Source organism: Lactuca serriola, chromosome 7, assembly GCF_051521515.1.
Source record: "Lactuca serriola cultivar US96UC23 chromosome 7, Lser_US96UC23_V15, whole genome shotgun sequence".
Lineage (NCBI taxonomy): Eukaryota > Viridiplantae > Streptophyta > Magnoliopsida > Asterales > Asteraceae > Lactuca > Lactuca serriola.
This window is the reverse complement of record NC_136414.1, coordinates 45,233,677-45,305,765: the sequence shown is the minus strand read 5'-3', so window position 1 is coordinate 45,305,765 and position 72,089 is coordinate 45,233,677.

Sequence of the window (72,089 nt, the reverse complement as noted above, 5' to 3'; positions counted from 1 at the left end):
TTGTGAATTATTTTGTTGGGTCCTAGCCTTAATATCTCATTTGGGTGTTATATTAAGGATTAAAATCAACTAACTTGAATTTTCTCCCTTTATAGATGTCGAGTTTAGACAACTATGGTTTTATTAACATTCATCTTTTATTATTTATGATTTACCTCCTATGGTGAAAAAACTTAGATAAGATTTGAAAACAAAGGTGGAAGGCATTCGTCTATTGTGTTTTGCGCGAATGGTATTCATATGTTTTCATCTGGTAAGTGTGATAAGTGGGCTGATCTTTTGTTAGCTTTTCTATAACAGGTCAGAATAGGAGGCTATTGATTTTATATTTCTTTTCCAAATTGGACTAGATATGGTGGTTCAAGAGAAGGCGTTTTGGAAAACAAGAATCAAAGTACGTTGCCTTTTTCTCCTTTGGTAACCATTTTTATGGATGAATATGTGTAACTTATTAAAATATGTTTTGATTCTAACTTTAGTGTTGTGTCAAGATGGTGGTGACATTGAAAAAAGATTGTTTATTTTCTTACAACATTGGCCGAAGCGTTGAATTATACCAAAATGGAACGATAAAGACCATTATATTTTAAATTTGATTGCACATTTGCTATTCAATGCAAGAATTCGCAATGCACTTTATAATTTATTTGTTAATTACAACATCATACTTTGATTTATTACTATTACAACATTCCACTTTCAACTATTTTAAAAAATAATTGCATAATCTACTCAATTGTGGTGATGTATTTTCAATTTTTTTCTTTTTTTAGACAATGTACTTCGAAAAATATACCAATTGATAGATTTTTCAAAGTTCACTGATTTTATAAGAAGAGATGAAACTATGATGCCATAATAACAAATATATGAAGTACATTGCTATTCCTTAAATGTAACCCGTTTAGGGCTAAATTCAAGAAATAGCAAAGTACTTTGGTGGATTTGTTTGTTATTTCTCTGAGAATTTTAGTCATCATTTCTGGTTTTTGTGACGTTTTTAGTATGCACAGTTGTATCCAACAAAAATGTCAATACAATAATAATAGAGAATATGTTTTTTTTTCCTTCAGGTGGCTTTATTTGATTTATGGGGAATGGGATTTCGACATGAAATATTTTTACTATCAGCCAAAAGCGTTAAATGCAAAAGTAGCAACGTACACTCATTTATTTGTTTACTATAGCATTCTACTTTCAATTCTTTTTACTATAATATTGTACTTTCACTTTTTGTTCTTATCAAGGCATTCTACTTTCATTTTTTATATTAGGATATTGTACTTTATTCAATATATTCAGTTGCTTTGTATTTGGATGACATTATAGCGTCCTACTATTGCGACCCGCCAAACATCAACACACACACACACACACACATATATATATATATATATATATATATATATATATATATATATATATGACATGTGAAACGCATGGATAGGATGTCAATGGGGGCAAACAGGATGGGGGTGTGCATCCCCCACCCCTGCCCTCGAAATGTCCAACTTTCCTACCCCCACCCCTGTCCTCCCTGAATCCCCCTTATTATCCCTACCCTTCCTACCCCCGCTAAAAGAAACTATTTTTAGGTTAAAAATAATTATTTATAGCAGAATTTTACATGTTAAAAATAAAAAAGTTATGGCATCTTAAAATCATTATATTAACAGCTTAAAAACATGTTTTTTTGTTAATTTTGGAAGCTCAAAATTATTTTATTGTTTATTATATTTATATAATTAATATATGTATAATTTATTAATGGGGTCCCCATTGGGGGTTCGGGACGGGATGGCCCACCCCTGCCCTTGCCCCCGAAATTAAAATGGGGGTTAACTTTGCCCCCGCCCTTGACCCTAATTTTTTTAATAAATACCCCCAAACGGAATGAGGTACTATAGGACTTTTTGACATCCTTAATGGGTCTCATTATAGTTTAGATTAAACATAGAGTGGAGTTCCAAACACCAAGAAATCAGATTTTTGGCATTCTTTCTTCTTTCTTCTTTATGATTGTTTACTAAATATTAGATTATGTTTCCACAAATGCATAATATTAGTGCATCATCTGAGGAGAGGAGGGTTTTTTTTTCAATTAAGGGGCTGCTTTTATGAATTCAAGGTATTCGATCAAGGGTGGTGCACAAATGGTCCAAAGTTGGATCTTTTTATTGGTTTTGGTCCTTATACACTTAAAAAGTTGATTATTCCCTTATAATTTATATTTTTCATTTTCTTTAATTGCCGAAATACATAAATTATTTTAATTTATATTTTTTTAACTTAAAACAAAAAAATAAACTCAAATAACCTAATCAAACTCTCTCCACTTTTGTAGGAAAATCATCGCCGACCACCGACGGCCACCGCCAGTGTACCATCCCAAAAACAGGGGTAAAATTTTTCAATTTAAAAATCATCAATCCATGCAATTGATATCACAAAATCCATCACAAAACATAAGAGGGATGTTGTGCAATCACCATGGGCCTTCTTTTTCGTACCGAAAGTATCTGAAACCATAAACATAAAATCGTAAGCACAAAACTTAGTGACTTGCCCAAAATACCACATAGCACACACATAATTGCCATGGGTTACCCCCATGGTCTTAAAACCAAGTGACATGGGCTACCCCCATGGTCTTTCCTTGAAATGCCTTGGGCTACGACCATGGTATAACGTCCAAGTGCCATGGGCTACCCCCATGGTCCTTCATGCAATTGCCATGGGCTACCTCAATGGTCTTTCATACAAATGCCAAATGATACCCCCAGGGTCTTTCATGCATATCACAAGGACAACTAGCATCTTACATAACACAATCCATTGGGTCGGCATTGGTGCCTTCGACCCACTAGTATAGTGAGAAGACTAACCTATCAGATCTTAATCAACTGCTACTGCTCTAACTACCGAGAATACAAATGCTATACACCATCTATATAGTCACACAAGGTAACCCTTATATATCTTTTCAAAACTAGGAGCTTGACCAAAAGTCAACTCAAGCCAAAAAGTCAATGGTTAAAGTTGACTTGCCACGTCGTAGCCATCTATGGCCACGTCGTGGTCCACAAACGACAAAACAGACGTGGTTTCACTTTGTCGCCACGTTGTGGAAACCTACAGCCACGCCATGGGCATTGAGTTCTAAACATCTTAATGTGTTAAGCCGTTTCTTCCGATTCTAAGAGTTCCAAAGATCAGATTCGGTCCTTTTTATGGTCTCAATGGATAAAGTTTCCAACTTTATCCCTATAGACTCTCCAAGAGATCAAGATCTCAAATCCAAGGTCCAAGAAGGAAAAAACATAACATTGGCTTAACCATTGAACAGTTAATCACCAAAGTCATTTTTCCATTAGCTCTAGAAGAATCTCTAACACTAAAACTAACTTAAAGGTCGGTGCTTTTTAGACATGCATATCTAATGCATGTTTTGAGCTCATATTAGGTAAAAAATGAGGATTATGACCAAAATCTCGTGCATGGTTCAATCAATCAACCAAACTTCAGATCCAACCCATGAATTACTCCAAATGATCCCAAGATTCATAAAGTTGCAACTTATATGAAACCCCACCATCCCAACCAACAAGATCAAGAAGAAAATGAGACAAAACTAAAGATATAACATCCTTGTAACATAAAGGTGGTGTCATGGGTCCAGAAACGTGCTAGGAAAAGAAAGACTTGCTTGCAAATCCTTGGCTCTCTCTTTCCTTTTTCTTCCTTCAAAAATCCCCCAAAATCACCAAGGCACTACAAAACATATGTCATTTAGTGGCACACAAAAAGTGCCACTAAAAGTCCAAAAAAATGCCACTAAAGGCTTCTCAAAGAATCAGCAGCACACTTAATAAATGCCACTAGAGACACTCCCACTAAAACCTTTTAGTGGCACTTTTTGTTTTTGCTGCTGCAGATTTTAGGCTTTCAGTGACACTTTTTTATTTGTCACAGTAAAACAAATTTCTTTTGTGGCACATAATTTGTGCCACTAAATCTGATTTGATTTAATAATTTATGTTACTTTTAGTTACACATTTTAAAATTTTAGTGGCACTTATTTATTTACCACAATAAAAAATAGTGGCATTTTTTATGTGTCACAGCCGAAGAAATTTTTTTGTGGCATATATTTTGTGCCATTAAAAGCTCATTTGATTTAAAAAATTCATGCTACTTTTAGTTACATATTTTAAGATTTTAGTGACAATTTTATTTGCCAAAATAAAATTTCATCTATAATATAAAATAAAATGAATAATTAAATTGTAGCACATTGAAAATAATCAAAATTTCATTGTTTTTCATCAATATTCTTTTTAACTTTTTGAATCGAATATCTAGGTAAATATCTAATATGTCTAAGTACATGCTAAACATAAAGTAATGAACAAAAGTTAAAACATGCACATAAAAATAAAATAAAATAAAAAAACAAAGACATGATAGGTTGAATAAATTGTGTTATCTCATAATCTAGAATGAATGCAAGCAATTCCCTGTCAAAAAACAAAGATATTCCAAAATCCAGTGAAATAAGGCTTAGTTTAGAAAATAAATAATATAACACTCAACACAAATAAACTATTTTTATAAGAACAAAGGAAAGACAAAAGTTCATAAAAATGATTACCATCATTATGATGACTTTCAGAAGATGCTCTCTGGTTAACTGAATTAGAGTTATGTGGAACTATAGAAGTGCTACCTGGCATTTGAAACAAATTAATGAAAGCATATAACTTTAATGTCTAACGCTAGATATCTTCTACTAGTCTTGTACAAATGAACAAGAAGTGTTTAAGAAGATGCATATGTACACCAAGAAGATTATTCAGAAGTGAAAAGGGGTCATTCTTGAGTCCAATTGGAAATATGATAATGGACTAATTTTAATAAATGTTTTTTTTGTTCATTGGGTAATTGAAAAGGAACAATGCAATTATAGATGATATATGTACCTGTATGTTCATATTGCTAAGAATTCCAGACAAGTTTGCATTTGGCATATGTTCTTGGATGATATTTGCCATAACGTTCACCATAGTTTTTAGTTGTTCGACACTCGGATCATTAGAACAAGAAACAATCTTCTCTTTTATGGTAGACATCCTTCCAACACATCTGATATACCCTCTTTTTTCAGGTATATTGGTAGAAAAGTATATGCCAAACATTAGATTATTTTGATAAAGTCAAAATCAATAGTTATTTTAAAAAGAGAAAGTGATAAATTTGAGGCTTTTATTAATTAATAGACTTTTCAATGTAGCAACAAACTTTATTTACTATCTAGTGATGGAAATTCCCCTATTAATGTTGAATTAACATGACAGACCAACACACAAATTGACTACAGGGATACTAAATCTTCAGGTATAAATTCATTTCCTAGTTGAACATTGTTGAAAGAAGACATAATAATGAAATCTTTGAAACTTATGTCACAGGAAACTATGATGCTACAACCCTAGTCATAAGTGGAAATCTGGTATGTATCCTTGGATGACAACTTAGTTTAATGCAAGTTAATATTTAATCCAAGTACTCTTGTATTTTTAGGATGATGCGTACAACAATACAATGGCAAAGGCTGATGCTGCCAAAGCTAAATTTGAAAAGATGACACAAATGAGATCTGAACTTGCCTCATAACATCACAAGGTTTGCACAAAAATCTAACCTTTTCATGTTAACAGAATTAAAAATAAATATCCTTTTGATGTGAGTTAATAGTTAATATCAAAGTGCTGGTTTGTTCATAAATTCTTTTGTTTTATAGGTGAAGGAATCATTGGAGAAACTGAAGGGTAGAGTTGAAAATTTTAAGGTTAGTTTTCATAACATATATTTTAGTTCTTTTCTATCACATTTGTTTGTCTTTGCTTACTACTTGACCCCAACTCCACATTAAATCTACACTGATTATTTTAGTTCTTTGCTTACAAGTATCAAGTCATATATTGCTATTATGGTTAAATACTTGTAAGTATAGTATGTTGCTATTTTGGTAGATTGCAGCCGGAACTAAGGGATATGCCTAGTTAGACCCTGGAAGAGGAGCTTCAAGTTTCTGACAAGTCTGGAGAAACTCAGTATCATGAATCTATGCAAAACCAAATCGACACTATTAAGGTAACATAACCTAAATATGATGTTGAATTATTAGATTCCTAACAAAGAAAGTCAAGGAAATGAGACTTTCACCGTTAAGTCATTAATTTTACTATATTAACAAACACATTGATTTAATGAACTTAATGAGTCTAATTAAGCAATATAGGTAATTACATTTCGTATAAATTTATAAGCTTATTGTAGTGTGATGATAAGCCTCCAGAACTTCTAGTTTACAACAGGAGGGGTAGAAAGGTCAATAAATAATAAAGTAGCTATGAAGTGTGGTGAATTGTCTGTTTTATCCTTTTTGCTTTATCCTTTTATTTCTGTTATTCCTTCTGGTGGTTATGACCTTAGCACTAATTTTGTTGTACTGCTGTAATCGTGGGGATTGTTCCAGTTGGGTTGTGGTCCCAGTGGTCCTTATTTTGAGGATTATTCCCTTAGGAGAGTATTTAAGATTGTCTGCGGTGTAGGGTTGTTTATGGAAAATTTTGTAATTGTTCTTATGAACTTGGAGAGACTCTCACCTCTATAATTGTGAGAGAACTATCATCAATCATATGAGTTCTTGAGTATATGTGCCTTTGTGAGTTATTCTTATTCATAGCTTATCATGTGAAGATATGGTTGAAGTCAATAATGCACGATAATTGGACCCTGAACATCTTTTGAAGAAACAAAAAGAGAATGAAGAATGTGCTTAAGAAAAGAAACAAGAAAATCAGCTCTAAAGGAAGGACAATGCTGCTAACAGGAAACAAATAGTTGATCATCAATGGAGTCAAATAATGTCTAAAGATGTTATCAGTTAGTCATATGCCTCTTTTCATAATATTTATATTTAATTGCTTATGCACATCAATTTGAATTGCTTATGTGAACCTAAAACTAAAGATGTTCATCCTTCCGATCTATGAGTGGCTGTTAGTGATAGTCATAAATTCTCTTATAACTCATATTTTTAACATATGTAGAATTGTAAAATTTATTGAATTTTTAAACTGTAACAATTGTTGGTGTATTTTTAATGGACCAAGGACGTCTCAAATAACAAGTCATAATCATTCTTAGATGATCTAATGGTGTCACCGGATTGTGACAAAGAAATGAAGATGGAATTTGTAAATACGCTTATTTGAGAAAGACAAAATGCAATCACCAGTTCTAATAATAAAAAAATATTGGACTTTTAAAGGTACTAGTGGCAGCCTCTCATAAAATTGATAAACCCTAGCAGTTTGGGCAATGATTTTGCAACAAATTGAGCAATATACAACTTCAAATTTACTAACAAATGAAATTTGTAAATACACTTATTTGAGCAGTAAAAATACCTAACAATGAGATTGAGGATGCAGCGGCAACGATCGAGGAAGTGGCGACTATCAAGGAAGTGACAGTGATCGAGGAAGTTTTGGCGATCGAGGAAGCGGCGACGATTGAGGATGTAGCGGCGACGATCGAGGAAGTGGCGACTATCTAGGAAGCAGCGGCAATCAGAAGCAACGATGATAGCGGAAGAACCCACAGGCCGACGACAGCATCCGGCGTCGACGAATAAAGGGTGGTCATAGTGCGTTCAGATCATTGTCAAGAGTGGGAGAGTAAGATTTGATTGTTGTACGTATCATTTTTTAATTTTAAGTGTGACTTTCGTTTTATGTACTAGTTTTTAATTTTATCTGGGTATTTTAATTTATCGGGAGTTATTGAACAATAGACGAGAAATCAAGAAAGAAAGTGGTGGTGTTGTTGAGATGGGATTTATAAGTGGGTCTACGCTTGAGTCATCGGTTAAGTTGGGATTCACTGATTTTTTTTCTTTTGATATTTTAATTAAATAAAAAATCTATGTAAAATTGAATAGATGGATTTGTTAAAAAAGTTATATGGGTATTGATTGGTTATAGTTGATAATTTTCCTTTTATTCTTAAATCTAATTAGTCAGCATGCAATTGTTATATTATAATCTTTTTGTAAACAAGAAAATAGAGAAATTAATGGAAACATTATAAATTAATCTCAAGTAAAAATCAGTTTTCGTTTTCAAAATTAATACAGCAAAATCAAATTTTAAAAGTATTAACATAATAAATTTTCATAAATATGTAATAACAAATTTAAATGAAAAATATAAAATAAATTGTTAATATTATAATTAATTTTTTTAGTTATTATAAAATTATTTATACGGTATTTTTAATAAAAAAAAGTTTTAGTGGTATATCAAGTCATTATGCCACTAATAAATATGAAATTTAGTGACACAAAAGATTAAGTGCCATTAAATGTATTAATTTTTTAGTGGCATATAATAAGTGCCACTAAAAACCATGATATAGTGGCACCATATGCCACTAAAAATGTGTGCCACTATATGTCATTTTATTTATAGTGTAAAATAGGATCGTTAGATATCCTAGAGATAATAAGAAAGGATCGTTAGATATCCTACAAATATAGTAAATTAGGATTAATCAATATATCCTAAAACATACTAAGGTAGGATCGTCAGATATTCTAGAAGATAATAAGATAGGATCATTAAATATCCTAAAACATAGTAAGCTAGTATTAATAAAATACTTTAGGAAAGGTTTTTCGAGAAGAAAAAGGATTTTTAAAATAATACCAAAGATCTAATATGCTCAAGAGTCATATTAGAATGATATTGCTAATTAACATATGATACTGTAAGGCCCTGTCCCGAACCGTTACCCATTTGGATGTAGGTGATGTAATTTAGATGATCCGGGTGTTCGGACTGGGTTTCGGAGCCAAGGGGTATTTTGGTAAAGTGACAGCATGGGATTTTATGGAAACATGATTTTGTTTGGGAATTTTATGGCAGGTATGAGTTGATTAAATCAAAGAGCTTCTCGTTACCTTTTAAAGGATATAAGGATCTTCAGAATCAGATTTATAATGAAGAAGTTATGGCATTCAGAGTATTTTAGGGTTTAAGGGGAAACCTTAGTACGCAGCGCGTACATATGGAGTACGTGGGGCGTACTGGTGTGAAGTTTAGTATGCATGGCGTACACTTGTGCAAGAAATCCTAATTTTAAGTGTGTGTACCCTATTTAAGCATCTTAAGTATTTAGGGCTGGCCTCTTTACCAGCCTCCAAGCCCCCAAAACCATAAAAAAAACGCCCCTTAGCCTCCATTAATGTGCATTTGAGCTGTTAAGGATCATTTGGTGTTGTTATGATCATTTTGAAGAGATTGAAGAAGGATGAAGGTTCATAGCTTGGTGAGGTAACTTAGAGATCTAGAATTATTCATCACTTTGCAAGCTCCTAGAGGTATCAAGTTCAAATCTTGACTTGTTAATGCTTAGATCTCTTATTCTCTTGATTTTCATGTTTTTGGGTCCCTTTTTGGATTGATTCATGAGTTAATATGTTGAAGGACTTATTCTTTTATATCAGAGTTGTTATGAGGTTCTTAAGCATAAAGGTGCAAGATTTATGAGGTTTATGGTCACATGCATGCATTAAGTATTTAATAAGTCTTTTTGAACTTTAAGAGCTTCATTTAGTCATGCATGAATGCAAAGTTACCAATTTTACGTGATTATCAAGCTCAAGGAAGCCAGATCTATGTTTTTTCTATGTTTTTGGATCAATGTCTTAAGGAAGATAAATGAGATTGGGCTGAATGGAGGAGTACGATGGGTGTACATGTCTGTACGCGAAGCATACAAGCCCTTAATCCAGTACGCTTAGCGAGCAAGCTGAGAATTCCCCACGTACTCAGCAGGAGTGGATTTTAGTGTTTGGTATTCGTTTTGGGCTATCCTTTTGGCTTAGATGTTTTAGGCCCTGTTCGGCCATCATGCTTTGGATTGATAATTATTTTGAAAAGGCCTACTATGGGTTTTGGGCCCAATTTGGATTATTGGGGCATGATTTGGGCCTTTAGATTGTTGGATTGGGCCTTGACCTTGTTCCAATTTATGGAGAGAGTAAAAAGGCCTTTTACCCTAGCTTAGACTCTTGGTGTGAGTTGGGATCCAAGTATTAATTTGATTATGTATTGTGATTATAGCATGCATATTTTAGCAGACCAGCGGCCAGAGTCTTATCTGCATGATTCAGAAGTGCAAGGTGAGTTTCCTCACTATGTTTAGCGGGTCGAAGGCACTAATGTCGGCTCATGGTTTTCTATGTAGGGTACTAGATGTTTGTGTGACTGTTGCATGTGTATGTCCTTGTATGCTTACTGGGCGGGGCCTGATGGTTATTCTGTATGATTACAGGGAACACACCACCTCGTTCCATGTTTTGTGATTTACTCTGATTTCGTATGCCAATTGATACACTCTTTTATTGGGATTGTATTGATGATGTTTTAGGAATATTGGTTTTATTAAATTAACAATGGAACTTTTGGGTCTTATTTTTTGAGGATGTTTCAAGTCGGTATCAGAGCCTTGCTTTGAGGGATTCGGACATACTCTCGGGTGTGTCTGAACTCAAACTAAGGATTTGGTAAAAAATTTCAAAAACGAAAGAAAAATGATTCAAAAAGGAAAAACAAGTTTTCTAAAACAAGAAAGGGTGTGGTACATGCAAAATACCAGACTCAAGTAAGTTTTTCCAATACATGTTATCTGATATGGTTTGATTTATGAATCTATGAACTGCATGCTAGTTAGGGCTAAGGATCTGCTTAGTGCCTGCATAATAGAATGCTAGGAGATATGCCTTGTATGCCTATTATATTATTTTATAGAATTGCATGCTAGTTCTGATTAGTCAACGATAAATTGGCTTGATATGTGATACCTTGTAGCTTAGGAAGCATAGGATGTTATATTAGGTATAAATTGTATGTGTAAGGCAATAGGCAGTGAGAGTGAAGGTTCCTAGCATGAGTTGTGGTGTATGAGTTTGAATGTTCTTTGGTATTTCTTTGGATTGGAGCGCTACTACATGAATGATGCTTGCTTTGTTCTTTGTGGAAATCCTAGGTGTTGGGATTTAGATACTAAGTGAATATGTTAATTCATATGTGACAAAGGTTGAATAATCTCAGAGTGATGGATTTGACCCTATTACGCAGCTCTTGTCTGAGTCCAACCATTGTAGGGATGAGTCTGTTACTCGAAGGATTATCTAAGCTTTGTTTCGTGTGATTGTATTCATGAGGTGGGTAACTGGCATTATGGGGAGTTCTTCAGTAGCTGATGGCAGGGTGAGGTCAGGAACTTAGGGAAAGCCTAGGAGGTGCTTCGGTGGATTTAGTTGCGTTGTTTAGCAATCACGTGGAGTATCAGTTTGAGAAGGTGACCTAAAGGATTTGGGATGATTCTTGAGGAAAGTATGGATATGTGTGGAAAGTAGTATTGGGTCCATACTACTGAAAGAATAGGATCCATACTCGAACTGGGGAGAGCCTTGGAGAATCTGGGAAGCCTATAAGATGAGGTGCAGGTAGTGAGTCAAGCGATGCGCGTATGTGGGAGTTCATCTCATCGGAGATTACCTGCGGTATTTTGGAGTAGGCCCTATGATCGTTGGTCAGTCAAGGAAGGGATTTTGGAGCTCTTGGATGGTAATCCCGGGGCCTTCGAGTCGAGGTTGTAGCATGGCAAGTCCGTTATGTTTTTGTTGAAATCTTGTGGGTCACAAGAAGGCCGACTATCAGATGTTGAGGGGTGGAGCAATGAGTGCATCTACTCTGGTTTCCTTGAGGATCTTTGATGGTCGTGAGGATGGGGCAAGAGCCCCAGCTGGTAGGAGCCAAGGATTGCAGTGTCATCCGTAAGAGGTCAGGATTATTTCTGGTGCTATTGCGGCTATGTGATCTTCTGCTTTCTTCTGAGTTATTATCGGAAATTTGTATTTCTTTGGAATTTTTCTTGGGTTTGCGTAAGCAATATCTCTGGTTGGTTCTCTGCTATTGATTGGGTTATAGTATCAAGGATTGTTATATGCCATTCTGCATGTCGAGAGTCTTTAATGAATCTTTAGTGGATTGTATCTTGTTGACCGGGTTTCAGTGTGTTCGATTGTTATTCTTGTTCTTGATGGAATCAATTCATGGTTATTGTTTGGAGGATCTATGGTCAGGTGTGACATCCCTAATTTTCATGGCTAGAAAAGACCGATTTTGTTTATGCTTTATAAAAATTAGAGTACTTCATTTCATAAAAAGGTTGCGGAATTTGTTCCCAGAAAAACACGATAAATACGTTATCAAAACATTTTCAAAGAAACGTATTTTATTCATTTTAAAATGTTTGGGATGTCATCGTCAATACAGAAACATAATCATAAACGGAACTTACATTTATTTACACTAGTGATCTACATCTCTTTAATCCGTCAGTGTAATGTGACTTCGTATCAACACATGTGATATAAATAAACTGAGTGGGTCAGGTTGGGAAACCTGGTGAGTACATAGGGTTTTCAACCCATAATATTATAATTATTATGTTTAAACAATCAAACAATCAACCCAATTATCCATCCCCATTATCTTCTTTACTCTTAAGGATTTAACCTAAGAGTCATCTATCCTGCATTCGTTTATTCTGAAGTCCCTTACTTCCAGGGTTATAGGACTGGCACTAAGTCCATAGCTGCCAATGTTCGTTCGTAAATTCCATAGCTGTTATAGTCTATTCATCTGGTACTAAATCCATAGCTGCCAGTGTTTATCTAATAGGTACTAAGTCCATAGCTACCAATTCCCAACAGGTACTAAATCCATAGCTACCGGTGTTTGTCCAATAGGCACTAAGTCCATAGTTGTCGATGTTTATTAGGCACTAAGTGATGGGTTTTGGTCATAAGAACATCCTATGTGCTCATACAAACCCTAATGCTTGGATCTAGGTTTCTCTATTGTACATGCAAGTTATCCAAGACTATAAACCCTAATTCTAGCATACAAGTAATCATATTAACATAATAATGGGTTTAAGTTATTACCTTGATTGTTATGTAGCAATAACAATCCCAAATCCTTCTTGTATTGACTTTAGAAAGCTTAGAGTCACAAATGTCACTCCTCTAATGGTTCACAAACACCAAGAGCAAAAGGATGAAGAGGAGAGAGGAAGGAGGCTGCCCAAAACGTGTACTAACCCTAGAAGATAAGTTCCCCACGTTTTTGAGCCTTAAGGGTTCTATATATAGTGAGGCTATTAGGGTTATCTAACAAGGAATCCCTAATTTGGATGCTTAAGCCCTAAGCAACCCATGGATTCCTTTCCTTAAGGCCTTGGACGATTTTCTCATGGGTTTTCCCATAGAATTCGTCCACTCCTTAATATAAGGCAATTCATAGCCCAAATTGCAATTATCTTATAATTACAATTCCAGTCCCTTAAGTTTAATTCATCTCTTTTAGTCACAAAACTAATTACCAATTAATTATTGACTAATATTAATTAAACAATATGATTTCTCCTTTAATATATTATTCCCATAATATATTAATAAATCATATTTAATCCTTTCTCTCCATAATTCATCCTATCAAGTTGTTTTGGTGAAGGCAACCCAAAAGGACCATGCACTATCGGGTCAAGTATATACCAAAATAGTTATGGACTTAGACACTAATCCAACACTAAGTCCATAGCTGCTAATGTTTACTCACATCATCTTTTATCTCTCATCGTTCATCTACCCATGTCATACCTAACATTTTTGTATATATAAAATACGTATACAGTTTAAATCATTTAAAAATGCATAAAAACGTTCATCCAACATAGACAACAAGTACTCAAATAATATGCACACTTAGCATATAATTTATATAAAATACTTCATATCTATGTGTAAGATGAAAGTAACTATGCACTCACTTGATTATGTGGTGACTCGGTACTTGAATAGCACTTCGTTATCTCATAAACATTTTTCCTTGACCAAAACCTAGTATTAATACCACTAGAGTTTAGTTTTAACGTTAATCGCGACTAATTAATTGTCTAGCTATTATTACTATTATATAAGCGTTAAATAACACTCAATATAACTCATAACAATAGCCCAAATAATTATTTTAAGGTCCTAATAATGTTACTATAATTAAATAAAAGCTATATTAAATATAGTATAGGCGTAACTCACTTACAGCGGGTTTTTATTAAAAACCGGGCTTCACTGGAGCAGCGTTTCCGAGCCGAAAGCTTTTCTTCTCGGAGCCGTCGGGCGCTCCGGGGCTTTCTTCTCGTGATAGGGAGGTTCCCTAGACTTGGGAGGGGTTTAGGGAGGTTATAGAGAAGTTAGAGAGAGAAAGAAAGGTTTGAAGGTGCGAGGAAATTATGAAGAGTTCATCTCTTATTTATAAGAATTGTATAGTAAAGTAGTCTCCAAGCTTCGTCCGTAACTTTTGCATACGAGCTCCGTTTTTGTCTGTCTTTTTATCGTTGAGTTCCTATTAATGAGATCTTCAACTTTCATTTACACCTCGTTGGCTAATTCTCATTCTATCTCGGATTTACAAAACTGTAACGAATTCGCCGCGCTCGAAAAGTAGAGACTTAGCTTCATACATAACTTTCGCATACGAGCTCCGTTTTTGTCTGTATTTTTACCGTTGAGTTCCTATTAATGAGATCTTCAACTCTCATTTAGACCTCGTTGGCTAATTCTCATTGTATCTCGGATTTACAAAACTGTATCGAATTCGTCGCACTCGAAAAGTAGGGACTAAGCTTCGTCCATAACTTTCGCATACGAGCTCTATTATCGACGTTATTTATATCCACACATTGGTATTTATGAGTACTACAACTTTCATTTAGATCCCGTCAGCTAATTCTCACTCTATCTCAGATTTACAAAACTGTATCGAATTCACAACGCTCGAAGAGTAAGGACTAAGCTTCGTCCATATCTTTCTCATACAAGCTCCGTTTTCGACTGTCTTTTTATCGTTTAACTCCTATTAATGATATCTTCATTTATCGTTTAGATTATTTTGGCTAAAAATCGACCGATCTAAAATTCAGATTTCGGGTTATGCACTGCTATGCTAAATCATAAAAAAATCATAACTTCCTCATACGAAGTCAGATTTGGATGTTCTTTTTATGCACACTATCGATTTAACATATACTACGCATTTCGTTTAGATCGCTAAGGCTAAATCTCGCTCTATCGTAAATTCACTATTTACGCGTCCCGGTATCGTGTCGGTTCCGTTGCGAAACTTCGACGGGTCATAATTTCTTCGTTATAACTCGGATTTCGACGCTCTTTATATGTACGGAAACCTTGTAACATATACTAAATCTTGGTTGAGATTATTTATTCTTAATAATATTTTGTCAAAAAGTCGTTTTCGACTCCTATTGCCTAACTAGCCCGGATCTACGTGCGTTACAATTATCTCCCCCTTAGGATGATTACGTCCCGGAATTATCAACGAAACAGGGTTGTATAATGACTCCATACGTTATCTCTTCATCCTAGGTAATAACTGTAACTTCCATGTTGCTTCGAACGAGTATCTAACTCTTAGACTCCTTGACTGCAGGCGGTGCTCGGTCTTGCACCTGCTTGTTAGACTTTCAATCATGACCTTCATGTCACAATCTCAATCCTCACTGGATACGAACTTAAGGTAAGTTCTTTTATTACTACAATGGACTGATGTGTCATATTCTAATGACCTATCATCGTATTTTGCAACGCTTAGACTCAGGTCTCTTAGAGTCAAATTCCAGAACAGACTACATTCCTTCATGTTCAAATGGGATATAATCACATCTTAAAAGGTAGCATTTCTAGCTACAAGCAGCTATCACGATACCTCTACTGATCGCTTTGATTATCTTTTATTTCAATCTTTCGGCTTAAGTCAGATGCTACATCGAACTTGGTTCTCTGAACCACGTAACATACTTATCGTAGTCAGACTCAATTTGATATGACCACTAGGGTTGGAATAACAATCATCTTCTTAGTCATTACCGAAACGATGGTAACGACATACTTGAATAAAACGAAATTGATTACTAGTTTCTTGGTAACCTTGTGACTTTCCCTGATCTGAGCGTGAGTCCTGTGCTTCCGGTAGTATAGGCCTCTACTACCATTCACACCTACTCATACTCGTCCCAAGTATCGTCTCGCAGTTTTCCAAGTCACCATACAAGAAAATCACATAACAATTTAACACACCAGATAACAAAACGAAGATTTTATTATTTCTTGAAACTATTACATAGGTGTTCAAGTTCACCCTGGACTATGCCTCTAATGGGCTACATCATACGATACTATGGCTACTGCATAACTTGATCTTCGGGTATAAAGTCCTCATCCTTGATTCCTCGCATGGTTTTCTGCTTCGTCGAGGATCATGTGAAATGCCCTTGGCCTTGGTGGCGTTTCTGGTCTTACTGCTTTATTTTTTTTTGGGCAGTCTGTGGACATGTGCCCCTTGCCTCCACATCCGTAGCATAATTTATCATTATGTGTGTAGTCCTTGGAATAGTGACCAGTCCTCCCATATTTGTAACAAGTCACTTCTTCGTTGCACTTCCCACAATGCTTCTTCTTGCATTTATCACACCATCTCGCTTCACCTCCATCTCCTCCTCCAAGCTTTGAGAATTTGCTTTCCTTGTTGGACCTTGAAGATCCTTCAAACTTTCGCTTCTCTCCTGACTTATCTTTTTCTAGACCCTTTTCTCTTACCTGGGCCTCTACGTTCTTAGCTGCCCTAACAGCTGTTTTGAAGGTAGTTGCCAGTTTGACCATTGGGCCAAAATCAGTGGGCAGTCCGTTAGCAAACCTATCAATCTTGGAGAGTTCAGTAGGCACCAAGTAGGGGAATAGCTTCATCCACTCGGTGAATGCAGTGGCATACTCATCAACACTCATCTTCCCTTTCTTCAGGTTCTGAAACTCGTTGTTTAGGTCTATCAGATCTATCTCCGAGCAGTACTGCATTTTCAACTGTTCCAAGAACTCTTCCCATGCCATCCTTAAGGCTTCTCCTCGTGGCATCGTATCTGCCAATAGCTTCCACTAGCTTAAGACTCCAGTTTTCAGTTGTCTTATGACGAAGACGGTCTTCTGTTTCTTGCTACAGTCACAGCTCTCAAACACCATTTCCATCTCGGAGATCCAATCCATAATCTCAATAGGCTTTGGGCTTCCTAAGAGACTTGGTGGTTTCGCACCCAAGAAATTCTTGTACATTCGCCCATCCTTGTCGTTTCTCCTCTCCGGGCTATCTTGAGTCCCCACTTGACTCACTTGGCGGCTGTAGTTCCCTTCCTCCGATTGCTCGGGTTGCTCAGTGGGCATAGTAGGTTCGTCCCTATTCGATATCCTCCTTATTTCTTCCCTTTGTTCAGCTAGCATAGCCCGAATCATGGCTTGAACTCTAGCCATGGTGACTGGCTCAGGTGCAACTTCTTCTACTACAGGTATTTGCTGAACCACTTGGGGTTGGTTCCTATTCTCATTTGCATTCACGTTTCCGCTACGGGTCCTTTCCATCTTGATCTATACACCGAATAAGGTGAATCTAGACCTTTACTTAGGATTGACGTTTAAATCATCCTTATCACTCCGAAACGTTTACATGCTAGTTCTAATATCGTAGTCGTACGTTTAGAATCCTAAACACATAAGGTTTCTAGATCCGGTCGGCAACAGACCATAGATCCGAATAAATAACAACATATAAGGCATAAAGCATTTAGCACATAAAATCATTTTAGGCATAATTCCTAAAATAAGCTAGTGCTCACACCTCACAATCATTGCTTAGCATTCTAAGTTTAAGTCTAGAAATAAATCCATATTCCTAGTTCGCTTAAACTAATGCTCTGATACCAACTGTGACATCCTCAATTTTCACGGCCAGAAAAGACCGATTTTGTTTATGCTTTATAAAAATCAGAGTACTTCATTTCATAAAAAGGTTGCAGAATTTGTTCCCAGAAAAACACGATGAATACGTTATCAAAACATTTTCAAAGAAACGTATTTTATTCATTTTAAAATGTTTCGGATGTCATCTTCAATACAGAAACATAAGCATAAACGGAACTTACATTTATTTACACTAGTGATCTACATCTCTTTAATCCCTTAGTGTAATGTGACTTCATATCAACACCTGTGATATAAATAAACTGAGTGGGTCAGGTTGGGAAACCTGGTGAGTACATAGGGTTTTTGTCTGTCTTTTTACCGTTGTGTTCCTATTAATGATATATTCAACTTTCATTTAGACCTTGTTGGCTAATTCTCATTCTATCTCAGATTTAAAAAATTGTATCGAATTCGTCGCGCTCGAAAAGTAGAGACTAAGCTTCGTCCATAACTTTCGCGTACGAGCTCCATTTTTTTTTCTGTCTTTTCATCGTTTAACTCCTATTAACGATATCTTCATTTATCGTTTAGATTATTTTGGTTAAAAATCGACCAATCTAAAATTCAGATTTCGGGTTGTGCACTGCTATGCTAAATCTTAGAAAAATCTTAACTTCCTCATACAAAGTCAGATTTGGATGTTCTTTTTATGCACACTATCGGTTTAACATATACTAAGACTTTCATTTAGATCGCTAAGGCTAAATCTCGCTCTATCGTAAATTCACTATTTGCGCCTCCCGGTATCGTGTCGGTTCCGTCGCGAAATTTTGATGGGTCTTAACTTCTTCGTTATAACTCGGATTTCGACGCTCTTTATATGTACGGAAACCTTGTAACATATACTAAAACTTGGTTGAGATTATTTATTCTTAATAATCTTTTGTCAAAAATTCGTTTTCGACCCCTATTGCCTCTAAATTGAGTAGCCTGGATCTACGGGCGTTACATCAGGGTTAGCGGGCTAGTTCTCCAGTGAAGTCAGGGTTCAGTTGTTTTATCTTTTGATCTAGTGGGATCGGCAGTCGTCTATAGAAGAACGTTGGGTTCGAACATTATTGTTTCTAGGGAGGAGCAGTAGTAAGAAGATGGTGTTGACAGTTGCATGAGTTATTTGGTCATTGGAAGTGCTAGAGGGGGAATTTTTATTTTTTTGCATGGGTGGTAGATGGTTAGAATTCAGTACTTCTTTAAGGATGGAAGTTGGGGTGAAGATTCACCAGTTCAGAGCAAGGGTGATGGTTTTAGTCCCCAGCCTAAGAATTTAAGGAATTGGTGTGTGTAATGCCCGTGTTTCTAGGCTAGGCATTAATGATGGTGTAATAGTCTAGGTTAACCTTTGTAACTCGTTTTGAAATAATATAATTATATTATTTGAGTATTGTGTCTTTTGTGCTTAATTGTATGTCTTAATTTAATTCAGGTTAAGAATAAGCATCAAAATTATTTGTTAGATAAGCTCGATATCTATGAAGGATGTGGTAGTGGTCGTGACGAGATTTCCGAATATATAAAGAATGCCGAAATCCGAGTTATAACGAAGAAGTTATGACATGTCGAAGTTTCGTGACACAACCAGCACGACGCCGAGTGACATAAAATATGAATTTAAGATAAACCAATATCTAGCCTTAGTGATCTAAACGAACGTCGTAGAGTTCGTTAAACCGAGAGCGTGCAAAAAAGAATGCCCAAATCTGACTTCGTACAAGGAAGTTATGATATTTCTAAGTTTCAGCTTAGCTGTATGCAGCCCGAAACTCGAATTTGAGATCGAGTGGTTTCTAGCTGAAACAATCTAAACGAGAATCGAAGATCTTGTCGATAGTAGTCAAACGGTAAAAAAACAGACGAAAATGGATGTCAGATAAAGAAGATATGAATTTCTAACGGAGTTTTACTGTCCCGGCCTAATAAAAATAAATTCAAAATTAGTTGACGGAGTCTAAATGGGAGTTGTAGAGCATAATCTCACCTATGCGTGCATATAAAGAAAGTCGAAAACGGAGCTCGTATGCATAAGATATGAATTTCTGAAGTTTGTAACACAAAAATTTGAGGCTGTGTCAGAACTCACGACGTGAGCACAGTGGTCACGACGTGAGCACAGACCTGACGCCTTCCGGAGCAAGTGGACGAGTGACGCATGCAGTGACCTACTGAGGCCATGACGTGAGCATTAAAAACTCACGACGTGAGTGCAAAAATTTCACCCTTTAAATAGAAATGAAGGGTCAGCCGATTTTGGTTGCTCCTCCCTTACTCTCCCACTCCCGATACCCCCCCCCCCCCCCCCCCCCCCGAAGCCCCGGTATCATCCAGAGACCCGAAACAAGTCCCGAAGCCCGAATACCCCGAGAAGAAAAGAGTTTTCGAGCTGAAGCTCTACATGCGAGAAGCCCGATGTGTGAAGATCTTCTAGTTTCACCGAAGAAATACTACTTCTACAAGCAGTAGTGTTCTCTGATCATCTTCTGATCAAGTGAGTGCATAGTTCCTTTCAAATACACGATTTTTATATAAGTATTGATTGAACGTATTAAGTATATGATTTATATGAGGGTATATTCCCTTTCTTCTATCACATAGATAAGAAGTATCTCCTATAAAATACGTGTTATGTGTGTATAAATATACGTGGATATATATATATATATATATATATATATATATATATATATATATATATATATATATATATATATATATATGTTAATTGTTTATTTGGAATGAATATCGAATGAATATCTTATCAGATTTAATTGGCATATGAATGCATATGTATATTGTTATCTACAAAATGTTGGGTAGAACTGTTGGATTAGTGTCTAAGTCCATAACTATTTTGGTATGTACTTGACCCGATGGTGCATGGTCCTTTTGGGTTGCCTTCACCAAAGCAACTTGATAGGATGAATTATGGAGAGAAAGGATTAAATATGATTTATTAATATATTATGAGAATAATATATTAAAGGAGAAATCATATTGTTTAACTAATATTAGTCAATAATTAATTGGTAATTAGTTTTGTGACTAAAAGAGATTAATTAAACTTAAGGGACTGGAATTGTAATTATAGGATAATTGCAATTTGGGCTATGGATTGCCTTATATTAAGGAGTGGACGAATTCTATGGGGAAACCCATTAGAAATCGTCCAAGGCCCTTAATAAAAGGAGTCCATGGGTTGGTTAGGGCTTAAGCATCCAAATTATGGTTTCCTTGTTAGATAACCCTAATAGCCTCACTATATATAGAACCCTTAAGGCTCAAAAACGTGGACAAGCTTCTTTCTAGGGTTTCACACGTTTTAGGGCAGCCTCCTTTACCTCTCCTCTTCATCCTCTTGCTCTTGGTGTTTGTGAACCATTAGAGGAGTGACATTTGTGACTCTAAGCTTTCTAAAGTCATTACAAGGAGAATTGTGATTGTTATTGCTACATAACAATCAAGGTAATATCTTAAACCCATTCTTATGTTAATATGATTACTTGTATGCTAGAATTAGGGTTTATAGTCTTGGATAACTTGCATCTACAATAGAGAAACCTAGATCCAAGCATTAGGGTTTGTATGAGCACATAGGATGTTCTTAGGGCCTAAAACCCATCAGTGGTATCAGAGCCTAGATTGGTTTCTATTGTATTGATGCCTTGTATGTTAAAAAAAAATCGATTTTTGTGGTTCTGCATGATGGACTCGGCGAGTCCCACTGTGGACTCGGCGAGTCCATGGGGGTATTCGGCGAGTTCGAGCGTCAGATGGAGCTATTTTCAGGATTTCTTGTTGTTTATCTTTGAGATACTTGCCTTTATCATATTAGATCAATATAAATCCGATTTTATGATATATATGACTATATTCTTGATCTAATTGAAGATATTTATCAATTAATAAAATATTTGTTTCCTTATGTGATAATTGATTAATTAGTTTGATTAAATTGGTAAATTGTTTTGCAAGAAATCATTAAATAAATCAAATATGGATAATTATGTGATTAAATGTTAATTTAGATTATTTTTTATTTGATCATTGTGTTATGAAAAGTTTCATATTTTCCCCTTTAGGTTTTATAGTTTAAATTTAAACTCAAAGGTTTTGTTTTGTTTTTTTTTTGAAATTTAAATAGTTGAAACCCTAATGTTTTGAAATGTTTCAAAACTTGCCCTCAAGTTTTGGAATTTAAATTTTGATTAAAAATTTTAATTTTGATGTATATTTAAATTCTAAACCCTAATGTTTTGAAATGTTTCGAAACTTGTCCTCAATTTTTGGAATTTAAAAGTTTATTAAAGGTTTAATTTAGGAATGTTAAATTCTAAAACCCTAGTATTGTTTTTGAAAAGTTGAAATCACACCCTTATGGTTTTATTAATTAATTAAGGTGTATAATTAAAAGAGGTTTAATAAATTCATAAAGTTTTTGGTTTAAAATTTAATTGAATTAAAAGTATAATTGTTAAATTTGACCACCTAATATTTTAAAAGTGTAAAATACACCCTATACTATATATAACATTAAAAGTCTAACATTATATATATGTATGAGTAAAAGTCAGTCTTACTGTTAGTAGGCTTCATTCACGAAGCTGGTCTATAAGGGGTATCCACTCTTACCCACCGCACTCTTGACTAGTGGAGGGTCGTTAGCCGAACGGGTAGGATAGGACAGAACCTTCCATTACAAGTATAATGAAATACAAAAGTAACTAAATGTTTTACAAATTCCCAATCTTAGTTACTTAGGCAAAAGTGAATTGATGCAATTCCATGAAATTGCACTTTGTGCCCTTGCGAAGACGTTAGTGGAGCGTGTGTGGTTTACCGGCACACTAAATGGTTCTAAGAAAAGGTAGCAAAGGGTGACTCAATGTTTGTCATAGTTCGGTGGAGCGTGTGTGGTTTACCGGCACATCGAATAGGTGACTGTAACATGTGAGGGTACCATGTAAGTTTGCATGGTTATTCACACCCGTTTTTTGATCCTCGACATCCCAGTCACAAACAAGAGGGGCATATCGAGATTTAAACATGCCATTGAAATGTTCAATGAATCTCATAGGATCTAGGAGTTTTCATAGATTTAAAACTTAAATTTTTTTTTTCGTTTTTCATGGTGGAAATTAGTGAATCGTCATTCACTTACCTTCAAATGTTCTGCAATTTGGGTTACGGCATCCCTCTCCCGAGTTGTAGAATATTGTGTTGGGTCCTAGCCTTAGTATCTCATTTGGGTGATTTACTAAGGACTCAATCAATCAACTAACTTGAATTCGTTTTCTCCCGTTTTGTAGATGTCAAAGTATGACAACTATGGTCTTCCCAAATCCCGTGGAACAAGCATTCCGCATGAAGATTATATTCCACGATTCGATCGAGGAACCAGAGATCATGCTTCTCTTCCTCCACCACCTCCTATTATTCTCCCTAACCCACAAGTTCGAAGAATTGAAAGGTTCAATGTCACTAAAGCCCTATTGGAAATGAATCATGAAGATGGTAAACCTGTGTGTGCCCACGTTCTAGGAATGAAATCACACATTGATAGGTTGATAATGTTGGGTGTGTCATTCCCGGATGAGTTGGTTGTGAATTGGGTTTTGCAGTCACTCCCTGAATCGTATAATGAGTTCAAAAGAAAGTATTATATGATGGATCATGACGATAACCTCATTGACCTAACTTACATGCTCATTGTTGCTGAATCAGAAATGATTTGGCGAAGCAATGGAGCGTATTTGTTGGGACAGTCAATCGACCATGCTTCCGAGGACGTTCTAGGAGAACCGACCTGCGTTTGCTGCCAAGAGAAAGGGCGTTGGATACAAGTCTGCCCAAAGAGCCTGAAGAGTCCAGAAGATGGGAGAGTCAAAGAGTATGGTTGTGCTTCAGGTAAAATCCACTATCTAACTCCGTCAAGTTCCTATTCATTGATTCTTGATACATGATGTGATAAGATTACATTTGAATGTTTTGCAGGATCGGTGAAAAGAAAGGAAGCTTGGTAAGAGAGTAAGAAGAATCTAATCACAAAGAAATGGATCTAGATCGCGTGGACTTGAAGATTAGATTTTGAGCTTAGATAGTTATGATAGAGTTGTTAGGAAATTTCTTTTTGAAGACATAGTTTTCAGTTGATTTTGCATTGTAAGGACAAACGTTTTCCGCTGCTTTTATAAATAAAATAAATTTTGGTTTGATTGATTTATTTATTTGTTTATTTCCTTGCAATGAAATCGTTATGAAAATTGATGTTTGCATATTTCTACAACAAGTAGATATGATTCTTGTTTATGATGTTTATGGAAAGTCGAGAATTTACCAAATAGGGAGAGTTTCTCATCGCCCAAGTTTCAATTGGATAGAAACTTGGAATCATGCAACTGGTTGCACGATGAATAAGAAATTTCATATTTGGAAATTAGACTAATTCATTGACAAAGTGTCAAGTGAAGGACTAGGAGATCGAGTACACAAAGTTGCGTGTTGATCAATTCCACCATAAGAATAACAAAAATATTCATGATTTACTAAAGGTTTAGTAAATATGATTATACTTACAAGATTAAGTGTAATTATGAATTGATTGAAAAAGTTTAAATCAATAGCAGAACGAATAAGAAGAATCAAGTAGGCAGAAAGATAAAAGGTTCTCCATTCTAAGAAGAAGGGAGAGTGCCTTTTATGCTTTATGATAGGTCTTAATGATTAAGAACCATATTTTAATTGATCCTCTAAGAGAGTCTTAGTACAATTGCATGTCTAAGAAGTGGATTCAAGAATTGAAGAAATGGTTAAATCAAGAAGTCAATCATACTTCGTTCCAAAACAAGTCTTAGAGTTAAGATTGTGACATTGAGTGATAAGTATTAAGAAGGTTTATAACATTCATGAAATGCGGAAAGTTGTGATGTCTTGGATAAGACAAACACCAACTAGGACCAATTTATGAAGTGTTTTGATAAAAAACTACACTAACTCTTGAATATTTGTTTGTAAAGAAATGTTTATTGACAAGAGAATCTTATATGTCAAGGAGTCAGTGGGAGTCTTAATGGTCTTGAAAGGTTTCAAGAACAAATCAAAATAAACCTTATCGATCATCACTAGCACACGAGTTGAGGTTTACAACCTATCGTGTTGACACTATATTGTTTCTGTGTCGTCCCAATTGAGTTAATTATGCATGTGAGCCCTATGAGTCCTCATTTGAATGCATAAAAGGCAAGGACCTTGATCAATGAAAAGTACATTGATAGGAAAAGGTGAGCTGCGTAACTACTTGGAAGACATGGTGGGCAGCTGTGCTACCATAAGGCAAGAAATCAAGATTAAGAAAGTTCGGTCCATATGAGTTTGAATTTATCGTAAACTTTGGTTTTGACAAATTCACATGGATAGGAACACATACACCATTAAAATCTAAGTGTCATAAGATTTCCTCCTTCATGAGAATGACTGTGAGGAAATACTTTCACTAAGAAAGATTTTTAGAAGATAGTAATTGTGAAATTGTATTCTCGAATTCGATTATGGTTACGGTATCCCTCTCCATAATTTGAATTGTGAGATTTGACAATTAGTCTTGATTGTTTAGACACACATATGAGCTATCTAAGGGAAAGGTGTATAAGCTTAGATAAAGGATTATCAAAGTATTAGGTATTAGAACCAAGAACTTAAGAAATTCAATGAGTACTGTTTATCTGGAAGTTAAGCTGGTTTCTGAATACATGTCAAAGCTAGTGGGAGCATAAGCGTTATGTTTATAATAATCATCATGATAGTGGGAGCATAAATGTTATGATTGTATGATTATTAAGGAAAGTATTGCAAGTTGGCAATATTAATTATAGAAAACAAGAGTTATACTTTGCAAAGTCGCAAGAGTTGTAAAGTTGTTTTGCTATAATTAAGGTAAAGAATATTATGCTTCATTTCAAATCTAAAGGCTTAGGTTGTGGAATGTTAATAATTTAGTCAAAGGTACATAGTGTGTTCTTAAAATTCGATTATGATTACGGCATTCCTCTTAACAATTCGAATTTTGAGAACATAGCAAATAAAATATTATGGCAGAAGATTGATAAAGTATCAAATCTTTATGTAAGACACTATGCATCGTATCCCATACGCTTCGGGTATAGGATCGATTGCAAATGCTATAATATTTGACCATTCTAAAATTTTCCAAATGTCTAGCGCATTTAGAGGGAAAAAGGACAAGAATCGGTTTTGACTAAGATAATTAAACAACTATCAAAGGACAATCGAAAGTTCGCCGAGGATTGGTCGCTTGTGAGTAGTTGGAAGTATAGTATTGGATGGACCATATCGACATTATTATGATTAGAAAAGATTCTATTAAGAATGAGTTGTCATATGGTAAATATGGAAACGTTTCCATATTGGGAATTGAATATTGAAAACCTATGACTAGATTAGAAACTTTTATGCAAAAGGATGTTCAAAGGAATTTTCTTTGAGTGAGAGACATCATATCTAAGGAATTGTATTGTAACAATCTCCGATAGAGGATTTTGTAATATCATTGGCAATGGTCATAGTGACTTTGGTGCAGTGACATTACAAAAGGATCATTGCATAAAATGTTTGAATCTAGCATATTCTATAAGTGGCAAGAATTTGATATTCTTTCACTTATGGAAAAGGATTTGGAGTTGTGAAATGAGTATGATTGGAAATGAGTTCAATGTGATCTATTTCACAGAGTAAGAACCATAGGTAAACATTGTGTGCATGCTAGGAGCATGGGACAAGTGTAATAATTCAAGTAAGAAGTTGATTACCCGAAATGACAAATAATGAGTAATCGATATGGTGATAAATAAAAGGTGTTTTATTTATGCTCAAAGGTTTGAGGCCATATGGGATTAGTATTATTCTTGTGTTTCACTTTGCATGTTTTGACTTCCTGAATAATTTAATTGGTTAAGAACAGTCAAATTATTCGAACGGGCCACAGTCGTTCATATGTTGGAAGTAGGTATGAATGAAGACTTTCATGAATTGGTGTGTGGAATGTCTAAAATAGTATTAGACATAAGCAAATGTTTGCTACAACGTTCATGAGTGCTTATGAATATGAATTTGAGTATTGGATTAAACCCACGCTCACTTGGATCACTCCATGGATTGTGTCACGAGTGATTGGTGAGACGATAACATTTTATATTCTTGAAACCGAGATGTGTGAGTTGTATCTTGCGAATCGGTTGCACATTGATAATATGTAAACGCACTAGTAACTTGGTGTTATAAAACATATTGTTGTGTGCAATTCGGTGAGTGAGTGCAAGCAAGCATTGTATCAAAGTTTATCCGTTCCTTTTATCCAAAGTAGGATAAAAGCGATATCTTTGGGCCCCTCGATGATTCAGTGACGACAAACGTAAATGCTCGACCGGGCTAGGGCTAATTTGATTTGTTCAATTAGTCAGTCGTCATAAATCAGAAGTCGAGAAATAGTACAGAGAGAATGATTAGAAATCATGTCTCATACGATATCTAGAATGGAGGAATATATGATCCCTTATCTAAAGGACACGCGTATCTGATAGGATCAGAGTTGACAGCGGCTTTGGAAAGCTACGATTGCAGATCAGGATCTGAAGTCATACGCATAATAGTTATTAGACTTATCCAAGTGGGAGACTGTTGGATTAGTGTCTAAGTCCATAACTATTTTGGTATGTACTTGACCCGATGGTGCATGGTCCTTTCGGGTTGCCTTCACCAAAGCAACTTGATAGGATGAATTATGGAGAGAAAGGATTAAATATGATTTATTAATATATTATGAGAATAATATATTAAAGGAGAAATCATATTGTTTAATTAATATTAGTCAATAATTAATTGGTAATTAGTTTTGTGACTAAAAGAGATTAATTAAACTTAAGGGACTGGAATTGTAATTATAGGATAATTGCAATTTGGGCTATGGATTGCCTTATATTAAGGAGTGGACGAATTCTATGGGGAAACCCATTAGAAATCGTCCAAGGCCCTTAATAAAAGGAGTCCATGGGTTGCTTAGGGCTTAAGAATCCAAATTAGGGTTTCCTTGTTAGATAACCCTAATAGCCTCACTATATATAGAACCCTTAAGGCTCAAAAACGTGGACAAGCTTCTTTCTAGGGTTTCACATGTTTTAGGACAGCCTCCTTTACCTCTCCTCTTCATCATCTTGCTCTTGGTGTTTGTGAACCATTAGAGGAGTGACATTTGTGACTCTAAGCTTTCTAAAGTCATTACAAGGAGAATTGTGATTGTTATTGCTACATAACAATCAAGGTAATATCTTAAACCCATTCTTATGTTAATATGATTACTTGTATGCTAGAATTAGGGTTTATGGTCTTGGATAACTTGCATGTACAATAGAGAAACCTAGATCCAAGCATTAGGGTTTGTATGAGCACATAGGATGTTCTTATGGCCTAAAACCCATCAAGAACTTGGGTAGATAGTTGATGTGTGATAAACTGATGAGAGGCCTTGATGTGATTGTGAATTAGTCATTCTGCAGAATATGGATGACGACCACAGACTTTTGTAGATAGTTATGTGGAACACTGGCAAACTCATAACCTGTAGGAGTAATGTACTTGGGTGTTCATTTGTTGTATTCTATCCCCCCTCATGGTTGCCTTTAGGATATTTATTGTTAAGGAAACCCCTTTGCAGTGATGTACGTCCCGATGAAAATCCTAGATTAGGTCCCTGGTAATAGTGTTTGTCATAGGGACGTAAAGTGAGGATAACGGGAATGGGTAATTGGGTTAACGTTGATTGGTGAATTGAATATAATTATTATGGTGGGTTGAAAGCCCTATATACTAACCAGGCTCCCAAGCCTGACCCACTCAGTTTCTTTGTATTATAGGTAGTGGCGTGAGAGCATAAGTTGGTGAACTTGTGAAGATGTTTTTGTTTATAGACCTATTATTGTAAATAACTGTGTATGGTCTATGTTTTATTGTGTTTGCTTTTGTGTATGTATCGGAACATGAAATCCTGAGTTTTGTTATTATGAAAATACATTTCTTTAAGAAATGCTTTGATAAACCTTATTTTATCATGTATTGATTTGGGGACAAATTCTGAAACTCTTTTAAATCAATGGATTTACTCTGAAATTATTTTAAAAGCATACATGAAACCGGTATTTTTTGGCCGTGATTTTGGGGATGTCACAATGTGGTATCATGGGAGGTGAGTGGAGCTATTAGACTTGCTATGATTTCAAGGAATATTCTTCTGGGTTTTAGGAATTGGGCGATCATCGAGATTGGCTAGTAATAGAATGCTAGTATTAGTAAACGTATGTCATAGGTGGTTCATGGTATATGAGGTTTCATGAGTCCAAAATCCATCGAATTTATGGGATGAGATAGCTTCATCGAATATAACTAGGTGGTTCTATGCTAAGTTCTCCAAGTGTGAGTTTTGGTTGCGCGAGGTGCAGTTTCTTGGGCACCTTGTCAATCAGGACGGGATTTCAGTGGATCCGGCCAAAGTGGAGGCCGTGATGAGGTGTGAGGTCCCGAGGTCTCCCTCTGAGATTTGGAGCTTTTTGGGGCTGGCAGGCTACTATCGGAGATTCATCCAGGACTTCTCCAAGATAGCCATACCTCTGACCAGGCTGACAAGGAAAGTCGTGGTCTTTCGTTGGGGGCCTGAGCAGCAGGCTGTGTTTGAGACATTGAGACAAAGATTGTGTGAGGCACCAATCTTAGCCCTGCCGGAGGGCATGGAGGATTTTGTAGTGTACTGCGATGCGTCAATCTCGGGTTTGGGCACGGTATTGATGCAGAGAGGGCATGTTATTGCTTACGCTTCGAGGCTGTTGAAGCCTCACGATGCGAACTACCTGACGCATGATTTGGAGCTGGGGGCGGTTGTTTTTGCCCTCAAGATTTGGCGTCATTACCTCTATGGGGTTCGTTGTACCATTTACACGGACCACAAGAGCCTAAGGTATCTTACGGACCAACCGAATTTGAACATGAGGCAGCGTCGGTGGTTAGATGTGGTGAAGGATTATGATTGTGAGATCCTTTACCACCCAGGAAAGGCCAATGTGGTGGCCGATGCGCTCAGCCACAAGGCAGCCGATTAGAGATATCTGCATACGGATGACCGTGGTGACTCCGTTGTTGGAGTAGATCTGAGAGGCCCAACAGGAGGCTATGAAGGAGGAACATCGGAAGAGCGAGCATATTGTGGGTCAGTTTTCCTCCTTCGACTATGATAGCCGAGGGTTGTTAACCCTACACCGTAGGGTGTGGGTCCCCTATCATGGAGGCGTGCGTCAGACATTGATGGAGGAGGCGCACAAATCCAGGTTTTCTATCCATCCCAGGGTGACGGAGATGTATAGGGATCTTCGTCTTGACTATTGGTGGCCCTGCATGAAGCGGGACGTAGCATGGTAGGTGGCGCGGTGCTTGACCTGCAGGAAGGTCAAGGTCGAACATCAGAGGGCCCACGGAAAGATGCAGCCGTTGGATATTCCCATGTGCAAATGGGAAGATATCATCATGGACTTGATCACCAAACTTCCCAGGACCGCGCAGGGAGCGGATTCCATATGGGTCATTGTGGATCGGCTAACCAAGAGCGCCCATTTTATACCGATTCAGGAGAGTATATCGGCCGAGAAGCTGGTCGACATCTACATTTGATAGGTGGTGGCGCGGCACGGGGTGTCGGTGTTAGTGATTTCAAACAGGGACGTGCGGTTTACTTGTAGATTTTGCAAGAAATTCCACGACGTGTTGGGTACTCACCTCCACTTTAGCACTGCTTTTCATCTGCAGACGGATGGTCAGAGCGAGCGGACCATCCAGACTCTAGAGGATATGTTGCGGGCGTGTGTGCTAGACATCGGTGGTAGCTGGGATACTTACCTCCCATTTGCTGAAATCTCCTACAACAACAGCTACCACGTGAGTATCGATCGTCCTCCCTTTGAGATGTTATACGGTTGGAAGTGCATGACCCCGATATGTTGGGGATAGGTTGGCCAGAGGGTCATGGGGAGCACCGAAGTGGTACTCAAGATGACAGAGAGGATCCAGCAGGTCAGGAGCAGGCTCCAGATTACACAGAGTTGGCAGAAAAGCTATGCCAACAAGCGCCGTTCAGACCTGGAATTCCTAGTCGGGGATATGGTTCTTCTGAAGGTGTCGCCTTGGAAAGGTGTCATTCGATTCAGGAAGCGAGGCAAGTTGGGCCCCAGGTACATTGGACCCTTCAAGGTTATAGACCGGGTGGGCAAGGTGGCATATCAGCTGGACTTGCCTGCCGAACTCAGCCAGATCCACAACACTTTCCACGTCTCCCAGCTGCGGAAGTGTCTGGTGGACGACTCGGCGGTGGTGCCCCTAGAGGATATTCAGGTTGATGACAACCTAAACTACATTGAGCGGTCTGTGGCGATCCTCGACCGGAAGTCGAAGGACCTGAGGAACAAGAAGGTCGAGATGGTGAAGGTGCAATGGCAGCATCGGAAGGGCTCGGAGTGGACGTGGGAGCCGGTGGTTGAGATGAGGGAGCATTATCCGGAGCTTTTCCAGGATAAAGCAGCAGACTTCGAGGACGAAGTCTAAAATAAGTGGGGGAGATTTGTAGCACCCGGTTCCTGATATGTATTTCATTCAAGTATTTTTCATAATTTGGACTAAGACTCGGTGAGTTGATGGCCCAACTCGTCGAGTAGTAGCGACTTGGACCCGGGGGTTAAGTGGCTGACTCGTCAAGTCGGCGGCATGACTCGAAGAGTAGACTCTGGCTGTTCAAAACCCTAATCCAAGGGTTTGCACCCTATTTAAACGTCTTATTCAGCCTCCCTCGTCCCTTATGCTCTCATAACTCCCTCACATCAAACCCTAATCGTTCTTGGTGAAGATCTAAGGCATTTTTGGTGATTCTTGGTGGTTTGTGGTGGCAAGAAGGAAGGCAAAGCTCTAGGAATCAAGAGGTTGGCCAGAGGAGTCAAACTTGTGCATCATCTACAGTCCTTGGAAGGTATAAAGTCGTCACCTTGCTCTTTCTTGCATTAGATCCCTTTTGGGGAGATTTAAGGCTTTTATAAGCCATTCTTGGTGACCAACCATGATTGTAAGCGTTGTGGGGGTTAAGGTTCCAGATCTAGGCTCATTAAAGGGTTAGAAGGCAGAAAGGGACTGCCTTTGCACCCATGGAAAGCCTCATGCAACTCAATAGCTTCTTTTAGGGTCTTTTTAGCTTATAATCCCATGCATGCACGTGAAGTTCGTAACTTTACGTGCTAGATCGATCTTAGGAACCTAGATCTATCATTTGGAGAAGTGTTGTACATCAGAAATCAAGAAATGAGACTTGGACAACCTCGACTCGGTGAGTTGTTATTGGGACTCGGCGAGTCTGAGGCTTGACTTCCCTTTTCTGTTAGGGTTCAAATCAACCCAGTGAGTGTTAGAATGGCCTTGGAAGGGTCCGGGGGAGTGACCCGACGTATTGGACTTAGCCATAGACCTGGAGTTCATAGGACTCGACGAGTGCATGACCAGACTCGACGAGTCCACGACAATCTCCCAACTGTTGAAGATGAACTCGACGAGTTGTTCATGCAACTCAGCGAGTCGGATGAAGGTTCATTCGAGGTTGTCTTAGAAGGAGAACTCGTCGAGTCATTGCTAAACTCAATGAGTAGAGGCGTGGAGAAGGACAGATGAAGGGTAGGGACTCGACGAGTTGGAGGCCCAACTCGGCGAGTCAGGTCAACTGGAAGTGGACTTTGACTTTGACTATTGACTTGGTCAGGGGTAAAATAGTCATTTTACCCTAATAACAGTTATCAGTGTCTGACTAAGTGTTTTATGGGAATTATAGCCGGAGGATCACCGGAGCAGCAGTCAGACATCTGTCGATCAACTTTTTAGCAGTCATCCTTACGAGGTGAGTTACGTTCCAGTAGGGGTGGGTCTAAGGCACCAATGCCGGCCCACTAGTATGTTATTATGGTTGAGATGGTCATCTTTGTGATAATTTTCTGGTTGGTATATCTGCGCTGAGAATGTGTTCATTAGTAGTAGGGCACGCTAGCCCTGGTTACCAGTTTAAAGATACCGATGACGATTACCGGTTGAAAGATACTGAAAGGGTGGATAAAACCCACAGATGTATAGTAGTAAGATTATGATATGTCATTACGTGACTCAGTATGCTTATGTATGAAACCAATATGTTTATGACCTGTAATATGTGATAGGGATAGGGGTAAAATAGTCCCCAGGTACCGGTTGAAAGATACCGAAGGGGAGGTTAGTTCCCGGATACCGGTTGAAAGATACCGAAGGGGAGAGTAGCTCCCAGCTACCAATTGAAAGATACCGAAGGGGAAGGTAGCTCCCGGCTACCGGTTGAAAGATACCGAAGGGGAGGGTAGCTCCCGGTTACCAGTTGAAAGATACCGATGATTATGTGCTATGGGTAGGATGGGGGAATAAGCTTTGTGCTTACAGTTTCAGTTTTGGTTTCAGCTACCTCTTCGTCTAAGGGGAAGGAGTCGGCGGTGTAGCAGCGCATCACACACACACATGTTTTCTGCATGGAGTTACCTGGGAATGTACTCTGATTTATTTCACTTTTGACAAAAATGGTTTTTGTGGTGACATGTTTTGAATTATTGAGACATTGGTTGTGACATGAGATATCATTATGAATGTTTTTATAACGATGATTTTTATGTTATAATTTATTTAAAAATTAAAATTTTGGCCTTGAAATTTGGGGTGTTACAAGTTTGTGTGTTGTGCACGATGGATAGGATTGTCAAGGAGCATTTCTCTGTTTTAGGTTGAGGACCATTGCGGTATGAGGTGGAGTCAGGCCTGTGCAGCTCTGGATGGGTGGGACCCATAGGCGAGGCAGCTATGTGGTATAGTTTGGGTGGGACTCGTAGGCGAGGTCTGTGTGTGTATGACAATGCAGGTGGACCTGGTAAAGACCGGTGGGTCAAGGTATTGTATCTTGGGTCACAGGATTGAGTGTTTGGTGAGTGGGTGGCGTAGAGGGATGTTTGGGTTGGATAGCCTTGTCATTTGGACTCTTGGGAATGTGACATCCTAGTAGAACAAAATGAGAGTGGAACAAAAAAATTCATAACATAATAATTTCGGGAAGAAATTCCCTTAACGAGGAGGTAATTTGACATCCTAGAATTTAGGTTAAAGACTATGAACGGTCGAGTTCACAGTAAGTCTCTTGGTAATTTGACTCATTGAGTTTTAGTGCATCTAATGTAAAATAAATGAGTTATTTCAACTATTATAAGATACCAGATGGTATCTTATTTATGAATGTGTAAATTTACAAAAGAAACAAACAACTCAAACTGCAACCTTAGATATCGCGTCTGAAAAACTGAAATTTTGTATTAAGCAGTTGTGAGCAATAGAAACGCTCTAGTCTCGTTGTACATGTTTCTCTGATTTCCGAAAATATAAAGAACATCGAAAACGGAGTTAGTATGCAAAAGATATGACCGTTTTAAAAATCCAAAACCCGTATAATACGGATTTTCTTAAAACCGCTAAAATCGTTTCTAACCATTGAGGGACTTGCACACCTCAAGTGGAAATTCCGAAAGCAATTTTAGACTCATGTTATAGTCTAATATTTAATTTCATATTAAACGTGAAACTTTAAACGTCACTTCACGGAGATCGGTATAACAGAATTCAATATCGTCTGCATTTTTTGAATCACCACGACCTGAAACATTACGCAGGAACTTTTAGACATAAAAATAAACACATTATAAATAAAAGACAGCTGCTAAATCTTGCACATCTAAAACAACACACAAAGGCTTATACAATTTTACACACAAAAATAAACATATTTTTATACACATCAGTACACAAGGATAACCACACACATAACGTGTTCCTTGTTTTAGCTGAATAACGCTCACATCCTTTCTCATTCTTCAATTCCTGTCGATAAAAACCCAACCATATACTCAACACGTCCATAAAAACACCCACAAAAACTACCTATACGAATGTTTATACAAGTATGCTTTTATACTCATAAAAACTTCCATTCAATCTCTGTTGAACAAAGAAATCACAGGAAAAAAAAATTACCGCAAAAACTACCTATACCAATGTTTATACAAGTGTGGTTTTATACTCATAAAAACTTCCATTCAATCTCTGTTGAACAAAGAAATCACAGAAAAAAAAAAACAATTTTAACTTAGAGTTATGCAATGGAGTAGCAGCATCCCTCGTTTTTCCTTCTTTCCTGTCAAGAACCAAAACCAAATACCCACTTGAGCCAATCGATTTTCTGTCAAAAGCAAACCCAAATATCTATTTTGTTCATTCCATAGATTCATGCTAAAACAAACAAAATCCCAAAAATAACTTCTTACCTATTGTTGATTACTTGATCGGAACTGCCAAAACGAGGGGGAGACATCGTGATTGTATAGCAAACACCACCGAGGCCTCCTTTGCCCTCGCCTTCTTCCCCTTCGGTTCCCAACAACCCCAGAACTCCGAAGGTCTCACCTCGTCGCTGCTGCTGCTCGCGACACCCATGGACCGTTCCTTTTCTTCGATCTAGTCGACCACCGAAGCATGCCTCTCTGGTGTGATGAGTCTGCAATCGCCGGACGAGAAAGAGAGAGCCTCACTGATTTCGTCTCTTCCTCTCCTTCGGTTCGGCCAAGCACCGGAGCCGTTTCAATATTCGTGATCGGCCAAGACGTCCGGAGTAGCAGCCGCGCGCCTGCGAGCTTCCTTCTCGCCATCGGATTTCGTTGTTCCCGTATCCCCTTTTCCTTCGTTGTCCGATCGACCTTTCCCCTTCACACCTCTCGTCGCCTTCGTTTATACTGCCGTTCTTTTTCTATTATCCCCGATCAAACAAAAGGCTCAAACGTAAAAGCCCTAAATTAGTTTATGTTTAAACCATTAAACAAAAATGGCCTCTCCATGAAAATCCTTTTCATGAAAGCCCAAATTCCTTTCAAATTCTTTTAAAAATGACAAACTAACCCCCTACTGCCATATTTATTTTAGAAATCAATCCCAATCCCCCAACCTTGACCCCATTTATTCAAAACAGCCCCTCCAATAGAGTTTTCTTAACAATACCAGTCCAAGACTCAAACATTAAATTCCATCTAAACCATTTCAGCCCCTCACTTGATTTATTTTTATCTAAACAGTCCTATTCATTAAATTAAATTACCAAACAGCCCTCAATAGTTTAAATTCGTTACGAAACGGTCCCGATAATATTTCAAAGTTAAAGAAACGTAACATTTGTGGTTTCTCACAACAAATATCTCAAAGAAACCGAATATGAACGATTGGAACTCACGCTTCAAGGGTGAGTGCTTACGGCCCTTTTAATATTTTAATTATTTCGGGGGGAATACATGTGCCTAAATATTTTGTTTATACAAATCAATTTCTTTTTAAGCGAAAATACAATAAATCTAGTGTATGCAAATATTATTATTTAACAATTTACCATATTTTTACGATTAAACTAGTATAAATTTTTCGTATACGAGGTTGACATCCTCACCTGCGGTTGCTATCTACAACCCTCGACCAATCAATCGAAGTGGGTGATACGTGTCTATATCTTTTATTACAACGTCCAATGAAGCATTGTAGGGGGTACACCCAGTTACATAGCTCTTTTATAGGAAACATTATGAACATTAACTAGAATACCTCTCTCTCTCTCTCTCTCTCTCTCTCTCTCTCTCTTACTAACAACCATGGGCTTGGTTGCTTTCAAAACTATTTTTATGTATGAAATTGCTTATGCAATATAACAGTTTGGTTTTCAAGGATATTCAAAGGTTTATTACGAACAAAGTTTAAAGTGTGGATTTACATATATCGAAATACATTTTGGGCTTTCAAAGACTCATTGCAAACACTAATTTAACTATTGTTAAACATAAAAAGATAATACTTTTTTAGACTTAATAAAAGTATTACTACTTTTAGCGGAAAACCTGTAACACTCACCAACCTTGTGTTGACCCTCAAAACTACATGTATTCTCAGGAAATATTTAATTAGACATTCAAGACGGATTGGATTACATGTGATCTAGTTTACTTGTTGGATTTGTTGGATTAGGTGTCTAAGCCCATAACTATAATTGGTATGTACTTGAATTGATAGCAGCACAGTCCTTTTGGGTTGCCCTCAAACCTTGCAACCGGACAAGGAAATTATGAAAGGATAGATATTGATTTATTATAAGATTAATAAATTAATATAAATGATTTATTAATATGTTAGAAGATTAATATATTAATTAGAAATCATAATATTTAAATAATAGTTTGCTAGAAATTAATTAGAATTAATTTTGGGGTTAACTATATTAATTATAAAGTGCAGGGACTAGTTTGCAATTATCTAATAGTTGAGTGGAAGGTTCCAGAACCTCCTTGGGAGGGGGTGGACGAAATCTATAGGGGAAACCCTAATGATTTCGCCCAAGGTCTTGGATAAGGCCTTTGGATAAGCTTAGGCCCCAAGCAAAGGAACATTAGGGTTTTCCCTAAACCCTAGATCCCTCAGCTATATAAGGAGCCTCCTTGCTCTCAAAATTGGTCACTCCTTCTTTGAAGAAACCCTAGGGCCGATTTTTGCATACCCTAACCTCTCTCTCCTTCAAGTTTCCTGCTTGCTAGCTTTTGGGTGTGACTCCATTAGAGGCATTACATTTGTGGTGCTAAGCTTCCAAGAAGATCAAGATCGAATGGAATACCAAATTGTTTGCTTTAACAATTGAAAGGTATGTAACTCTTAAACCCTAATTAGTTAATTTCAAAAATAGTCTCTCTCCTTAGGGTTCTTGTTTTACAATTCAAAGTTATATGCTCAATAGTTAAAACATAGATCCAAAGTAGGTTGCATGTGAACTTAGGAATTGTTTTCTAGTTTATTTGTTTTACCTAAAACCCAACAACGGTATCAAAGCGATTGGTTTTGTTTAAATTGAATAGTTATAATAGCTGAATTGCAAATTAGGGTTTATAGCCATTAAACCCTAAAGGCCAAGATTTTCGATTTTTAGGGTTTTGGTTCATACGTTTTTCAAAAAAACCCTAGCCTCCATGAGCCCTAATCAAAATTAGGGTTAGGGTTTTGGAAACCCTAGCATCCTCCCTTGAATTTCGAAATATGCTAGTCTTTTTAGGGTTTCTTTGTTTTGGATAATAGTTGCCTTATTGGATAATTGAGAAAAATAAGGAAATTATCCTATTCCCTAATTTTCGAAATCTAGAGGGATTTGGATTAGGATTACATTAATTGTTTAATTTAATTATATAATCATTACAAGATTTAATTAATTAATTAAAAGTATATTAATAGATAAATATTAAATCTAGTTATTTGGTTTATTTTAAATTTAAAATAAAAGTTTAATTTTCGAAAATTTTAAGATAAACTCCAAAGTTTTAAAAGGTTTAAAACACACCTTATATATGTATTATAATTAAAAGTTAAATATTATATATGTATAAGACTATGGTCAGTCAAATCGCTAGTATGCCTCATTCACGAAGCTAATCTATAAGGGGGTATAAGGAAACTGCCTATAAAATGGTAGTTGAATGGGTGTCCACTCTCACCCACTGCTTCCTTGATTAATGGAGGGTCGTTAACAGAACGGATTTGGTAGGATAAATACATCTCATTAAAAGTATAATGTTATTAAATAAAGTACTAGAACATTATTTTACAAAAATCCCAACTCTAGTTACTTTAGGAAAAATGTGAAAAGTATTGTAATCCATGAAATTGCACATTATGCTTTATTAGTTGTTAGTGGAGTGTGTGTGGATTACCAGCACAGTAATAGGAACTAATAAAGAGTAGTTATGGGTATCTTATAATTATCATTTTGATGGAGCGTGTGTGGTTTACCGGCACATCAATAGTTAATGATAAAGACAATGAGGTTACCAAGCACATTTACATGGTTATTCACATCTAGTTTGTGATCCTCGGTGTCCCAGTCACAAATAGAAGAACATAATCCGAGATTAAAACATGCCATTGAATAGTTTCAATGTATCTCAGAAGGAATTAGGAACTTCACTTCATTTATTTTTGTCTAATGGTGGAATTGGTGAATCGTCATTCACCTACCTTTATGAGATTTAAACTTGGATCTCGGCATCCCATTTCTAAGTTGTAAATCTTCATAGTTGGATCCTAACCTTGATATGATATCTTTGGGTTATTATATTGAGGTGTCTTGAAATCTAACTAAAACTATCTTTCTTGTCAGATGTCTACTCCTGGAAACACTTCTGCTTCATCATCCTCCAACCACAACTTCTCTTTACTCAACATTTGCTCCAAAGTCATTATGGATGGATCTAACTATAACGATTAGATGCGTAACATCAAAATGGCACTTCGATTCGAGGACAAAGAATATGTCCTTGAAAAGGAGCTCAAAGAACTTGATGAATCCAAAGCCACTCCCGAAGAGTATGCTGCCCACAAGAAGCACTATGATGATGCTACCAAAGTGGCATGCATTATGGTCGCAACCATGTCCCCAGAACTGCAAAGGTACTATGAGGACTACTAGCCTTTTGAGATGAACAAGGACCTTATGGAAAAGTACCATAAGCGAGCTCGTCAAAAAAATGTTTGAAGTAGTCAAGTTACTCATGGCTTGCAAGATGAAAGAAGGGGATTCGGTTGTATCTCATGTGCAAAGAATGCAATGCTACATAGAGTGTTTGGTTAAGCTCAACATTCAATTTGATGAGGAATTGGCCATTGACATGGTCTTGAACTTATTGCCCATTGTTATGGTCAGTTTATCCTAACTTACCATTTGAACAACACTAAGTAGACACGGGCCTAATTGCACAACTTGTTGCAGACTGCTGAAGCAGGGATGAAGGGTAAAAGCATAGCCTCCACACCTGCAAGTGCTCATGTCTTAGCTATTGGACAGGGAAAGGGGAAAAAGAGGAAAGGTCCTCCTAAGCAAAACTGGAAGGGAAAGGTCCAAGTCGGGTCATCTAGCAGTGACCCAAAGGCTAAGCCCAATGCTACCATTCCCCATGTTTCTGATCCAAAGGATGCTATTTGCTTTTATTGCAATGAAAAAGGGCGTTGGAAGAGAACCTGCCCACAATATATGCAGGATATCAAATATGGCAAAGTGAAGCCATCTTCGGCAGGTATTTACACTATTTCTTCTAATAACTCATTATCTTCTCATTCATGGGTCCTTGATACAGGATGTGGTTTTAACATCTGCTCTGATTTTTAGGCGCTAAAGGAAAGTGAGGAGATAGAGCTAGGAAGGATAAACTTGATCATGGGAAACAAGAAGTATTCACCAGTGACCAAGATCGGAGTTTATCAACTTTTGCTTAGTAATGATGTTAGATTAGATTTATTGAATTGTTGCTATTCATCGGAGATGACGCGAAACATTATTTCATTTCATGCATTGTTCAGACAAGGTTTTAAATATACTTTTAATGATTTGAATGGTTCAATTTCTGTTTATAAGAATGGTGTTTTCGTGTTTGAAGCTTTACCTTGTGATGGTGTGTATGAAACAGTGACTTGTGTTGATAGCTTAGGAAATAGTGTGTTTAATATTGACGTGTTTCATAGTGTAGACAAGGCATGCTTGTGGCATTGTCGTCTTGGACACATTAACAAGAAACGCATAGTCCAACTCCAAAAGGATGGAGTGTTGGAATCATTTGACCTAAAATCAGATGATGTGTGTGAATCTTGTCTTTTGGGAAAGATGACAAAATCACCATTCACAGGGTCTTGTGAATGAGGTGAAGGTTTATTGGACCTCATACATACAGATGTTTGTGGACCCTTCACATCAACCACAAGAGATGTTAATGGGTTTTATGTGACTTTCACTGATGATTATAGTAGATATGGTTATGTATACTTAATCAAACATAAGTCAGAAACCTTTGAAATGTTCAAAGAGTTTAAAAATGAGGTCGAAAATCAATTAGGCAGGAAAATAAAGATACTTAGATTCGATAGAGGCAGAGAGTATCTTAGCATTGAGTTCAACGACTATCTAAAGGAATGTGGGATAGTCTCTCAATTGACTCCTCCTAGAACACCACAGTTAAATGGTGTGGCCGAGAGACATAATCAAACCTTGTTAGACATGGTTCGTTCTATGATGAGTCGTGCTCCACTTCCAATTCATTTCTGGGGCTATACCTTAGAGACAGCCGCCCACATCCTAAATCTTGTCCCGACAAAGAAGGTTGCCAAAACACCTCACGAAATGTGGACAGGGAAAGTTCCCTCATTAGCACATATTAAATTTTGGGGTTGTGAAGCTTTCGTAAGACGAGAGACTCACGACAAGCTAGCAGCAAGAAGTGAGAAATGTGTTTTCATTGGTTACCCAAAACAGTCTTTTGGATATTTGTTCTACAGACCTAGTGAGAACGTGGTTTTTATAGCACGAAGAGGAGTCTTTCTAGAAAGAGAGCTCATATTCAAAGAGGATAGTGGGAGTACCATTGACCTTGAAGAGATTCAAGAGTCAACTACTGAAGGAACCTTAGATGACACTAGCAGTCAACCAGAGGAAACAGTTCCTATTGAACCAGTTGATAAATCATTACCTATTCGAAGATCCACTAGGGTGAGTGTGCCACCTGAGTTGTATGGTTTTCATATTACTTCAGACGGTGACACATTCATCAGTGATAGGACACTGGTGAATTTAGATGAACCAGTCTCTTATAAGGAAGCAATGGCAAGCCCAGAGGCTTCCAAGTGGAAAGAGGCAATCGATAGCGAGATAAAGTCCATGTATGACAACCAAGTTTGGAATTTGGTTGACAATGAACTGGGTCGTAAGACAGTTGGGTGCAAATGGATCTTCAAGAAGAAGACAGACATGGATGGGAATGTACACACATTTAAGGCTAGGATGGTTACGAAAGGTTTAACACAAATGCTAGGGGTTGACTATGATGAAACCTTCTCGCCAGTAGCCAAGATTAAATCTATCAGGATATTGCTCACCATATCTGCCTTTCATGACTATGAAATCTAGCAAATGGATGTCAAGACTGCTTTCCTTAACGGGAAGCTGGCTGAGTATGTTTACATGAATCATCTAGAGGGTTTTGTTGATGCAAAGTTTCCCAATAGAGTGTGTAAGCTTGAGAAATCCATTTATAGATTGAAACAAGCATCTCGTTTCCTCGAAAGAGTATCTAACTCTAGGGATTCTTGACTGCAGACGATGCTCAATCTTGCATCTGCCTTTCGTACTATGTTGGAATTTCAATCATAACCTTCAAGTTACAAAATAAGTCCTTATTGTGGACTCCTTCTTCTTCTTAGGATAAATACTTTCCTTTATCTATTGTAACAGACCGATGGGTCGTGCGCAAATGACCTCTCATCGCATGATGCAACGCTTAGAATCATGTCTTTTAGGGTTAAATTCCAAAATGGAATATACCTTCCTTCATATTCTAATGTGATGTAATCACATTTTTATCATGTAGCGTTCCTAGATACAACTTCTTTTAACAACGAGCACGATACAATTGATCGCATTGATTTCAATCTTCTGACTTAAGTCAGATGCTACCTCGAACTTGGTTCTCTGAACCATGTAACATACCCATCGTAGTCGTACTTAATTTGATATGACCTCTAGGGTTGAATAACAACCATCTTACTATTCATTACCGAAACAAGGGTAATGACATAGTTGAACAAAACGGAATCAATTACTAGCTTCTTGGTAACCTTGTGACTTTCCCCGATCCAAGTGCAAGTCTTGTGCTTCCGGTAGTATTTGCATCTACTACCTTTCAAACCTACTCATACTCGTCCTAAGTATTGTCCCGCAGTCGACCAAGTCACCATACAAGAAAATCATACAATCATTCAACACACCAGATAACAAAACTAGGGTTTATATTATTTCCTTGAAACTATTACACAAAAGTTCAAGTTCACCCTATAATATGCCTCTAATATGCTACACCATAGGTTACTATTCACACTGCTACTTCATAACTTGATCTTTGGATATAAAATTCTCATCCTTGATTCCTCGCGTTGTCATCTACTTCATCAAGGATCATTTGAAATGCTCTTGCCTTTGGCTTTGGCAGCACATTTGGCTTTGTAATCTCCTCCCTTCTTGGGCAATTTTGCTTGAAGTGTCCTTATTCACCACACTTAAAGCAGGCTTCTCTTTTGTATGTGCATTCGCTGGCATAATGACCAGTCTTACCGCATTTGAAGCAAGTCATTTATTTAAAGCATCTCCTAATGTGCTTCCTCTTGCACTTATCACACCATTGTGCTTCTTCTTCGAATCAGACTTTGAAAAATTTCTCTTCTCATCGGACCTTGAGGATCATTTAAACTTTCTTTTCTTGCCAACTTCAACCTTGCTAGCGGTTCTTCCCTTAATCATATCTTCAACAGACTTGGCAGCCCAGATAGCTGCCTCTAGATTAAGTTCCCGGCGCACTGGCACTGCATACTCCCATGGGAGTCCCTTTGCATACCGGTCAACTTTAGTCAGCTCGTCTGGGACGATGCGCAAGGCAAACTCCATCTTGTCTGTGAAGGCATTAGTGTATTCATCAACTGACATGCTGCCTTTTGTTAATGTAAGAAACTTGTTCTCTAACTCTAGCAGATTTTGGGCCGAGTAGAACTTGCGCTTGAATTGCACCAAGAACTCTGCCCAAGTCAGTTACAGTGGCTCAATAGGGCTTAGGGTCTTCCACCAACGAACAGCGCCACCTCTGAACTAATGTACTACAAATATGGTCTGCAACTTGCCTCTACAACCACACGTCATGAAGGCTAGCTCCATTTCTGAGATCCAAACCATCACTCCGATCAGATACTCTTTTCCAGTGAAGGTCGATGGTTTGCAAGTCAAAAAGTTTTTGTACTTGCATCCAAGTCCATAAATTCCTCCCTCTTGTTTGTTTTGTCTAAGTAACGGTGGATTGGCTTGACCAACGGTCCCACTGAAGTTACCTCCTTCCGAATGCCCTTCATTCAACTCGGGTTGTTCAATCGACATTGAAAGTTCTTCACGATTCTGCCGAAGCAGACGTCTAGTTTCATCCATTTGAGGATTCAACATCGTCTGAATCATCAATTGTACTCCAGCCATTGTTATTGGCTCAGGTGCTGATGCTACAACAGGTACTCACTCAACCACAGGTGGTTGATTCCTGTCTTCGTTCACTTTTCCAACTCCACTTCTGGTTCTTACCATTTTTGATCTACATACTGAATAAGTTGAATTTAGATCCTCGATCACGATAGATAGTTAAATCATCCATATCAATCAGAAATGCTTACATGCTAGTTCCAATACCGTACTCGTACGCTTAGAATCCTAAACACATAAGGTTTCCAGATCCGGTCGGCAACAGACCATAGATCCGAACAAACAGTTTCATATATGGCAACATATAGCATTTAGCACATAAAAGCATTTTAGGCATCTTTCCTAAAATATAATAGTGCTCGTGTCTAAAATATGGTTGACACTCATCTCACGATCATCACTTAGCATTCTAAGTTTAATTCTAGAAATCCTACAAATTCCTAGTTCGCTTAAACTAATGCTCTGATACCAACTGTGACATCCCCAATTTCACGGCCAGAAAAGACCAATTTGTTTATGCTTTTCTTTTAAAATTAGAGTAATCTTTTACAGAAAAGAGTTGCGGAATTTGTTCCCAAAACAAAATATGATAAGAATTTATCAAAGCATTTCTTTAAAGAAATGTATTTTCATTATATAACAAAATCTCGGGATGTCATGTTCAATACAGACAAAAAGCATAAACAGAACAAAATAGATCTTACAACAATTATTCATAACTATTGGCCTATAATCCAAAATCTCTCGTTATGTCAACCAACTTATGCTCTCGTGCCATAACCTGTAATACAAAGAAAACTGAGTGGGTCAGGCTTGGGAGCCTGGTGAGCATATAGGGTTTTCATCCCATAATGTTATTGATGGGTTTTAGCCATAAGAACTTTCCTATGTGCGCATGCAAAACCCTAATGCTTGGATCTAGGCTTTCTAATTAAACATGCTTTGAATCCAAGACTTCTAATAACTAATTGGGTATAAGAACAATACAAAATTAGATCTAGAAGTTTACCTTTGAATCTCTTGTTTGATCTTGTTGTCTTGGAGCTCTAGAGTCACAATTGTCACTCCTCTAATGGCTTACAAACACCAACTAGCAAAGAGGATGATTTGAGAGGTTAGGAAGAAATCGGCCAGGGGTTCTTTTCCTTTGAAGAGATACCGATTTCCCTTGCTCTATGGGTCTATTTATACTTGTAGACTCCTAGGGTTTCACCTTTAAACCCTAGCTGGATAATCTTTCCTTAAAGCAATCCAAATCCTTACCTTAGATAAGTCTTGGACGATTTTCAGCTATCCTAAGCCCTAGAATCTGTCCATCCCTTATCCCTTAAGAATTTACAGTCTAAAGTGTAACTATAAAACAATTGACAGTTTATACCCTCTTATTTAATTAATCTCTTTAAGTCACCAAATTAATACTAATTAATTTATGAATTATATTAATCAAATAAAAATATTATTATTCATTATATTATTCTCATAATATACCAATAATATTTATTCTCTCATAATAAATCATCCCATCAAGTTGCTATGGTGAAGGCAACCCAAAAGGACCATGCACAATCGGGTCAAATACTTGCCTAATATAGTTGTAGCCTTAGACACTATTCCAACAGTCTCCCACTTGGATAAGTCTAGTAACTATATGCACAAGTACAATTCGATTTGCAATCGTAGCTTTCAAAGACGCTGTCAAACTCTGATCTAATCAATCTTGTCCTTTAGATAAGGGATCGTACAGTCCTCTGTTAGATATCATGCTGAAAATTCTATGGAATGATTAGTCAAGCATTTAGGTTTCTCGATCTCTGATTTATTCGACATAGAACTTAATCGAACACATCAATTCAATTCTGACCGGGCCCGACACATAAGTCAAATCAAATCATCGAGCGGCCGTGATGTCGCTTTTACCTTCTTAGGATAAAAGTTACAGATAAACTTCGACTTATATGCATTTACTTATTCATTAATCAACTATACACAACAATGCGTTTTATAACACCGAGTTACTGATGCGTTTTCACATTATCAATGTACAATCAATTAACAAATAACAAACCATATATCTAGGTTTTAAGACTATATGATATTATCGTCTTGCGATCACCCTTTTATATCTTATTCCATAAGGTGATTCCAACAAGCACGGGTTTGTTCCAATGCTCAAAACCAGTTCATAAGCACTCATGAACGTCGCAACAATCTTTTGCTATGTCTAATACCATTTTGACAATCTACGCACCAATTCACGACAATCTTCATTCATAACTACTTCCAACATATGAATGATTGTGTACAATTTGAATAATTCGGTTATTCTTAATAAATTCAATTATTCTGGAAGTCAAAACATGAAAAATGAAACAATAGTTAAACAATTAACATAAGACAGTAACATTACTCATAAATAAAACTCCTTTATTTAATCATCAAATGTTAATTACATTTATCTATTACATGTTTCTAATACTATCTAATCTATGCTAATATCATCCTTCAGCCCAATACTCCTAGCATGCTGCAAGTGCTTAACCCTACTCAGTCCCTTCGTAAGCGGATCTACTGGGTTATCTTCTGATGATATCCTCTTCACTACGAGTTGTCCTTCTTCTACACGATGTCTAATAAAGTGATATTTTCTGTCAATATGTCTAGATCTACCATGATCCCTTGGTTCCTTGGTCAAGGCAACCGCTCCTTCATTATCACAGAAAATCTCCATGGGCTCCTTTATGGCAGGTACAACTCCAAGATCACCGATGAAGTTCTTCAACCATATTGCCTCCTTCGACGCTTCGCTCGCTGCAATGTACTCTGATTCGCACGTTGAATCAGCTACGGTTTCCTGCTTGGAACTTTTCCAAGTTACTGCTCCTCCATTCAGGGTAAAGACCCAGCCCGACTGTGAACGGTATTTGTCCCTGTCGGTCTGAAAGCTGGCGTCACTATACCCTCGCACCTTAAAGTCATCACTCCCTCCGAGGACTAAGAACCATTCCTTCGTCCTCCGAAGGTACTTAAGGATATTCTTCACCGCAATCCAATGGGCTCTGCCAGGGATCCCTTGATATCTACTAACCATGCTCAAAGCAAAGGCTACATCAGGGCGAGTACAAGTCATAGCGTACATGATTGAGCCAACTGCGGAAGCGTATGGTAGTCGGCTCATTTATGCTATTTCAGCTTCGGTACTCGGACATTGAGTCTTACTCAACTTGGCATTACTTTGTATCGGTAATTCTCCCTTCTTCGAGTTTTCCATACTAAAATGTTTCAGTACCTTCTCTAAGTAAGTGTTCTGACTAATTCCTATTAGTCTCTTACTTCTTTCTCTTACTATCCTTATTCCCAAAATGTAAGAAGCCTCTCCGAGGTCCTTCATAGCGAAGCACTTCCCGAGCCAGGACTTAACCTCCTGCAGAGTCGGGATGTCGTTTCCTATGAGTAATATGTCATCGACATACAAAACGAGGAAGCTTACTATACTCCCACTGGCTTTGACATATACACATGATTCATCTTCGCTTCGTACAAATCCAAACTCTTTGACTTTCTCATCGAAGCAAAGATTCCATCTGCGAGACGCTTGCTTAAGTCCATAAATGGACTTCTCAAGCTTACACACTCCATTCAGATGCTTCGGATCCACAAACCCCTCTGGCTGAGCCATGTAAACATCCTCAGCCAACTTTCCGTTAAGGAAAACGGTCTTGACATCCATTTGCCAAATCTCATAATCATGAAATGCGGCAATCGCTAGCATCACTCTAATAGATTTCATCTTTGCAACTGGTGAGAAGGTATCGTCATAGTCAACTCCGGGAGTTTGAGTAAAGCCCTTCGCGACCAATCGCACTTTATATGTGTGTACGTTTCCATCCATGTCGGTCTTCTTCTTGAAGATTCATTTGCACCCAACGGTCTTATGTCCGGGTACATTATCAACCAAATTCCAAACTTGGTTATCATACATGGATTGGATCTCGCTATCCATTGCCTCTTTCCATTTCGCAGACTCCGGGCCTGCCATGGCTTCCTTATAGCTATTAGGTTCATCAAGGTTTATTAGTGTACCATCACTAATATACGTGTCCCCTTCGGTAGTAATATGAAAACCATAAAATTGGGGTTGAACTCTAACTCTTTCGGAACGTCTAAGAGGTAAGGAGTCGTCAATCGGTTCAACCGGAGTTTCCTCCTCGGGTTGAGTGCCAGCGGTAAAGGTTCCTTCATCTATCGATTCTTGAATCTCTTCAAGCTCGATTTGCCTCCTACTGTCTCCTTGGCCTATGAGTTCTCGTTCTCGGAAAACTCCTCTCCTCACAACAAAGACAACATTGTCCTTCGGTCTTTAGAAGAGATATCCAAAGGATTTCTGCGGGTAGCCGATGAAAATACATCGCTCACTACGAGGTTCGAGCTTGTCGTGAGTATCTCGTCTTACGAAAGCCTCGCAACCCCAAACCTTGATATGTGCCAATGAGGGAGCTTTCCCTGTCCACATCTCGTGAGGTGTTTTGGCAACCTTCTTAGTAGGGAATCGGTTAAGGATATGGGCGGCAGTCTCTAAGGCATATCCCCAAAAAGAGATAGGTAGTGAAGCACGACTCATCATAGAGCGAACCATATCCAATAAGGTTCGATTACGCCTTTCTGCCACACCATTCAATTGTGGTGTCCTAGGTGGCGTCAATTGTGAAACTATTCCACACTCCTTGAGATAATCGTGGAATTCAAGACTTAGGTATTTTCCGGCCTAATTGATTCTCCACTTCATTCTTGAACTCTTTGAACTTTTCAAAAGTTTCTGACTTTTTCTTGATTAAATAGATATACCCATATCTAATATAGTCATCGGTAAAAGTCACGTAGAAGCGGTTCCCATCCTTCGTGGTTAATCTAAACGGTCTACATACATCGGTATGTATTAGGTCCAATAGACCCTCACCCTTTTCGCAAGAGCCAGCGAAGGGTGACTTAGTCATCTTTCCAAGCAAACAAGATTCGCATGTGTCATCTTCCCTAAGGTCGAATGACTCCAACACTCCATCCTTTTGGAGTTGGGCTATGCGTTTCTTGTTGACATGTCCAAGACGAGAATGCCACAAGGATGCTTTATCCATACTATTGGAAGAATCTATGTTCAAAACATCATTTCCTAAGTTATCAACAATCATAACAGTTTCATATATTCCATTACATGGTATAGCTTCAAAATAAAAGACACCATTTAGATAAGCTAAAATAGAACCATTCTCATTATTAAAAGAAAATCTAAAACCTTGTCTAAACAAACCATGAAATGAAATGATGTTTCTAGCCATTTCTGGCGAATAGCAACAATTGTTCAAATCTAAACTTAAACCATTCCTAAGCACTAAAGAATACACTCCAATCTTGGTCACAGGCGACGATCTTCTGTTCCCCATGATTAGATTTATTCTTCCAGCCTCCACATCCCTATTTCTTCTTAGTCCCTGCACATTAGAACAAATGTGGTAACCACAACCGGTATCAAGAACCCAAGAAATAGCATGAGACGAATCGTTAGATTTAATTGTGTATATACCTGCGAAAGATGGCTTGATCTTTCCTTCCTTGATGGCTTGCAAGTACTCTGGGCAGCTTCTCTTCCAATGTCCTATCTTGTGGCAGTGGTGGCACTCTGCCTCCTTTGGGTTAGGGCAGGGTTTAGCAGGATCAAATTTGGTCCCACTAGAAGAGGCACCATCTCGGGCTTTAACCTTACGATAGTTCTTAGACGAAGCCTTCCTCTTCTTTCCCTTTACTTGTCCAATAGCCAAGACAGGAGCAGCGGGTGGATTGGGAGTTGGTGCAACAGACTTGTCCTTGAAGTTGCTCTCAGCAACCCTCAAGAGACCTTGGAGTTTGCTTAGGGTGACCTCCTCTTTGTTCATGTGGTAGCTCATCCTAAATTGATTGTAGCTTGGAGGGAGTGAAGCACCATGTCGATCGCCAAGTCTTCCCCAAAGTCAACATTCAACTTGCGAAGGCGGTCGACATACCTTTGCATCTTTTGCAGGTGCACGGTAAGAGACTCTCCATGACGCATCTTAGGGGAAATCATGTTAGTGAAAATCTCATAACGCTCTTGTCTCGTGTTTTGGTGGTATCTCTCCAATAAGTCTTGATGAATCTCGTACGGGTACATGTCCTCATAGGACTTTTGGAATTCGGAGTTCATGGTGGCTATCATGATGCAATGTACCTTCGTTGCATCACGCTCATGAGTTTCAAAAGCGGTCATTTCAGCCGGAGTAGCGATTTCAGGGTTAATTTTCTCGAGCTTCTCATCGAGGACATACTCCTTATCCTCATAGCGAGCAATGGTGTGAATGTATCTTATCCATTCGCTAAAGTTCGTCCCATCGAAAGTGACCTTTTGACAAAGGCTCATCAATGTGAAAGAACTAGCAGCAACGTTGTTTGCGTTCGACATCTACAAAGAGAAAGTACAAAGATAGATTAGAATATGAATCCCTAATTATCACCCAATAAGAAAAATTAGGGCTAGGATCCAACAACAATATTTACATATTAGAAAAGGGATGCCGTAATCCAACTTGCAAATAATATGAAGGTAAGTGAATGACGATTCACTAATTCTCCACCATAAAACATAACTTTAAGTCCTAAATGTATTGAGAATTCCTACGTTCGGATGAGATTCATTGAAACTATTCAATGGCATGTTTAAATCTCGATATGCCCCTCTTGTTTGTGACTGGGATACCGAGGATCACAAAGCGGGTGTGAATTACCATGCAAATTCACATGGTGCCTTCATTGTAACGATCACCTATTCGATGTGCCGGGAAACCACACACGCTCCATCGAACTATGATAAACAATGAATCACCCTTTTCCACCTTTGCTTAGAACCAATTAGTGTGCCGGTAAACCACACACGCTCCACTAACTTCTTAGCAAGGGTGCAAAGTGTAATTTCATGGGATTGCATCAATTCACTTTTCCTAAAGTAACTAAGATTGGGAAATTTTAAAAAAACATGTAGTTACTTTGTATTTCATATTATACTTTTAATGAGAGGATGAGGCTGCCCTATCCTACCCGTTCGGCTAACGACCCTCCACCGATCAAGCAAACGGTGGGTGTGAGTTTACACCCATTAAGCGCCATTTTATAGGCCGCAACCTTATATCCACCTTATAGATCGGCTTTGTGAATGAGGCCTACTAACGGTAAGACTAGCATTTTCGTTATACATATATATATATATATATATATATATATATATATATATATATATATATATATATATATATATATTAATCTTGTAATATTATATTAGTATATGGTTGTATTTTAATCTTTAAAAAAATCTAGGGTTTGAAATTTAAATTGTCTAAATTAAAACTTTTAATCACAAAACATAAATTTCAAAACTTGAGGACAAGTTTTAAATATTTAAAACATGGAGGATCAAATAACAAATAATTTTAATTAACAATTAATTCCATAATTATCCATGTTTGATTTATTTAAGATTTCTTGCAAGATAATTACCAATTTAATCAAAATAATTAATTAATTATCATATAAGGAAATTAAATATTTATTAATTGATAAATATCTTTAATTAGATCAATATTATAGTCATATATATCAAAAAATCGGATTAGGGTTGATCTAATATGATAAAGGCAAGTTTCCATAAGATAAATACCAAAAAATCCCGAATCTGGCCCTTCCTGACGCTCGGACTCGCCGAGTCAGGCCAACTCGCCGAGTCCATGACTCAGAAACACAAAAATCGAATTTTGCAAATAATATTCAAACAAACAAGCAACAATTTAATAGAAACCAATCTAGGCTCTGATACCACTGATGGGTTTTAGCCATAAGAACTTTCCTATGTGCGCATGCAAAACCCTAATGCTTGGATCTAGGCTTTCTAATTAAACATGCTTTCAATCCAAGACTTCTAATAACTAATTGGGTATAAGAACAATACAAAATCAGATCTAGAAGTTTACCTTTGAATCTCTTGTTTGATCTTGTTGTCTTGGAGCTCTAGAGTCACAATTGTCACTCCTCTAATGGCTTACAAACACCAACTAGCAAAGAGGATGATTTGAGAGGTTAGGAAGAAATCGGCCATGGGTTCTTTTCCTTTGAAGAGATACCGATTTCCCTTGCTCTATGGGTCTATTTATACTTGTAGACTCCTAGGGTTTCACCTTTAAACCCTAGCTGGATAATCTTTCCTTAAAGCAATCCAAATCCTTACCTTAGATAAGCCTTGGACGATTTTGAGCTATCCTAAGCCCTAGAATCCGTCCATCCCTTATCCCTTATGAATTTACAGTCTAAAGTGTAACTATCAAACAATTGACAGTTTATACCCTCTTATTTAATTAATCTCTTTAAGTCACCAAATTAATACTAATTAATTTATTACTTATATTAATCAAATAACAATATTATTATTCATTATATTATTCTCATAATATACCAATAATATTTATTCTCTCATAATAAATCATCCCATCAAGTTTCTATGGTGAAGGCAACCCAAAAGGACCATGCACAATCGGGTCAAATACTTGCCTAATATAGTTGCAGCCTTATCCCACCCCATCGATCCTCACAACGACACGATCTAAAATCTCGTATCTAAAACCTTCCTCTTTACCTGATCCCTACTCACGGATCTAAAACTAATCTCTTCACTTGATCCATACTCCCGGATCTAAAACTAATCTCTTCACCTGATCCATACTCCCGGATCTAAAACTAATCTCTTCATCTGATCCATACTCCCGAATCTAAAACTAATCTCTTCACCTGATCCATACTCCCGGATCTAAAACTAATCTCCTGATCTGATCCATACTCCCGGATCAATAACTGTGCCCAATCCATACTCCCGGACTAGGGACAATTAACTTAGTCTTAATCCATACTCCCAGACTAATAACAAGTTTATATCTTTACCTAATCCATACTCTCGGATCTAAAACTAACCTCTTGATCTCATTATCCAACTCATCTTTTATCACACACCAACTATCTCATCTACCCATGTTCTACCCAACATATTTGTAGATATAAAATACATATACATTTTAACTCATTTAAAACTATATAAAACATCCATTATGCACTCAATTGACTGAGCAATGTATTCGTCAGCGTTCCATAACCCCACAAACTGAAAAAGAACTAGGTTAGGAATACAAAAAGGATGTTCCATGGCAAGACAGAAGGGAACTTCAAGCATCGTAAACCCAATCTGAAACCTATGGCTATGTATACTGTAATCATAAATACGCCCACTCAGTCAAAGCCCTACTCTAGCACTTTACCCCACTGTACCAAGTGCAATATTCATCGTGTCGAAAATTTCATGGTCTGAAACATCTATAACTTAAGAGGTCACACCTCTAAGTTTTGCTGAAAGGCCCCGAATGACACAATCTGAACCACTGCTGCAGAAAGAATCCGAAGTTGCTTCGAGTGCAATCAACCAGAGCATTCAAGAAGGACTACCCGAAACTGAAGAATCAGGGTGGCAAAGGAAGAGAATTCATGATAGGTGTTGGAGATGCTCGTTAGGAACCAACTGTGGTTACTAGTACGTTTCCTATCAACAATATTTATGCTTCAACATTATTTGATATAGGTGCCGATAGAAGCTTTATTTTTCCATAAGTTTAGAAGCATGATTAACCCTAAATCATGCAAACTTAATAAAGCTTACATGATAGATGTAGAAAGCAACCAATTAGAAAGCACAATAGAGATACTCATTAATTGCCTTCTCACCCTGAATAACCACGTCTTTCACGTCAACCTACTCTCTATGATCTTTGGAACTTTCGATGTAATCATCAGAATGAATTGGTTATCACTTCATCAAGCAGAGATGTTATGTTACACAAAAAGGTCGTCCGACTACTTTACCCAACAAAAAAACTCATGTGATTTATAGACATAATTATGGGTAGAACCTAAGAATCATTACTTTCATGAAGGCGAGAGTTTTTGCAGAAAAGATGCTTCACTTTCTTGACCCACATGGTGGATATGCAAGACAAGGATAAGGAAATCAAGGACATACTGCAGGTGTGCGATTACCCGGACATATTTACAGAAGACATGCCTAGGGTACCTCCAGTCAGACAAGTCGAGTACTGAATCGACCTAATCCCAGGTGCAGCACTAGTGGCAAGATCTCCTTATCATCTGGCTCCATTGGAAATACAAGAACTATCCATTCAACTTCAAGAATTTCTTCACAAAGTCTTTACTCGGTCAAGCTTCCCTCCATGAGGTGCTCCGATATTGTTTGTCAAAAATAATGATGGATTGTTCAAGATATGCATTCACTATCGAGAGTGGAACAAACTCGCCATCAAAAATCAATATCCACTCCCGAGGATCGATGGCCTGTTTGACCAACTACAAGGATTCATTTACCACTAAAAGATTGATGTAAGATCCTGTAACGACCGAAAAATTCCAACTAATTTAAATTTTCCAAAAACAACCCGATTCCATTAAAGTTATTACAAAAAGGTTTTCAACACAATTTATTTAAAGTATTCCCAGAATCACATCACGACAAAACACGAGGAGTGGTACGATCACGCCTTTTCCTTGCCACAGTCTCCTGAAGAACCTGAAAAACATTAAACCACAACTGTAAGCCCGAAAGCTTAGTGAGATATCCCCAAAATACCAACCACATATACCATACACGCATAACATGCCATAACATATCCGATCACAGAACAGCCATGCACTTCGGATCTACTGTGTGACTGGTCCGCCGCACCGGCCAACAGTCCACCTAGTCCACCCTCCGAGTCTAGCCATATACGTCGAGTCTATAGTGTGATTGGTCCGCCCGCACCGGGCCTTCAATCCACCCAGACCACTCTCTGAGTCTACAGTATGACTGGTCCGCCCGCGCCGGGCCTTCAGTCGGCCTGGTCCACTCTCCATACCTCGGCACGTCTGGTCCGCCCTCTTGGGGCCTACAGCCTATTCGGACCGCTCGCTGGGCCTTCGGGACAACCGGTCCGCCCTGGGTATCTTGGCCTACAGCATAAAGCAGGACCCGCCTCAACCCAACTCCAGTCCAAACAACCATGTGCACATAAACATACAATCATATAACAATTCACAGTCAACAAGCCGATCAAACAGATCACATAACATACCATCATCCTAACCAGGATACCGACCTAACCGGTCACTAGCAAAGCATCACCCTACATATCAGGGAACCGACCTTAACCAGGTCTCTAACATATACCATCCTAGCTACCAGGATGCAAACATATCAAAGCAATAACATAACAACAAATACCCGGATCTCAATCCGATAAAGGGCTGGCCTTGGTGCCTCAGACCCTGTTGATATAGTGAGGATAACTCACCTCGAAACTACCGGCTGAAAAGATAAGATCCTGCTGCTCCAACTCCGACACGAACTCCTCCACTGAACAACACCAAGGCACTGAACTCAATAATTACCAAAATACCCCTGGAAGACAACTAGTCAACCCTTGGTCAAAGTCAAAGTCAAAGTCAACCCCTGACTGACTCAACTCGCCGAGTCTACCCATGCGACTCGCCAAGTACCACCGGGTCTAAATCCATACCGAGGCTTTCCAAGCCATGTAGATGATCCAAACCATAGATCTACCCTTCCTAAGGCCATTCATCACGTAAAGTGGCAAACTTTACGTGAATCCAAGGAGATCTAGGCATTTTCACTCTAGGGTTTGGGCTTGGGACAAGATAGCTCCACCAATCACTCAAAAGCAGGGATTTTTATGCATTCTAACCCTTTTCCATTCCAGATCTGAGGTAGCAACCTCAGATCTAACCTCTAAACTCCAATACACCAAAGGATATGATCTCTAACACCTCCAAAAATGATGAATCCAGATGATAGTAGCTCAAACAATGAAATAATACCTCAAAAGGAAGCTCCAAGAGAAGATTAATCCGGATCCTTGCAAAGCCCTTTGATTCAAGTGTCTTCTCCTTCAAGATTTCTTCAACAACCACTTCTCCAAGCTCCAATTGCACTCTAATCCCTCACAATCACGCCTCAGGGCTTTCTGGACTTCTACAGGGGGTAAAGAGGCTGGGGAGAGGGTATAATGTCCTTTAAATAGGGCTCATCCTCTGGATTTAGGGTTTTCTCCACTCAGCGCCTACTCGCCGAGTCCATCCGCTGACTCGCCGAGTCGGCCACTTAACACGCGACCAAAGTCGCGACCCTACTCGCCGAGTCCCCCCATGGACTCGCCGAGTTCCCCTTCCCAATTTATTCTTTTAGCCCTTCAACTTTACTCTTGATATTCCGGGATGTTACAATTCTCCCCCACTTAAATTAGGCTTCGTCCTCGAAGCCTGCGACAACTCAACTCTAGAAATACTCCCGTAACGCGCCACCTGCCATTAACCAGACCAGGTTCCTCAAGGCACAACCATCGAAACTAGAACTCAATTTCTCCTTTCTTACGGTGTCCTGACCACCGTCTCAAGCCGGCCACCGACTTCACCCTCTGATAACCCCACTTAACAACTGAGTACTACCCATGATGCATCACTGCTCCAAATCACAACAATCACTCGACCCATATGAGCTAGAAATAACCATGAACCACCGGATTCCCGATCCGAGTTCAACTTTATCCATTTCATGCTGACAGAAAGACACATTATTCAGAGCAACTCCCATGAGTTCCCCTCTTGCAATCACATGCACATGCTGAACTGTCCCTAGCACTCTCGGGTTGGGAAAATCCGTCACACTGACGACATCTCCAAACATCCCCCAGGATGAATCACGAATACATACTTCATTCCTTGATCAAAATCAAACTGGGAATCCAAGACTCCATCCCTGCATCCCTTCCGAGCCTCTTGGCTCAACACCCTCGGAATTCATTCCGTGACCTCAGCAGACATCCAATCTGGATGTGATTCCATACCACTGCCGCAAACACGCTGATCGATGACCGCAATTGGACCACTCCAATCATAATCCTGTGTTGCTGCTTTCACTTTCGTGAATTTACACTCCCTCTCGGAGTTACATTCCACTCTCTTTCCCTTACCAAGGAAATCCACTTGGCCACCTTGTCACTACGACAAGTGCCACGGTGCTCGCCCCACGTTACACCGCTCCTTTATAGCATAACCGCTATCCATGCAACACACATGCTCTGAATCTGCTCGCAAGGACTCTCGAGTCCATGCACTATCTCCACTAATCAAGATCAATACCCGGGGCGAGACCTTCCAATGCTATCACACCGCACATACACAATCCATATCCTCGAACCGATCTAACAATACCTGCAGAGTCTTCGGCATGACTGGACCGCCTCACCAGGCCTTCAGCCAGTCTGGACCACTCTCAGAACCTTCATCCAATCTGGACCGCCCTCCAGTGCCTTCAGTCTGGCTGGACCGTTCTCCGAGCCGTCGGCCTGACTGGTACGCAGACCGGCCTTCAGTCTATCCGGACCGCTCAACTAGCATTCCTCATTCCAAGTTATCTCTCTGGGAAATCCTCCCATGCATATTGTTCTAGCCCTCTAGGGGTTCCGAACTCTATCTCCATCACACATAATCGATACTGGCCTGATCCCAGGCCCTCCACAATCAAATGCCCTAGGTCTGTATCCCGCCCCGCATGCCCGACACTTACTCATACCAGCCTACACTCTGGGCTGACAGATCACTGCAGAATCCCAAATAGATAAGCAACCTCACATGCTCATCGATCTTCCGGAGAATTTTCCAATTCTCCCCCACTTATAGTACTGATTATCAACCACCGCTCGCTATCACCGACCTCCCAAAACAACCCTGCACAAAACCAACACTTACACGCGGACTGATTCCCACTAGCACTAACAACCTTCACAAAATCGCATATCAGCATTGATTAACCCGCTAGAAAGAAACTCAATCTTCAGCTAACCCCTCCTCAGACTGCAGAGGCTACCCAACCATCAAACCATACGCCAGATTTCCACTAAAAACCCCACCTGAATGATAACCAACGAAATTCCCAAACAATAACCCATAACCATACCATAACTCTCAAAGAACAACGCATACCACACCGAAAACCACACAATCAAACCAGCAGATAAACAATAATCCACAATACACACAAGATAACAAGACATCAAGAAAGAAACATACCCGCAGCTGCATCCGGCACTGCTCTGACCTCCTCTGCTGTAAGCTGAAAATCACGACCCTGAGCCCTTGGGGGCTCCGCTCCACCCTGACCTCCACCCGTGATCCTCAAAGTGGACGGTGTTGGAGCCTGCACCGGTCCTACAGTGAGTTGTGGACAGTTGACCCTCAGATGTCCAACCTGATGACAATGATAACAAACCCTCAAATCCCGAACCAGCGCTGACTGCCGACAATCCCTCGCATAGTGCCCCTCCTTTCCGCACTTGCGACATGCACCACCGGACCTACAAACTCCGGTGTGACCCCTCCCACACTTCCCACAAGTGTGGCTACTCAGATCTCCCATCCTAGAATGAACGGTCTTGGACCGTTTCGGCGCCGGCTGCGACTGCACCGGAGCCTGCCTCAGCTCACGCAACTGCAACTCAATCTCTAACTCGCGCCGCCTGGCGGCCTCCTGCAACTCCAACAAAGTCTCGCACCTCTGCGTAGACACAAACTGTCTGATATCCCTCTTGAGCATGCTCAGATATCGAGACATCTGAGCCTGCTTCGAAGCGAACTCAGGGCAGAACATCGCCCTCTCAGTGAACATCCTAGTGATCTCAGTCACCGACTCCGAATCCTGCTTCAGCTCCAGGAACTCCTGAGCCAATCTCTCCCTCTCAACTCGCGGAACATAACGAGTGCTGAACATCTCTCTGAACTGATCCCATGAAACCGCAGCCCTATGCGCATCCGAATATGACCCCGTGGTCAATCTCCACCAATCCTTTGCCCCGAGTCTCAACAGGTTTAGAGCACACCTCACCCTCTGATCAGCAGGGCATGAACACGTGAAGAAACACCCCTCCACGTCCGATAACCATCTCATAGCAACAATCGGGTCCTGAACTCCATCAAAGGTGGGAGGCTTCGTGTTATCGAAATCCCGATACTGAAAACCCCGACCGGCTCCTCCCCCTGCCGCTGCTATAGCCGCTGTAGCCGCCGCGGCAGCCGTCTCTTTGAGAGCTGCATAGCGTTCATCAAAATACTCAACCATGGCGGTCTTGATCTACCCAAACAGTTCCGGCAACTCAGCCCGGAACAACGCAACAATCTCATCACGCAGGATCTCTCGAATCCTCACATCCAACTCGCATGTGCTCATCTGACCGATAACCTCGGGCGGTACTGACCCGCCCGGAACTCCCTCTCCTGCTCCCGATCCTGACCCGGATCCACTCCCAGTATGCCTCGGAATCTCCATACTGAAAAACACCACAAAATCTCAGACACTTCCTGCTAACCCGGGAACCAACTCTCAACCCAACCCTAGAGGTCATGGTTTCCCTGATACGCGTATGGGTCCTGTGCTTTCAGTAGTACGGGCCCATACTACCTTCCACACCTACCCATATTTGTATGAAGTACTACCACAACACCCTAGTGAAAACATGCATAACAAACGCTCAACCCTCACTACTAGAGGAACACTGGAAATCTCACACAAGGAAACCCTAGGCTAACAGGAATCATAAATCAGGCAACATTATCATGAAATCCTGAAGATCCCTAGCCTAGCACTAGCATGTTGTTCTATCAAAGCTCAAAAACAAATATCATGTATGGTATTTTGGGGTTACTTACTGGCTCCGGCTGATCGTACCTCCGCGTCCACCTTTACTCATTTTGAAAACCATTTTAAATTATATTTTGAAAACTCTCCTCGATTTGAGACTGGGATCGTACCTCCGCGTCCACCTTTACTCATTTTGAAAACCATTTTAAATTATATTTTGAAAACTCTCCTTGATTTGAGACTGGAGTCACACAAGTGTCCCTCCAATTCACTCAAACCAAGGCTCTGATACCAACTTGTAACATCCCCCTCTGGCACGTATCACAATATTGTCTGCTTTGGGTCACTCGGCAAGAGGACTTCCCAGGGGGTCACCCATCCTGGTACTACTCCCGCCCGAGCACGCTTAACTATAGAGTTCTTATGGGATCTGCTGCCCTCACGACTTTAAAACGCGTTGTGATAGGGAAGGTATCCACACCCCTTATAAGGAATGCTTAGTTCTCCTTCCTAGCCGATGTGGGATCAGATCTAACCCATTTTCACCCCCTATTATAGGGTTCGACGTCCCCGTCGAACACATCGACCCGTGCCCTGGCTCTGATACCAACTTGTAACGACCGAAAAATTCCAACCAATTTAAATTTTCCAAAAACAACCCGATTCCATTAAAGTTATTACAAAAAGGTTTTCAACACAATTTATTTAAAGTATTCCCAGAATCACATCATGACAAAACATAAGGAGCGGTACGATCACGCCTTTGCCTTGCCACAGTCTCCTGAAGAACCTGAAAAACATTAAACCGCAACTGTAAGCCCGAAAGCTTAGTGAGATATCCCCAAAATACCAACCACATATACCATAAACGCATAACATGCCATAACATATCCGATCACAGAACAGCCATGCACTTCGGGTCTACTGTGTGACTGGTCTGCCGCACCGACCAACAGTCCACCTGGTCCACCCTCTGAGTCTAGCCATATACGTCGAGTCTATAGTGTGATTGGTCCGCCCACACCGGGCCTTCAATCCACCCGGTCCACTCTCTGAGTCTACAGTATGATTGGTCCGCCCGCGTCGGACCTTCAGTCGGCCTGGTCCACTCTCCATACCTCGGCACGTCTGGTCCGCCCTCTTGGGGCCTACAGCCTATTCGGATCGCTCGTTGGGCCTTCGGGACAACCGGTCCGCCCTGGGTATCTTGGCCTACAGCACAAAGCAGGACCCGCCTCAACCCAACTCCAGTCCAAACAACCATGTGCACATAAACATACAATCATATAACAATTCACAGTCAACAAGCCAATCAAACATATCACATAACATACCATCACCCTAACCAGGATACCGACCTAACCGGTCACTATCAAAGCATCACCCTACATATCAGGGAACCGACCTTAACCAGGTCTCTAACATATACCATCCTAGCTACCAGGATGCAAACATATCAAAGCAATAACATAACAACAAATACCCGGATCTCAATCCGATAAAGGGCCGGCCTTGGTGCCTTAGACCCTGTTGATATAGTGAGGATAACTCACCTCGAAACTACCGGCTGAAAAGATAAGATCCCGCTGCTCCAACTCCGACACGAACTCCTCCACTGAACAACACCAAGGCACTGAACTCAATAATTACCAAAATACCCCTGGAAGACAACTAGTCAACCCTTGGTCAAAGTAAAAGTCAAAGTCAACCCCTGACTGACTCAACTCGCCGAGTCTACCCATGTGACTCGCCGAGTACCACCGGGTCTGAATCCATACTAAGGCTTTCCAAGCCATGCAGATGATCCAAACCATAGATCTACCCTTCCTAAGGCCATCCATCACATAAAGTGGCAATCTTTACGTGAATCCAAGGAGATCTAGGCATTTTCACTCTAGGGTTTGGGCTTGGGACAAGATAGCTCCACCAATCACTCAAAAGCAGGGACTTTTATGCATTCTAACCCTTTTCCATTCCAGATCTGAGGTAGCAACCTCAGATCTAACCTCTAAACTCCAATACACCAAAGGATATGATCTCTAACACCTCCAAAAAGGATGAATCTAGATAATAGCAGCTCAAACAATGAAATAATACCTCAAAAGGAAGCTCCAAGAGAAGATTAATTCGGATCCTTGCAAAGCCCTTTGATTCAAGTCTCTTCTCCTTCAAGATTTCTTCAACAACCACTTCTCCAAGTTCCAATTGCACTCTATTCCCTCACAATCACGCCTCAGGGCTTTCTGGACTTCTACAGGGGGTAAAGAGGCTGGGGAGAGGGTATAATGTCCTTTAAATAGGGCTCATCCTCCGGATTGAGGGTTTTCTCCACTTAGTGCCTACTCGCCGAGTCCATCCGCTGACTCGCCGAGTCGGCCACTTAACACGCGACCAAAGTCGCGACCCTACTCGCTGAGTCCCCCCAGAAAAAAAAAATTACCTTAGAGTTATGCCATGGATTATCAGCATCCCTCGTTCTTCCTTCTTTCCTGTCAAGAACCAAAACCAAACACCCATTTGAGCCTATCGATTTTCTGTCAAAAACAAACACAAATATCTATTTTGTTCATTCCGTAGCTTCATGTTAAAACAAACAAAATTCCAAAAATAACTTCTTACCTATTGTTGATCGGAACTACCAAAACGAGGGGGAGACATCGTGATTGTCGATCAAACACCACCGAGACTTCGTTTGCCCTCGACTTCTTCCTCTTCTGTTCCCAACAACCCAGACTTCCGAAGCTCTCACCTCGTCCCTGCTGCTGCTCGCGACTTGGACCGTTCCTTTTCTTCGATCTAGTCGACTACCGGAGCATGCCTCTCTGGTGCGATGAGTCTGCAATCGCCGGACGAGAAAGAGAGAGCCTCGCTAATTTCGATTCTTCCCCTCCTTCGGTTCGGCCAAGCACCGGAGCCGTTTCCATCTTCGTGATCGGCCAAGACGTCCGGAGTAGCAGCCGCGCGCCTGCGAGCTTCCTTCTTGCCATCGGATTTCGTTGTTCCCGTATCCCCTTTTCCTTCGTTGTCCGATCGACCTTTCCCCTTCACACCTCTCGTCGCCTTCGTTTATACTGCCGTTTCTTTTTCTATTATCCCCGATCAAACAAAAGACTCAAACGTAAAATGAGTTTTTGACCAACTAAGTGTTTTTCAAAAACTTATTTACCAATGGCATACTTTTAAACTTATTTACCATAGGGTTGTTTATTATTTTATATTATTTTTTAAAACATGTGATGCTCTTTTCTTTTGTCTTCTTTCATACGACACTTTCTATGCACTCTAAAGTCTAAACCTTCACTGTAACTAATTCTTTATTTATTTAATATAATATATTTTTTTTTGCTTTTCTTGACTTTTACTTTTTATTAATCATTCTTACAAACATCATTAAATTTAACAAATTTTTCATAAAAACCAAGAAATAACTTTTAAATTTTAAACCAACTAATAATTTTTTAAATTTAAACGATCATCTTAAACCAAATAAAATTCATAAGTAAAATATTTTAAATACAAACCCAACAATCGTTTGTTACAAAAGACAAAAGAAAATAAGAAACATTCCAAATAACTTTGATTCGATAACCATTATCTGCAAAAAAAAAAACAAACAAAAAATTAAAAAAAAAAGATATAAAGTTCTACGAATGAAACAAAAAAATATTGAATGTTTTAATTTATCTTGGTTTAGACGGACATTTTTTTCGATTGTGACCGTTTTGCTTACAAATTCCACAATGGTTTGTTTTTCATCCTTCTTTAATGTCCATTCAATTTCGAAGTCTTGTTGAACGGGGACGTCCTTTTTTATTCCGTAAGAGCTCTAAATTTGGAAGCAATTCTTTAAACAATGATTGCGGCCAATACGCTTCATGAGGAAGTGGAGAAAATTCAGAAGCCCAAGTATCACAATATTTTACAATTGAATAACATTTATCAACATATTGCCAACTATTCAAAGAAAGTGTGGCACATGCACTTAAGATATGAGAACAAGGATATTTAAACACTTCCCACTTACCACATGTGCAAGTTTTTTGCTCCAAATTAACTACTTGCACATTTCTTCCTCTTTGAGTTATCAATTCAAATATACCTTTCTCTCGATTAAAAGATCTCAAAGAATGTGCACTTGCTTTTGACATCAAAGTTGCTTGTTTGAGAAGAACATGAGGGGTATATGCATCTTCATTAGCTCGTGAACTATTTCCTAAAGGGCATCTCACCTCAAAGTAATGCACCAATCTATAAAAAGTAAGTTGGACACAAGCCGTGATTGGTAAAAAACGGGCACCTTTAAGGACACTATTAAAAATCTCCGATAAATTTGTTGTGAGCAACTCATACCTCCTCCCACCATCATGTGCAAGTGTCCATCTATCAAGTGGATGACTCTCTAGCCATTGTCTAGCTTGTGGATTTAGCTTCCCAATTTCTTCCATGGATGAGTTGAATTTTCGAACTTGATTTTGACTCCCGGCACGATAAGCTAGAGCTTTCAATTCTGAATTACGAAACTTCTCATAAAAGTTGTTGATAAAATGACGTAAACAATACCTATAAAATAAACAACAATAATGTGAGTTATAAAGTTAAAAAAAAAAAATAAACATAATGTGTGTTATAAACAATATCTATGAAAATCATGTGGCTCTAACCATGGTGATCCATGTTGATTGATTGCCTTTAGGATTCCAAGATGACGATCAGAAATTAAACAAATACCTTCATGTTCTTTTACCACATGAATCTTGATATAAGAAAGAAACCAATTCCAACTATCATATGATTCATTTTCTACAATTGCAAATGCTAGTGGCAAAATTTGATTATTACCATCAACTCCCATTGCAATCATCACCGTTCCCTTGTATTTGCCATACAAATGTGTTCCATCAATGCTAATCACCGGTCGACAATGTACAAACCCCTTAATAGAAAAGGAAAAAGCCCAAAAAACACGTCTAAATTCCATGGGTTCTTCATTAGTTGAGCTCAAAACTAACCACTCGACTATAGTCCCTGGATTGAACTTTTGAACTGCACATAGAAATTTGGGTAAAGCAGAATAAGATTCTTCCCAATTGCCAAACACTTGTTCAATTGCCTTCTGTTTTCCGGTCCAAACCTTTTTGTATGAAGGAATATAACCTAATTTATCGACTATTTCGGCTCTCAAAGCAGGAATACTAATTGAAGGTTGCTCTTTAATAAGATGTTTGGTTTCCTGGGCTATCAAGCTTCCATCTAGATTTGGATGGTCTTGAGAAATATTATCATGTAAACAAGTATGTGGACCGGTATACTTTGTAATTTCAAAATATCCACTTCGTTTTCGTTTGATTGCGCGAACTTGCCATTTACAACCAGATTGTAAATGCAACTTGCATCTTATGGTCCATAGAGTTGGACGTGTCTCAACAACCTCAAATTGTTTATGTGTCTTAATACTATAAAGCTTAATAGCTCTAATAAGTTCTTCTTTATCCTTGAAAGAATCTTTTCCCAACTCTTGTGTAAAATCATTCTTGCTCGCTAATTGTGACACAATCCAATTGCTATCCGTAGTTATATTTGTTTCCTCCATAGTAGTAAAAGTTGAAGGAACTTCAAAAGATTCTTCATCATCTTCTTCTCTAATTTCATCTTCTTCTCCAATTTCATCTTCTTCTAACACATCATTTGTAGCAACTTCATTATCAATTGCTATTGCATTGCTTCCAACAGCAACTTGAGAGATTGAGTGGAAATCCTCATTGTGAACAATGTCTAATATGACATCCATCTACAATCAAATACATTAAAAAAAAACAGAATTTGAAAAGTGTGATTGAACATATTGAAATCAGAAATCAAACAGCAACCTATCAAACAAACCAACCCAAACAAATAGAAATATAGATTTGCAACAACATATATAAGTATTATTATATGTCATACATAAGGGCCAAAGAAAGGTTTCCTAAAGTAATATTAAACATATAGTGTTCCATAGCAATAGTATTTCATCAGATGTGCCTTCTTTGTTTAGCAAAATTTGATGGAAGGCCAATGAATCTGAGAATACAAAGACCGAAAACAATCCATTAAGAGAAAAAATGAGATAAAAATCAATAATTTGAAAGTTGGGTGTTTCAATGTTTTTTTTTTTCTACTATAGCATCTTAGTTTTAGAAATGTACCCAATTATATTAATATCATTCATATACAATGCAGTGTGTTTGAATTTGAAATTAAAATTGAAGAACCTTTTTCTTAAAGAAACCAAAAATGCATATTATATGAATATTAAGAAAAAGAAATACATCAAAATTTTTGTTAAAATAGAAATACATTATTAATTTCTAATGGAAAAGAACGGTGAGACCTTGTATTGAGAGTTGACTTATCCTCACCAAAAGCTACTAGAAGTGACTAGTTGAATTTGCATAGCATACCAAGGTCAAAATAGGCATAGTAGTCAAAATAGACAGGGGTATAATAAGGAATAAACTTCCCTGTAAAACAGTTGACACTCCAAAAAAAAAAGAATCCAAATCACAGATTATAAGCTAATAATTAGAAAATTATCTATCATTGTCTTCTTAAAAATCATATTCACAATATTTACTTTAAAATTATTAATCCAAGTTATGTTGTGACTGCAAATTTCACAAAATGGAATCAAACAGGAATCGATTTTACAAATATAGAAATCAAAAATTAAATTTCAAATGAATCTAAACTAAAAATCGAAGCAATTATACCCTAATAAACACGTAACTGAAGCAATTACACCCTAAAATCGAAGTTCTAATTCAAAACATACTTGGAAGGTCGAAGTCACTGATTACGTCGCTGGAGTCGCCGGCAGTGGTAGAGTCGCCGATAGTGGTGTGTCGGAGTTCACCGTCTTGCCGCGCCGAAGACGCTGAAATCAACGGAGTCTTGCAGTCGTCGTTGACGATGGAAGAAGACGAAGGTAAGAAGATGAAGGTAAGAATTGGTTCAGTAAGAAGTAAATTAGGGCACGGTTGTTTTTTTTTTCTATTAAATTGCTAAATAACCCCTATATGGTAAATAAGTTTAAAAGTATACCCATTGGGTAAATAAGTTTTTTAAAAACACCTATATGGTCAAAAACTCAACGTAAAAGCCCTAAATTAGTTTATGTTTAAACCATTAAACAAAAATGGCCTCTCCATGAAAAATCCTTTTCATGAAAGCCCAAATCCCTTTCTAATTCTTTTAAAAATGACCAACTAACCCCCTACTGCCATATTTATTTTAGAAATCAATCCCAATGCCCCAACCTTGACCCCATTTACTTAAAACAGCCCCTCTAATAGAGTTTTCTTAACGATACCAGTCCAAGACTCAAACATTAAATTCCATCTAAACCATTTCAGCCCCTCACTTGATTTATTTTTACCAAAACAGTCCTATTCATTAAATTAAATTACCAAATAGCCCTCAACAGTTTAAATTCGTTACGAAACAGTCCCGATAGTATTTCAAAGTTCAAGAAACGTAACATTTGTGGTTTCTGACGACAAATATCTCAAAGAAACCAAATATGAACGATTGGAACTCACGCTTCAAGAGTGAGTGCTTACGACCTTTTTAATATTTTAATTATTTCGGAGGGAATACATGTGCCTAAATATTTTGTTTATACAAATCAATTTCCTTTTTAAGCGAAAATACAATAAATCTAGTGTATAAAAATATTATTATTTAACAATTTACAATATAGTTACGATTAAACTAGTATAAATTTTTTGTATACGTATTGTGGTTATTTTATCATGAAATAACCATTTCACATAACAAATGCTACATGATACAAAATTATATGATTTTTATGTGACATTGCAGATTATAACAAGCACGTTATGAAACTCAATAGTATTTCAAGGATTCAAGTTATTACTATGCATGTTTATTTATATGTTTAAGTACACAACGTTTATACATGTACATATGTTCATTAATTTGAAACATTCATTTTTTATAAAAGCGAGCACACCACACGTTTGTATACATGTCAAACATACTCGGCTTCTATAAACTTCATACAACAATATTCATTATGCCTTGTGACTTAATCACAATTAACTTAGGGTTGAGAGTTATTCACCAACTTTTTAGTTAACGGATTTTTAGTGAGACGTTATTCATTAGATGAGTTTAAATACTTACCATAACCACACTACTATAATCGTTAATCTTCGGAGCGAGATACATGTGTATAGATCTGTACGGGGTTGACATCCCATATACGGTTGCTAACTATAACCCTCGATCGATCAATCGAAGTGGGTGATACGTGTCTACAAGTTTTACAACAACGTCCAATGAAGCGTTGTAAGGGGTACACTCAGTCATATAGCTCGGTTATAGGATTCACTATAAACATTAACTAGAATATCTCTCTCTCTCTCTCTCTCACTAACAACCATGGGCTTGGTTGCTTTCAAAACTATTTTTAACTATGGAATTACTTATGCAACATAAAAGTTTGGTTCTCAAGGATATTCAAAGGTTTATTACGAACACAATTTAAAGTATGGATTTACTTATACAAAATATACATTTTGGCTTCAAGGATTTATTACAAATACAGTTTAAAGTATATATTTACTTATATCGAAATACAGTGTGGGCTTTTAAAGACTCATTGACACTGTTATAACTATTGTTATACATACAAATATAATACTTTTTAGACTTCTTAAAAGTATTACTGTTTTTAGCAGAAAAACTATAATACTCACCAACCTTGTGTTGAGCCTCAAAATTACATATATTCTCATGAAATATTTAAACATACATTCAAGAGGGATTTAATTACATATGGCCTAGTTTACTTGTTGTTGTATTACATGCTATGAGTTTAAGGCAATTCATGTATTATTATTATTTGTAAAAACCTTGTATTCAAACATCAAGATGGAATGTAAATGTTATTTTTTTATTGTTGTACTTGTGCTATATATTTAGTTTACATGCGTTCCATGAACTTAGTCTCACAGCCCGACGTGTTCCCCGCCTCGGTCGGGAATGTGATAGGGAACCTGGTGGCTGGACCAGGTGCGAGGTTGGTAGTCTCAATGGTGGTTTAGGAATCTCTATATCCTGGATTAGTGAGGGGTTGTCGTGAATCAGAAGGTTTCAGTTGAAATGCAAATATAGATCTTTAGATCTCAGATTACGAGTTGGGTACCGAGTTAGTTCTTGGTGGGAGCTCGCGTGGGGAATCGCAGGTGTTTTGTGCGAGGTCTTCATTTCAGTAGGTTATGAATTAAGGAATGTGTATGCCAAGGGTATCCAGGGTTAAAGGAGGGTTTCAATTTTGATGGAAGATCGGGCTCTTATGATTGTGCTTTGGTTTGGTTCTACCTATATGGGGGTATGGCAAGTATGGGGTTTTGGAATTTCAGCAGTAGTATGTTAGTTCGACAGTTAAAGAAAGCAGTGTCTTGTTCAGCACTAGAAGGTGTATCTCCTAATTTTCTCACGTTGTTCTTTGTATTCATTGAATTGTTATCAGTGGGATGAGCCTTCTCTCGAGGGAATATCCAATCCCTTTGGTCAAGGGAGAGATTGTCGGCAGTTGCTGTAGCACTCGTCAAAATTAGGTCAATAACAATCACATGTGATTATGCCAATCATGTAATGTGATTTTGTTAAACTAGTAAAGTGATAAATTCTAATACAAGTATAAAATTTTATGATACAACTCAAAGTATACGTCCATACGATTCCAAAAATATAGAGAACGTCTAAATCTGACTTCGAGTGAAGAAGTTATGATAAACCGAACATTATAAATCTTTATAATAAGATGAATTTAAAATAAACTTAGAATTAGCTATTAGAGTCTAAACGAGAGTTGTAGTGCTCGTAAATACCTACGCGTGGATATAAAGAACGTCAAAAACGGAGTTCGTATGCAAAAGTTATGGCCATCCGAGGATGTCGCTGTCAGAAACCCTTATTTGACTGAACTCATGACGTGAGCATAAAAACTCACGATCTGAGGAGTCAAACCGCCACATTTTGAATCTAGAAGTCTACGGAATGATAACCCAAAAGCTCACAACGTGAGCAAGGTTTTCTCACGACGTGAGGACGCTGCAGGACACGAATCGGGGATAGAAAACACGCGTTAAGGCTACGAGATGACTCTTGCCATGGCTCACGGCGTGAGCAAGGATGGCTCAGGGCGTGAGAGGCCAAAAATCAGCCCATAAATAGCAGGTCCGACCTTGACACTTCCTTACACCATTTCTCTTACTTCTCTCTCGTTTGTTGAGGCCATTTCGCATCCCGAGTCCGACGATCTCGAACCGCTGATCGTTTCTGCTTAGATTACATAAAATCACGCTACTAGGGTGAGTTTCACGACCCTGATTTCTAATATTTTCGGGGGAAAACACATGCTAAATAATGTATATACGTTACTATTATGTCTATATTATAGTATATTAGTATCAATGTAGATAGTTATATTAACCGGGATATAGTTATTCTAAATATAATATTTTGAATATATATACAACAATAATCAACTTGTTAGCATGTTATTATACTAATACAGATCTTGAGTTATACTTAGGATTCTATATATATGCTGTGCGTAATATAGTTCCGAAGTTATATTCGGAAGTTCTATATGTTAATTTATAAAGTATGTTGCTATTATTGGTTTTATGTCAAGATAAAACTTGGTATGCTATATGTTGTTATTGTTAGTTTTAGGTCAAGATAAAACTTGGTATGTTATATGTTGTTGTTGTTATTGGTTTTATGGCAAGATAAAACCTGGTTTTACTTCATGTTATAGTTGTTATACTGCCTAAATGTTATGAAGTTAGGAGTAATATTTAAAAGCATAGCCTAGTAACTTAGGGTTTTAGACACGAAAATGCTTTTGTTGTTAGAGCTATAGGAAGTCGTCGAAGTCTACATGAGTAATTGTATTCATCAACTAAAATTGGGGATCTTAGCGGAAATCCTCTGAACTGTAACTGTTAATCTCGTGTGAGCGAGGAAGTCGTGTATAATTAGTATACGGGTTGACAACCCCACTTGTGATTGTTACCTACAGTCAACCATAAGTAAGTGACGAACTATCCTTTTATTTGTTATTTGTTTCGGCGTCGATGAAGCGTGCGGTGTTATCAGAGGTATCATGTCAAAGCAGCGGTTATCAGAGGTATTATGTCAAAGCAGCGGTTACAGGCTCATGGTAGCAAATTTTAGAAGCATTATACTTTGTCGATATACAAGTATAAATGTTAAGTATAATTTTCCCAAGGACTTATACTCTAAGTATAAAAATCGAGTAGGTATATTACCTGTATATTAAGTAGACCACTATACATATTCTACTTGCTCGTATAGAATTGAAATAGATTTATACGTAGCGGTCATACTCGTATAGAATTGAAATAAGATTTATACGTATCAGCTTAGTTTGTATGGAATTACAAACATTTATATTTATAATATATAATACTTATAGGTATATACTTATTTGGTAAGTAAACCATTATACCTAGGATATATATACTAAATGTTTGAGAGTCAAAATGATACTTTCAAAACTAAACTTTTGAACTTAGAAAAAGTATTATTTTTATATGGAGTCAAAACTTGTGAACTCACCAACTTTATGTTGACGTAATTTTAAATGCATATGTTTCAGGATGTTGATAGCTATGATACGATAAATGACGTTACACCGCTCGGTGTTTCCGCCGACGGCCGGGGTGTGACAGATTGGTATCAGAGCTATTAATTATAGTGAATTAGTACTGTAACACCCAAAATCCGGGAGACCAGGAAAGTGAAGGCGGTAAATCCTTAAGTTAAAGAGTCAACTCGCCAAGTCCAGGGAGGAACTCGACGAGTCAAAGCGGGCTCCGTGTTGCATCTTAAGTCACCCGACTCGGCGAGTCGGGTCTGGCTTGGAAAACCCTAAAAATTGGTTCCTTGTGCCCTATTTAAGGATCTTATTCCCTTTCCCTCAGCCTCATTTG